This window comes from Phascolarctos cinereus, unplaced genomic scaffold (genome assembly GCF_003287225.1).
Source record: "Phascolarctos cinereus isolate Bilbo 61053 unplaced genomic scaffold, phaCin_HiC Scaffold_5;HRSCAF=322, whole genome shotgun sequence".
NCBI lineage: Eukaryota > Metazoa > Chordata > Mammalia > Diprotodontia > Phascolarctidae > Phascolarctos > Phascolarctos cinereus.
The window spans coordinates 270,396,420-270,468,508 of record NW_027555958.1 but is presented as its reverse complement, the minus strand read 5'-3'; the positions used below and the strand labels follow the sequence as shown (position 1 = coordinate 270,468,508).

General features: G+C 39.9%; 1 protein-coding gene across 1 annotated transcript; it reads right to left on the bottom strand.

The window, feature by feature from the left end:
• Positions 1-31,071: 31,071 nt before the first annotated feature.
• CHMP6 (charged multivesicular body protein 6) lies at positions 31,072-47,473 on the bottom strand. The gene is made up of 8 exons (XM_021000900.2): positions 47,201-47,473; positions 43,144-43,253; positions 42,699-42,786; positions 41,218-41,304; positions 40,184-40,249; positions 39,826-39,906; positions 35,426-35,480; positions 31,072-34,536 (listed from the first exon to the last, which is right to left on the bottom strand). The coding sequence occupies exons 1-8, from the start codon at positions 47,261-47,263 to the stop codon at positions 34,481-34,483; spliced, it is 606 nt and encodes a 201-aa protein (XP_020856559.1). The 5' UTR covers positions 47,264-47,473; the 3' UTR covers positions 31,072-34,480.
• Positions 47,474-72,089: the final 24,616 nt, after the last annotated feature.

Below are 72,089 nucleotides of genomic sequence, written 5' to 3'. Positions count from 1 at the left end.
TGTCATTTTTTATATTGGCTCAACCTACCCCTGAGCAATTAATATTTTTCCAGTTGTTTAAATCTGACTTTATTTGTGTGAAAAGTGTTTTGCAATTGTGTTCATATAGTTCCTGGGTTTGTCTTGGCAAACAATTATTTTATGTTATCTACAGTTATTTTAAATGGAATTTCTCTTTGTATCCCCTGCTGCTGGACTTTGTAATATATAGAAATGCTAATGATTTATGTGGGTTCATTTTATATCCTGCAATTTTGGTAAAGTTGTTAATTATTTCTACTAGTGTTTTTTAGTTGATTTTCTAGCATTCTCTAAGTATACCATCATATCATCTGCAAAGAGTGATAGTTCTGTTTCCTCATTCCTATTCTAATTCCTTAAATTTCTTTTTCTTCTCTTATTGCTACAGCTAGCATTTCTAGTACAATATTGAATAATAATGGTAATAATGGGCATCCTTGCTTCACCCATGACATTGTTGTACAATTTATTTTCTGGGAGGTTGGAGGAGAGGATGAGGAGGAGATGATAGTTCACTAAAATGAATTCCCAACTTACTCCTTTTGTGCATGAGAAGTCCCATCTATGACATTAGACTATGAATTCCTCAAGGACAAGGACTGTGTTTTGCCTTTCTTTGTATCCCCAGGGCTTAGTCCATAGTAGGAGGTGTTTGCTGGGCAGTCTTTGCTCATTTCCCTGAGTTTTTAGGGCAGTGATTGGTAAGGAAGCAAATTGTTATCTGTTACCTCTACTCCCCCAGATCTACACTTGGTTGTGAAGGCAGAGTGGGAAGAAAGGAAAGGTGGTGGTAGGAGGTGGAGAGAAAGTCTGACTCATCCCATGTCTGACTTTGGGTCTGTTCTCATAGAGATAGGAGCTTGCTTTTCATGGCCTTGGCTGGATTCTGAGAAACTCTCTTCTTATGGATGAGTCACCAATTCATACCAAGAACAAAGCTGATGAAGTTTGTTCATTGACTGAATTTCTGATTTGACACAATCCTCCTGAATCTACCTCTAACCCCTAAAGCTTGCTATAGCTATAGTGAAAAGGTTAACATCTATTCAGGGCTTTGGGTCAAGTAGTTCATATCTTAGGGCTTATTACATTGATGAGATGTGCCAGCAGGTAAATTTCTCAAGGATATAAAGGGCTCTGATAAACACAGTTCTGTAAATATGATCACTGTGGTTCAAGCAATTTCTACTAGAGTTCCTGCCATGTAGGCTAGGCTAGTCCTTTTCCTTAAAGGCAGGGAAGCTGTCTGTGAGATTTCATTGATCTAGGGGGCTACGCTGCTGACATAGAACTAGGCTCTGACAGATAGAATGGACTCATTTTTCCTAAGACCCAGCCTCATAGGCTGTGCTATTTCCCCCCTAATTGGCAGGGAAGTGTGTGTTTTGTGTGTGTGTGTGTGTGTGTGTGTGTACACAAAATCTACAGAGCCGTTGCGCTGACCTCATTTGTTGTATGCATATGAAACCTGAAAAGTCTACCAGTGCCATGCCAAGAAACTGAATCATTTCCATTTGAATTGTCCTAGGAAGATTCTGAAGATCACCTGGCAAGGTAAAGTACCAGACACTGATGTCCTTTCTTCAGCTGAACTGCTAAGCATTCAAACTCTACTGCAGAGAGCACAACTCCAATGGGCTGGCTATGTTGTTTGAATGCCAAAAGTACATTTACCTAAAATACTATTTTATGAAGAACTCACACAAGGCAAGAGCTCATACGGAGGTCAGAAGAAGTGATACAAGGGCACTCTCCAGGTCTCTGTGAAGAACTTTGTAATCAATTGCATGACATGGGAGACACTGGCCCCAGAGACTGCCCTAGCGTATATGCTTGCATCAAAGAAGGTGCTGTGCTCTATGAGCAAAGTAGAATTGCAGGAGCAACAAAGAAATGTGAGATGTGCAAATTTAGAGACACCTCCACTCCAAATGTTCATGTGGACTATTTGTGCCCAACCTGTGATAGAGCCTTCCAAGCTTGTACTGGTCTGATAAGCGACAGTCAGACACAATGCACCTTGACCCCAACATGGTGATGTCATTTTGCTCCTGTTCTAGAATGAAGGACAACCAAACGACTATTCATACATACAAACATACATATATACAAAAATATGGAAAAATAGTCAGCCTACATATATATATGTATACATATACTATATGTATATATCTATATAATTTACCTAAGACCTTTGCCATATAGGCTGACTATTTTTCAATATACACACATATACATTTATATATACACATGCATACCTATATACGAACTCATATATAGAGATACAGATAGAGATATACTAATATATCTATATATTATAGTACATATAAGGACAATCTATTTGGCAGGGCCTCAGGTGAGTGGGAAAATCATCATGTCATTGGCTCAAGCTAATCATGACAAAAGATATAAATTTAGCATTCCACATATGTGGAGAACATGATTTAATTCTACTAAAATAGGAATTATTTGTCATTATTTGTCCATACGTATATATAAATAACTCGAATCCCTCCTGCACCCCCCCCATGGACTAATGAAATAACTCCTCCTGCAGTATGGCTGTTCAGGGTTTGCATGAGAGTATGAGATGTCAGTGCATGAAGGTAGGCAAAGATAGAGGAGAGAACTAGAAGCTCTGACCACAGAGACCAGGAGACAAGGGAGAGACTGTTCAATAGGGTAGAAAGCAACTGGGCACCTCCAGAGAAGGTCAGTGTCTACAGTAACTCGACTGGAGGAAAGGCCCAATAAGTAGAGGGCTTCCCCCAAATCCATTGGCTATGAGACACAATGGCTGAGGTATATCTTCTTTATCTTTCCTTCTCTACTTCCTCCCTTCATTTAAGTTGAGGTGATAAAACACCAACTGTGTCCTATCTTCCTATCTACCACTGTGGATGCCTTATTCTTTATTTGTAAATGAGTTTGCTCCCATTGTCTCTGAGTACATCATTACTAGAGATCAGACTGTGCACAGGGGTATGACCCTGAGAAGTCTGGTATTTCACAGACCATCTGTGTTAAGAGGCATAAGGTGCTGAGTCAGTTTAGTTTTATGGATGAAACTATAATTTTCCCAGGCAGAACCCTAAAACTTGAACTTGAACTTCCTCTGGAAGACCAAGATGATTGAGGCCCATTGTATAGCCAACTATGTCATTGAGACTAAGCTGAAGGTAGGGAAGAGCCAGGAGGAACCAGAGGAGAGGGTCCCACCTCTCAGCCAACTTAGTCGATGTAAGGGCTCTGACTCGACTTCTTTCTGGATGACACGGGAAAACGAGGAGAACACAGAGCCTGTTGTGCTCCACAGTGACAAAGAATGTCATATAACATTTAGAATTACCAATAATAGGAAGAACTTTTTTTTTCCTGTTTTGAGAATGACAAATACTTCCTACCTTGGTGGAATTTAATCTTGTTCTTCACATATGTGGTATGCTAAGTTAGTATCTTTCCTCATGATTAGGTGACTATGGCTTGAGCTAATGACATTTTCCCATTCACCCAAGGCCCTGGCTACGTGGGCTGTCACTAAAATTTGATTGGACCAAGGGTTTCCCAGTGACTTAGAACATGAAAAGGCCAGCCCACAAGGAGCTGATGCCCCTCAGATCTCCCAACAAATTCTAATCCATATCTTCTGCCGGTACTCATTTTCTCCAGTGCAGAAACTTCTTTCTGCTTCCAGTTGGCAATGGATCTCTAACCTCTTAACTCAAAAGACCACCCCGAAAAGGGCAGCTAGGTGCACAGTGGATAGATCACCAGCCCTGGAGTCAGGAGGACCTGAGTTCAAATCAGGTGTCAGACCAGACACTTGACACTTACTAGCTATGTGACCCTGGGCAAGTCACTTCACCCCATTGCCTAGCAAAAACAAACAAACAAACAAAAAAGATCACCTCCAAGCCAGGATATATGCCTCCGAAAGCCTATGCTTGTCAAAAGCCTATGCTTGTCAAGAAAGGCAACACAAAGCAGAGAAAGCAGCTAGGGGCTTAGGCATACAGGCTGTCCCCAGGACTTACCCAGGGAGCACCTGAGGGGTAGGGGGGAAAGAGTGCCACCTATCCTCCCACCGTCTCAACGGAGTCTAGTGACAAAGAGCACTACTTGCTACAAAAGAACAAAGGAAGCAAGAAAGTGTCTCTTCTTTTTAACTAATGAAACACTCTGCCCTGCTGCCATTGGAGGAGGGAAGGGGAACCTGAACCAGAGACCACACAGGTTGTGCACTACCATACCAAAGAAGCAAGCCCTCTCAGCGCTGAATCACATAAATAAGGTTGGCCAAAAGCAGGTCAGTCCTGCACATTCCCTGTTTAACACTGTCATTCAAGTGTTTGGGGACAGAAAGGAGTCAAAATTCAGAAAGATGCCTGCACCACCATGATGAAACAACCTTCCTCTGTGGGCAGAAATTATCTGTGTTATACTTGAATGTGAAAAGTCCTGGCTTATTGGGAAAAGATAGAATGAGATTCTGGGAAATGATGGGACCAAAATGACATTCCCTTCTCCAAGGCCAGAATAACAAAACAAAAAAGCAAAATGAATGGCACCTGGAGTTGGGCCTGGAGCAGTGGAAGATTTTAACTGGATGCTAGAAGGCATCAGTCTTTTCTGAATTTCATGTAGGCCAGGGCTATTTGCTGTGGGAAACAAAACCATCATGGACAGGAAGGAAAGAAGGGAGTGAGTGGAAGCTTGGAAGTGGGTCCTCCTAGGGAGGAAGTGTCCCACCTCAGAGAGGAAGTAGGAGTGCCCCATGTCCTCTCTCCAATTAAGGAAGCATGCTGCTGCCATGTTGAGGCATGGGCAAGAGTGTCCTTGGTCCTCTGCTGTTTAGAGCTCTGCTATAAAATACCTGAAAGCCACAAGTTCACAGAAACCAAATTTGCCTCTTCATCACTTCCATACATTTCTCCTAGTTCTGATCATCCTTTTCTTTAAAAAAAAAGTTTACTAACCATGCCTTTAACAATAAATCAAACTTACAGTTCAAAGCATGGCTTTTTTCCCCCTTTTTGGGAAAACAGAACATTTACCCTTCTCCAATCCATCAACAACTCTTCTGCTCTCCATAATCTTTTTAAAAATATATTTTCATTTATTTCTTTAAATATTTCCTAACTCATGTAAATTTTTAGCAATCTTTTTCAAAATTTGATATCTGTTATCCTTATAAAATCATGCAAAACACCATACTGTTCTTTTTGCAAAAGAAAACACAGACAAAAAATAAAACGAGAATAATAAAGAGAGCTTTAAAAAAGTATGCTTTAATCTGCATTCAGAGTTTATTGTTCTCTCTCTGGAAGTGGAGAGCATATGTCATCATCTTCATAATCTTTTAAATTGCCCTACTTCAATATCTGAAGATATAGTCTATCTGGGTCTGGTAACTTAAATTCTTCAACAGCAGCTACATATAACTCCTTCTTCAGAATCAATTCCCTGTGAACAATTTTTGTACTTTTCTTTTCAGTCCAAAGATAACTCCTCTTGGCAGAGAAAAGTATTAAGCTGCCCTGCCTTCCCTCTAGTATCAGTTATTACTAGCAAGCATCAAATCAGTGTTTCTATCCCTTCTTTGCCCTTCCCCTTTCCCTGATTTGTGCTAAAAAAAAAAAAAAGCCCTTTTTGGCTTTGCTCATCAGTCTCAGCTCATTCTGAATTTCAGCACTTCTAAGGCTATTCTTACAAGATCATATCATGACATTTTATTCATCCTCCATTATCTGCCTTTGCTTCTATCATGTCTATATGTATCTTAAAAGTGTGAGTTGACTCCTAATCGGTCTCCCTGCTTGCAATCACTCTACCTCTCCACTAGGACCTCCACACCGCTTCCAAACTGATATTCTAAAAGAATAGGTCAGCCCATGTCACTACGCTGCCCGAGAAGCTTCACTAGTTCTGGGCATGGTAGCATATGTTTGTAACCTCTGCCTCCTGGGAGGCTGAGGGAATCTTTTTTTTTTTGGAAGGGGGTTGAGGCAATAGGGTTAAGCGACTTTCCCAGGGACACACAGCTAGTGAGTGTCATGTGTCTAAGATCAATTTGAACTCAGGTCCTCCTGACTCCAGGGCCAGTGCTCTATCCACTTCACCACCTACCTGCCCCTCTGAGAGAATCTTTTGAATTTAGTAGTCCTGAACTGTAGTGGGCTTAGCTGATCTGGTGGCCACTAAGTATGGCTTTGACCTGGTGAGCCTCCTGGGAACGAGGGGACTACTGGATTGCCTAAGCATGAATGAACTGGTTCAGGTCGGAAAATGGCCAAATCAATGCTCCCAAATAAATTGTGGCACCAGGCCCCGAGTGGCCCCTGTACTTCCAGCCAGAGGAAGAGGAGGAGGAGGAGAAGGAGGAAGAAGAGGAGAAAGAGAAGGAAGAGGAAGATGAGGAAGAAAAGGAGGAGGAGAAATTTCATTGGCTACTATTTGCCTCCAGGATAAATATAAAGTCTTGTTTAAGAGTTTATAGGAGTTTACCTAAAAGAAGCTAGGAGGTACAGTGGGTGGAGCACTAAATCTGAACACAGGAAGACCCGAGTTCAAATTTGGCCTTAGACCTTTACTAGTATTGTGACCCTGGGCAAGTCACTTAACCTCTGCCTGTCTCAATTTCCTCAACTATAAAATGGGGATAATAATAGCACTTAACTTTGCAAGGTTGTTGTGAAGATATAATGAGATAATATTTGTAAAGTGCTTAGCAGGTTCCTGGAACATAGTAGGTGCTTAACAAATGCTTGTTTCCTTCCTTTCTGCTAAGTGTTTAAAGCCTTTCACGACCTGGCTCTAGCTTATCTTTCCAGGATAATTACATGTTACTCCCCCTTATACTATGCTCCAGCCAGACTGGCCTCCTCTGTTCCCCATGTATCACATTCTGACTACTGACTACAGGCTGTCTCCTATGCCTGTGATGCTCTTTGCTCCCACCTGTGCCTTTTGCCAAATCCAATGGCCTTTTCTCAACCCTCATCTTTCTTGACTTCTCTGCTGAATTTGATGCTGTTGACAGTCCTCCTGGACATCATCTCTTCTCTGGGTTTTTGCGACACTGTTCTCTCTTGCCTGGTTTCTCTCATACCTGTATGACTACTTCTTAAAAATCTCTGTAACTGTGAGTGTACTCCAACACTCTGTCCTGGCCCTTCTCTACTTTCTCTTGGTCCCATGGATTTAATTATCTATGCTGATGAATCTCATATAAATATACATATACAACATATATAGTCAGATAAATATATAGGATATCTTACATACATATATAAGCACACACATATATATAGGTATATGTGTGTACACACATACATGTATATATACACACATACATATTTGGTCTTCATATCCCTAGCACTTACATACATATGTATATTGACATATAATAATTCTTAATATTGGCTCAGCTAGGTGGTACAGTGGATAGAGCACCAGGACTGGAGTCAGGAAGACCTGAGTTCAAATCTGGTCCCAGACATTCACTAGTTAGTTGTATGACCCTGGGCAAGTCACTTAATCCTATTTGCTTCAGTTTCCTCATCTATAAAATGAGCTGGAGAAGGAAATGGCAAACCACTCCAGTTTTCTCTGCCAAGAAAACCCCAAAAGGGGTCACAAAGAGTCAGACCCAACTGAAAAATGACTAAACAAGAAAACAACAGATTAGGAAAACTATATACACAGACTAGGGATAGGGCATAGGGATGGGACCTATGATTTCATTGGTATAGTGAACTTCTAAGTGAGGAAACTCCTTCTGACAATGCAGGTATATATGTATGCAGGTATATGTGTATTTATGTATGCATAAACGATATATACATATGTATACATATGTGTGCATACATACATATGCCTGCATATATACGTACACACATATACATACACACACAATGCCTAGTCTCTATCCTGAGGTCCTGCCGCATTATCAAGAGAATGCTAGACATCTCAAACTCAACATGTCTAAAAATGAACTCCTTATCCCAAACCTATCCTTCAATATTGCCCTATTTCTGTCACCATTCTTTTAGCCACCCAGGTTCATAAGGGCAGTGTCATCCTCAGCTTCTCATTCTCACTGCTCCCCCCCCCCCATATCCAATCAGTTTTCAAATCTTTCATTTCTACCTCCACAACTTTATACAACCACAGTGGTAACAATGGTTAGCCTTGGTTTACTCTTAATGTTATTGGAAAGCCCTTAGTGTCTCTCCACTACAGATAATATTAGCTCGTGGTTTTAAATATACACAATTTGTCATATTAAAAAGATGCATTTATTCCTATGCTTTTTAATGTTTTTGATATAAAGGGGTATTATATTTTATTGATAACTTTTTCTATACCTATCAATAGAATTGATTTGTGATTTGATTATTTTGTTATTAATATGATACATTACATTTATATGAGCATGGAGTAGTGAAATGAGAGCCAGTTTTGAAGCAGGGAAGAACTGAGTTTATGTCCTGACTCAGATGTATGGGCTGTGTGACCCTTGGTAACCACTTAGTGATTTAGCAATTCTTTAAGGCTATAATATAAAGGGGATCAACCTTCATGGTCAAAGGGACTTTTCTCACCTGGAAGTTCACTATGCCAATGAAATCATAGAGCCCATCCTTATCCCTAGCTTCTGTTTATAGTTTTCCTAATATTGAACCAACTCTACATTTCTAGTTTAAAACTAATCTGGTAATGGTATACACTCTCTCTCTCTCTCTCTCTCTCTCTCTCTCTCTCTCTCTCTCTCTTTAAATACTCTATAACCTCTTTAATATTTTATTCAATTTTTAATTGATATTCATTAGAGATATTAGTCAAAAGTTTTTATTCTCTGTGTTATATTTCTCCTTGGTTTAGGTGTCAGGACCATATTTTTCTCCTAGAAAGTAATGAATAGGATGCCTTCTTTCCCTATTTTTCCAAACAGTTTGTATAATATTGGAATTACTTATTCTTGAACATTTGACAGAATTTGCTTATAAATCTATCTGGTCTTTATTTTTATTTTCCTTTAGGAGTTCCTTTGTGGCATGTTCAATTTCATTTTCCGGGTCATTTAAATAATTTATTTCCTGTGCTGTTAATCTGATTATTATCACATTATCACAAATATTTATCAATTTCATTTAAATTACCAATTTCATTGGTGGGAGATTGAGCAAAAATAGTTTCTAAACAATTTCCTTTATTTATTGTGAATTCTTTTTCATTTTTCATATTAGTAATTTTTTATCTTTTTTAAAAAATTAAATTAGCTAAGTTAATTTTATTAGTTTTTTTAAAACTAATTTTATTGGTCAATTTGACAGTTTTTTGTTTTTAATTTTCTTTGATTATCAGAATTTCTCTTTTTGTGTGTAACTAAAGGTTTTGATTTCTTACTTTTCTAGAGTTTTTTAGTTGTATGGCCTATTCCTTTAAGACTTAGCTAACCTTCTGTAGAAGACCTTTCCTGGTCCTTCCTGTTACTAGTACTCTTACCTTTCTGTTTACCTTTCATCTACTCTGTATATATCATGTATGTGCCTAGTTATTTTCATATTGTCTCAACCATGAGCTCCTCGAGGGCAGGGACTATTTTGGCCTTTGTATGCCTGACACTTAGCCCAGTGCCTGTCATATACCAAGTGCTTAATAAATACTTGTTGACTTGACTTAATTCATTCTCTCTTTTGTTGATGAAAGTATTTAGAGTTATATATTTCCCCTAAAGGACTGCTTTGGCTATATCTCACATATTTTGGTAGGTTTGGTTCCTTGTAATTTGCTTTGATGAAATTTTATCTATTGCTTCTATAATTTGTTCTTTCCCCCACCAATTCTTTAGGATTAAATCATTTAAGCTCCATTTAATATTGAACGCTTTCTTCAAATTCTTTTCATTGATCATAATTTATGTTGCATTATGGTCAGTAAAGGATGCATTTTATATTTCTGCTTTTCTTCATTTGTAAATGAAGCTTTTATGATCACCATCAATTCAGTTCTTAACTTCTTGTATAACTCTTTTTGTTAGATTTGTCTAGTGTGAAAAGGAACATCTTGATCCCAACTATTATAGTATTGCTGTCAATTTCTTCCTACAATTCACTTAACTGTTTAAGTATTTAGAAGATATGTCACTCAGTGAACATTTAGGGGGCTACTCACTGGTGGAAATCCTTATTGTGTCCTAACTGCAAATGAGTTGGTGCCAATCTGAGAGCTCTTCCCCAAGGCTACCAGAGTCAGTCAGGTAATAAGCATTTATTGAGCATCTGCTATGTGCCAGGCACTGTGATAAGCACTGGGAATGTAAATTCAAATAAAAGGCAGTCTCTGCTCTCAAGGAGCTCACAGAGGAGACACAACATGAAACAATTACATATAAACAAGCTTCAGTTATTGTTCAGTTGCTTTTCAGTTGTGTCTGACCCTTTGTGACCCCATTTGGAGTTTTCCTGGTAGTGGTTTTACTGGAGTGATTTGCCATTTCCTTCTCCAGCTCATTTGACAGATGAGGAAACTGAGGCAAATAGGGTTAAGTGACTTGCCCAGGGTCACAGGGTAGTAAGTGTCTGAGGCCACATTTGAACTCAGGTCTTCCTGAATCCACAAGTGGGCTCTGAGCTGCCCCTCAGATGAATCTTGCTATATGTGTTAGATCATCCCTAATAGAGCATATGAGCTCCTTGGGAGCAGGGACTGTCTTCTTTTTTGTTGTTGTTGGTTTTTTGCTTTGTATTTCCAGTGCTTAGCATGATGCTTAGTACATAATAAGTGCTTAATAAATGCTTCTGCATTCTTCTATATTCTAAATATTGATAATATTATTTAATTGTATACTTCTTCCTATTGCCTTGTCTGCCCCTGCTTTTTAAAAATCATCTGAAGGATAATAATTTCCTCATTTTAACTTGGTGTGAATCTATTTCAAGTATTTCTTATAAATGGCATATTGTTGGATTGTGCTTTCCAATCCACTTTGCCACACTCCTCCATTTTATGGGTATGTTAGCACTAGGAGGACTAGAATTTAGGAATATCTAGAAGGACCAAACTTCATCAATTAATGCAACATTTTTTTTTATCCACAGGACAAAGAAATTAGAAATAGCAGGATGAAAACTTTTATTCTGAAGTAAATTAGAATTTTAAAAAATCTGTTGATGCATTTGGGCCTTCTAGTGTTCATCCTATTCACAAATAGCTCATGACTATTAATTATGTGTTTTCCATCATTGTATCTTCTTATGCCTTTTTCTTCTTTCTCTCTACTCTCTCCAGTTTGTAAAGGAAGGCAGAGAAAAGAAGGCATCTGACCAACACTAGTATTTTGTAATTAAGGTTGTCTGTTTTTACTCCACTGCCTTTCTTTTCTTCACCAAGACTAGATAGAGTCTAATCTCTAGTTCTTATACTACTTTCTTTTTTTTCTTTGACTCTCCCTCTTGAACTACCCTCCAAAGATGACATTTGTTTTGCTTATGACTATTCCATCCCTTGAGGTGCCCTCCCTCTTCAAACCTCCTCCTCCCATTTCTGTCCTGAAATTGGCATTTCTATGCCAAACTCTGCATGTTCAATCCTCCTTTATGCAATTCAAATAAAAGTAAAGATCATGAGATGCCCTCTTCTTCTAGTGTACCCCAATTATGCAAAATAGTAAGTTCTTCTGCCTTCTTCCTCATTTCATCTTGGTATATTCTGTTTTCCATTCCTTTTTGCTTTTCTCTTAAAAGCAACAAAACTAACAAAAACAACAAAACCATACCCAAACCCCCTATGTTCCTTGAAGTATGGTATCCAAGGTTTTTGTTTGGTCTGAGTTTTCTGAGAGTCCAACGATCCTTTTCTTTTTGTTTTCGCTTTGTTCTGTTTCTAGAGTCAAATTGAACCTGTTTTACAAGTCAATTGTGTGCAATAATATATACTTTACATTTTCTTTTATTTTTAAAAATCTTTTGGTGTTGTTCTAATATGTCTTGTAGTCTCCAGAAGTCATTGAATTCTGATTGTACTATCTTATTTTTCAGGGAGTCTATTACATGAATAAGAATTTCTACCTTCAGTTTTATGTTATTTATTCTCCTTTCAATTTTTTCCTTCAGAGTTCTTATTTCAATTCCGATTTCATTTAATTTTGTATTTCTTGCTTCATTTCTTCCAGCTGTTCCTGTAATCCTCGTATCTAAGCCATTCTTTTCTCAGTGGCTCTGCCCACGCTTGTGATAGAGTTACTCTTTCTTCTGGCATTACTTGCTTGGCTTCTCTTAATCCACAGTATTTCTTCATTGTGTTTTCTTGACATTTGACATCCAATGTTTTCTGGTATTACTTCCATTGAATAGACTGAAATTCTAAAGAGGACTTTTACATTGTTTAATATTGTTATCTGTGTTTTGATTGTACCAAGCTCCTCTTTCAGTACTGCCTGTGCTTACACTTCTTGTATCCCTGAGTTCAGAATTGTCTAGTAATCTGCTTAAGGCCATCTGAGTGGTGGAAGGTCACCTGCATGAATGTTCAGACCTTGCCACCAAGGGGTGGTATGTGGAAGGAATAGCACTTGCATATGCTATGTCAGTTTCCCTTTAAGAGACAAGGAGGCATTCTTGGGATTTGGTTTGTACCTCGGACAAAGACTTGAACTATTGGTATGGCTCTATTGTTACCTGATGCATAAAAAGTTTAGCCTTTGGAGAATTGAGACAGAAGACATTTAGTGAAATTTCCGCTGTCATATAGAATATCTGAGCCATACTGTGGTGAATGCAGAGGTGGAAGGAAGTGCTATTATTTAGTTGTTTTAGTCACGTCTGATTCTTTATGACCCCATTTGGGGTTTTCTTGGAGTAGTTTGCCATTTCCTTCTCCAGCTCATTTGACAGATGACAGAGGCAAATAGGGTTAAGTGACTTTCCCAGGGTCACACAGCTAGTAAGTGTCTGAATGATGATTTGAACTCAGGAAGATGAGTCTTCCTGACTTCAGGCCTGGCACTCTATCCACTGTGCCATCTAGCTGCCCCCATATGTGCATGCTTATATACAAAAACAGGGATATACAAAATAGATACAAGATAACTTTGGGGAATCAAGAAAGGCGGCATGTAGAAAGTAGAACCAAAGTTGAGTTTTGAAGAAAGCTAGGGAATTTTAAGAGTTGAAGGTGAGGAGAGAGTGCATTTCATGCCTGGGGAAGAGCCAATGAAAAGGTGTAGATACAGGATATGGAGCACCATGTATAAGGAATAAAATGAAATCCAGTTTGGCTGTACTATAGTGAGTGTGAAGGAGAGTAATGTGCAATGAGGCTGGAAAGGTTGGATAAGGACAGGCTACAAAAGATTTTAAATGTCAAACATAGGATTTTGTATTATAATTTGTTGAGTAGGAGAGCCATATGGTCAGACCTATGCTTTAGGTAAAACAAAAACAAAACATTTTAGCAGCTTGTGTCAGATGAGATATTTGTAAAAAGCGCCTTAGCACAGTCAGTACCTGGCACACAGTAGGTGCTGTATAAATGCTTATTCCCTTCCTTTTGCTGTGTGAAAGATGGATTTGAAAAAAATTAAAAATAAATTAAAAAAAATAAAGATGGATTTGAAAGGGGAAGACTTGAGGCAGGGAGACCAATAAGAGGCTATTTTAATAACCTAAGAGACAGATGGTGAGAGCCTGGCCCAGGGTAGTAACTACTCATGGAAAGAAGAAGATGTAAGATGTAAGAGATATTAAAGAAGAGGATGTAAATGTAAGAGATATTAAGGAGATAGAAATAACAAGATTTAATAACTGATTTATGTGTGCAGTGAGAGAGAATGAATTGAGGATGCCACCAAGACTGGAAGACTTGATAAATATGAAAATTAAGAAGAAGGGCAATAGAAATCCAACATGGTCATAATGTATACACTTTAAATTTTTTTTTCACTTTTAAATATGTTGTGGCCTCTTTGCCAACCTTTTATTATTTTTTTGCATCAATCCTCATTAGAGATATTAGTCTATAGTTTTATTTTCTGCTTTATCGCTTTCTGATTTAGGAAGCAGGATCATATTGGTCTCTGAAGTTTTCTAGGATCGCTTCTTTCCTTCTTTTTTTCCCCAAGCAATAATATTGAAATCCCCTATATGTCTGGATGCTGTTTCTCAGATTCTTATACTGTAAGTATATCCCAAGACTATCTCCTGAGGTTTCTTCTCTTCTTTCTCAACACTCTTTTTTCCTTTCAATGATCTCATTAGCTCTTCTAGGTTTATTTGTCAACCTCATGCAGCTCACTCCCAGTGGTGGGAGCAATGTCTATCCCCATGCAGTCTACGTTTGTTGTGCTATAAAAAGAAATTATAGCTGTCCTCAAGACATAACTGGTCCAAGAGACTAAGACATGAACCATTGATATACAAGGAGTACCACACTGTACGAGGATAATAATTTCCTCATTTTAACTTGGTGTGAATCTTTCTATTTCAAGTATTTCTTGTAAATGGCATATTGTTGGATTGTGCTTTCCAATCCATGTTGCCACACTCCTCCATTTTATGGATGAGTTAGCACTAGAAGGACTGGAATTTAGGAATATCTAGAAGGACCAAACTGAATCAATTAATGCAACATATTTTTTTATCCACAGGACAAAGAAATTAGAGACTGCAGGATGAAAATTTTTATTTTGAAGTAATTTATAATTTTTTTGAATCTGTTGATGCACTTGAGCCTTCTAGTGTTCATCCTATTCACAAATAGCTCCTGACTATTAATCATGTGTTTTCTACCACTGTATCTTCTTATACTTTTTCCTCTTTCTCTCTACTCTCCCCAATTTGTAAAGGAAGGCAGAAAAAAGAATGCATCTGATCAACACTAGTATTTTACAATTAAGGTTGTTTATTTTTATTCTGCTGCCCTTCTCTTCACCAAGACTAGATAGACCCTAATCTCTAGTTTTTATGCTACTTTCTCTTTTCTTTTACACTCCCCTTTGAACTACCCTCCAAAGATGGTATTTGTTTTGCTTGTGACCATTCCATCCCTTGATGTGCCCTCCCCGTTCAAATCCCTTCTTCCCATTTGTTTTTATAATGAATTGCTAAGCCAGACTCTGTGTATATTCAATCCTCCTTTGTGCAATTCAGTGGCCAAGCCTTGTACATTCCACTTCCACAATGTCTCTTCCAACTTTTCCCTGAACCCTGCTTACACAGCCATCTCCTTAGTTCAGGCCTTCATGACCTCCTGTGAACTAGTGCAATGGTCTTCCAATTGTTCTCCCTTCCTCGAGTCTCTCCCCACACTAATCAATCTTCTATTCAAATGCCAAAATCATTTTTCCAAAGTGAAGCCCAAGTCACTCCTCTGCTCAATAAACTGCAGGACTCCCTGTGGCAGCCACATCTGAAGAGAAGGGGAGGCTGGAAAGTCTTGACTAAGTCGGTAAACCTTTATCTCAAGCTCATCCCTCCCCTTTCCCTCTCTGGAAAAATAATTTATGGGTAGAAGACAGAAGACTCCAGGGACATAAGAGAGCTAAATAAATATAAGAAGAAGACTGGAGGAGGTGATCAGCAAACACAGGAGATGTCACACCAATCTGGAGGAGAAAACGGAGGCATTCTCTGTGACAGAATGTTGGCTGGCACTCCCCATGCATCACTGAACCAGAAAGCAGGGAAGATGGTGTACCCTCTTTCCTTTCTGTCCCCTCTGCTCTCATTTCTCTGTGCTAGGGAAAATGAGTCTCCGTGGTACTGGTCACTTCTTTTCTATTCTGTTCTTTCCCTTAAATGTTGCTTTAGTTGTCAATGCTTCTAACCTGAGATAAAATTGTTAGCCATTATACTTAAGCTGTTCCCACACTTTTGTTGTCTACTCCTGTCCAACTTTCTGTGACCCCATTTGGTGTTTTCTTGGCAAAGATAATGGAGTGGTTTGGCCATTTCCTTCTCCAGTGGATTAAGGCAAACAGAGGTTAAGCGACTTGCCCAGGGTCACAAAACTAGTACCTGTCTGAATTCAAATTTGAACTCAGATCTTCCTGACACCAGGTCCAGCGCTCTGGCACTACCTGCCTCTGGTACTTTACTTAGTGCTTAATTCCATGTGGAAAAATAAAAGAGAGGTGGTTACATTTCCTTTCAAAAGATGAGAGGCATCTTGCCTACCTAAGTTAAGGAGGGGACTTAGAGCAATTAGAGCAAAGTGAGAGACTTTATGTTAAAAAGCATAACCTGGAGATAAATTCTGGCTTCAAAAACTCCTAGAAATAAATCAGGACTGGTAAGAACATTAGGCTGTGAAGGAGTTATAACTTTCACTTTCCATGACCTTGGCTGCAAGCATTTGGAACACTAAAATTTGAAAACCAAGCCAAGGCCCTGAAGGAGACTGAGCTGCTAAGGAAGATCAGCTCACATGAAAGGAGGGGCAGTGAATTGTATGAGCATAATCAGTAAGTCCATGGGCTTGTGATTAACAGTTTAGCCTATCCAGAACCACCTCGGCTTCCCGGAGCAATCTGCTGCCTTCACTCGTAATTCTCTACCTCAAGTCTCTCCTGTCTTCAATACAACCACCACACCACTGCCAAGACTCACATACCTAGTAAGTGTCAAGTGTCTGAAACCAGATTTGAATTCAGGTCCTCCTGACTCCAGGGCTGGTACTCTATTCCCTTGCCACCTAGCTGCCCTATCTTCTGTCTTTGTGCCATTGCACAGACAGTCCCTCAACCCTGGGATGCACTCCTTCCTTTCCTCTGATCCTTAGAATGCTTAGCTGCATTGAAAGGTCAGCCTGCCCTGATCTAGCTGCTAATGCTTTTCCTCAATCTTCGATTTTCTTTGTGTATATTTTGTATTTATTTTTCTGTCTCTTCTGCTAGAATGCAAGTCCTTGAAGGACTGTGGCATTTTTGTCTTCATATCAATAGTGCCAGGGTAGAGCCAAGATGGCGGAATAAAAGCAGGGACTTGCTTGAGCTCTTCCCCAAACCCCTCCATATCAACACTGGTGTTCACTCATTTTCAGTCGCAGCGGACTCTTCGTGACTCCATTTGGGGTTTTCTTAGCAGAGTCATCAGCCTTACCCTCCCTTCCAGAGTCATTAAAGTCCAGGGGCAGGACAAAAGTCAGAATGACCAACAATGGCCCAGGATGTACTTCATGTCTGACCAAGCTCTAGGCCCTCCACAGCACCTGCTTCAGCCTGCCTTCATGGCTGTTGGAACAAATTGTTCTCATCCACCCATTCCACCAGGGTGAAGTCTTCACATGTTTTGGGTAGACACCCACTAACTCATCAATGGTTTTGTGTCCTGTCAGTTACCCTCAACCTGGTTTAGCCTGTCTGCCTAGACAGAGTACTAGGGGTGTGGCGCTGAGCATGCTATACCTTCTTGGAGCCACAGGTGAGAGTTGAGCGCCAGGTGGACACCAAGGGTGGAAAGCAACCCTTAGGCTCTTACTAAATACTTGTTGAGGATCTAGAAGCAAATAAACATAGTAAAATAGTGTTCGATAAGCCAAAAAACAGCAACTACTGGGGAGGAAACTCAGTATTTGATAAAAACTGTTGGGAAATCTTAAGAGAAGTCTGGCAGAAATTAGATTTAGTTAAACATCTCATATCATATATCACAATTAACTCTAATTAGATATACGATTTAAATATAAAAGGTCACATCACAAATTGGAACATCATGAAAAGAGATATCTTTTACAATTATGAAGAGAGAGCAAAATCTTTACCAAAGAAGGTATAGAAATGATCACAAAAGATGAAATGGACAATTTTCATGGCATAAAATTGAAAAGATTCTGCACAAACAAAATCAATGCAAGTAAAATTAGAAAGGCAATAGTTTACTAGGAAAAAATCTTTGCATTAAGCTTCTCCAGTTAAGGTCTGATATCCAGGATATTTAAATCATCAAATATATAAGAGCAAGAGCCATTCCCTATTACATAGATGGGTAAAGGATATGAACAAGGAGTTCTCAAAAGGAGAAATGCAAACTACCAACAACTATATTAAACTGATGGACTCTTAAGTGCAGATTGAAGTATATTTTTTCCACTTTATTTTTCTTGCTTTTTTTTTTAGTGAAATGGCTAACATGCAAATACATTTGACGTGACATCACATGCATAATGTGCCTTATATTGCTTGCCTTCTCAATTGGTGATGGAGGGACAGGGGCAGGATAGGGAGAGAATTTGGAACTAAACACATTTTTTAAAAATTTCAATTAAAAAAAGAATCTCATAACCCAATCATAAAATGTTCCAAATCACTAATAATAACAAAATGCAAATGAAAACATCTTGAAGGTTCTACTTCACATCCATCAAATTAGCAAAGATGATGAAACAAGAGGATGACAATTGTTGAAGGGGCTGTGAAAGATTACTGTACTGCTGATGAAGCTTTGGTCCAGCCATTCTAGAGAGCAACTTATACTAATATGCAAAAAGTAACTTAACTATGCATCCCCCTTGATCCAGGGATACCGCCACTAGGTTTATACTCCTAAGAGATCAAGGACAAAGGAGCAGGACCAATATATACAAAAATGGTTGTACCAGCACTTTTTGTGGTAGCAAATAATTTAATCCCCCTCAACTACACATCCTCTCTCCCAAATTACTTTACAAGTTAACTACTTTGAATTTATTTGTATTTGTTCTCAATTTGTTTGATATATACTTAGATATGTCCTTGTCTCCCTCATTAGGATATAAACTCTTTGTGAGAAGGCATTGCTCCGTTTGTTGTATCCCTAATGTTTATCCCATTTGTGTGTCCCTGCTGCCTAACAGTGTCTGTCAAATGGTTAAGAGCTTAAACAGATATTTGTTGTTTGATTAAAGGCCCATCAGTTGGAGAATGGCTGGAGAAATGATGATGTAAATGTAATGAAGCATTACTGTGCCATAAGAAATAACAAAAAGGAAAAATGGATTTTATGGGAAGACTTGCAAGAACTGATACAGAGTGAAATAAGTAGAACCAGGAGAACAATTTATACAATCACTTCAATATTGTGAAGAAAAACAACTTGAAAGAGTTAAGAACTCTGATCAATGAAATGACCTACCAACCACGGTTCCAGAGGACCAGTGATGAAGCATGTTACTCACCTCCTGAAAGAGAGGTAATTGACACAAGAAGTAGAATGAGGGAATCCCAATTGCCGGTGGTGGAATAAAAAGGTAGTCCCTCTCACCCTCCCCTATCAACCTCTACAAACCCAGAAAATATCACCCCAGAAAAAATCCTGGAACAATTGAACCAGAAGAAAAATGGGGAGCAGCAGAGTAGTAGCCCAGGTAGCTTGAGGGAAGGGGAGCAGTATGGAACAGGAGGCATCCCAGGGAGCTAGCAGAAAGCCTCACTTTAGCACACCAGGAGAAGATCCTGGTCTCTTGGCATTCTACGGCAAACCCGATCTCCCAGTGCCTCAGCAAAAATAAGGGAAGCAGCACTACAAAGGGCCCCAGGACCCTGCAGAATTCTTCTGAAAGGAGCTGAAGAAAGCAAACAAGAAGTGCCCTAAAGCTCCAGCCTTGCTTATTCCAGCCCAACACCAGGTAAGCTGTCAGAATCCCATAGCCTCCAAATGCCAACCAGGAGGAGATCCTGAAGCCCAGGTGGTAGAGCAGGCAAACTCCAACACCTGGACCTCCAAGTACCTCAGTGAGGGAGGGGAAACCAGTGGAAAACAGCTCAGAAAACCACCAGGTGCCCTGGCATTCTACAGCAAAGGAGCCTCCCAGTGCCTCATGAGATCTAAGGGAGGCAGCACTACAAAGGGCCCCAGGCAGATAAACACCCTGCAGCACCCATCTAAAAGGAGCTGAAGAAAGCTAAAGGAAAGGAAAACCAGGCAACCTAGAATTGCCTGAAAGTTCCAGCCTTGCTGATTCCAGTTCAACACCAGGTAAGCTGCCAGAACCCTGCAGCCTACAATTGCCAACATTAAAAGGCCCCAGCACACAAAGCCAGTGACCAAGACCTAGGCTCCAAACACAAGAAGTTTGGGTCAGTGCCCTCTGCTCCCCAGCAGGACAGCTCAATCTCTTTAAAGGCCAGGGAATAAAGAAACACCATGAGTAAAAACAAATGTACCATAGATTCATATTATGAGAAGAGTGAAGATCAAGGCAGAAATTCTAAAGAGGACAACATTGTCAACAAACCCACATCTGCAACATCAAAAGGGAATATGAACTGGTCTGAAGCCTAAAAAGCCTTCTTAGAAGATCTCAAGAAGGATTTTAAAAGTCAAATGAGAGAGGTAGAAGAATCCTTAAAAATACAATTGGCTAATTGGAAAAAAAGTACACTGAAGAAAACAAGTTCCTAAAAAACACAATTGGACAACTGGAAAAAAAGTACACTAAAGAAAACAAATCCCTTAAAAATACAATTGGCCAATTGGAGAAGGAAGTACAAAAAACTAACAAAAGAAAACAATCTGTTAAAAATTAGAATTGGAAGGGGGCAGCTAAGTGGTGCAGTAGATAGAGCACCGGCCCTGAAGTCAGGAGGACCTGAGTTCAAATTCGGCCTCAGACCAAACACTTGACACTTACTAGCTGTGTGACCCTGGGCAAGTCACTTAACCCCAATTGCCTAAAAGCAAAAAAAAAATTAGAATTGGACAAATGGAAACTAATGACTCTATAAGAGAGCAGGAATCAGTGAAACAGAAACAGAAAAATGAAAAAATAGATGAAAACGTAAAATACCCCATGGGTAAAACAACTGACCTGGAAAATCATCAGGAGAGACAATTTAAAAATTATTGGACTACCTGAAAATCATGATGAAAAAAGAGCCTGGACAGTATCTTTCAGGAAATCATAAAGGAAAACTGCCCGAAGTCCTAGAACCAGAAGGGAAAATAACCATAGAAAGAATCCACGCTCACCACCTGAAAGAGATCCCAAATTGACAACACCAAGAATATAATAGCAAAATTCCAAAATTACCAGATGAAAGAGAAGGTGCTGCAAGCAGCCAGAAAAAACAATTTAAATATCATGGAACCACAGTCAGGATTACACAGGACCTTGCAGCTTCTACATTAAAAGACCAGGGCATGGAACATGATATTCTAAGTAAAGGAAAGGAGCCGGATCAATTACCCAGCAAAAATGAGCATCATTTTTCAAGGGAGGAGATGGATATTCAATGAAATAGGGACTTCCAAACTTTCCTGATAAAAAGACCAGAGCTCAACAAAAAATTTGATCTTCAAGTACAGGACTCAAGAAGAGACTTAAAAAGGTAAATGGGACAGAAAGATACAATATGTTGTTAATAAGGGCTGTTTAAACCCTACAAGGGAATATAACACTTGCAACTCCTGAGAACTGTATTGTTATTACACCATGTTAAAGGAGTATACATAAAGAGGGTGGATATTAGTTGACTTTGATGTAATGATAAAAAAAATCTAATCAAGTGGGTTAAATGGATCCAAATAAGTGGATCAATCTGATCTTAGAAAATGTACTGAGAAAGGAGGAGGCAGACAAGGGTAAATTACATTACAGGAAAAGACACAAAATCCTATTACAGCAGAGGGAAAGAAGGGGGGGGAGCATTGTTTGAACCTTACTCTCATCAGATTTGGCTCAAGAAGGGATAACATAATCAGTTAGGTATAGAAATCTAACTTGCCCTATAGGCAGTAGGAGGGAAAAGGGGAAAGAAGGGAGGGGGAAAGAAGGGAGGGAAGAAGCAGTAAGAGTAAAGGGGAAGAAAAGGGAAAGGGATAATAAAAGGGAGGAGGGACTGAAGGAGGCGGTGGTCAAAAGCAAAACACTAGTGAAGAGAAAGGAAAAAGGAGAAAGAAAAGCATAAATGGGGGGAAAGGATGGAGAAAAAGACACAGATAGTAATCATAACTGTGAATGTGAATGGGATGAACTCTCCCATAAAACAGAAATGGATTGCAGAATGGATTAAAAACCATAATCCTACAATATGTTGTTTACAGGAAACACATTTGAAAAAGAGTGACACATACAGGGTAAAGGTAAAAGGCTGGAGCAGAATATATTATGCGTCAGCTGAAGTAAAAAAAGCAGGGGTAGCAATCCTGATCTCAGACAAAGCAAAAGCAAAAATAGATCTAATCAAAAGAGATAAGGAAGGAAACTACATCCTGCTAAAAGGCACCATAGACAATGAAGTAATATCATTACTAAACATATATGCACCAAATGGTATAGCATCCAAATTCTTACAGGAGAAGTTCAGGGAGTTACAGGAAGAAATAGACAGCAAAACTATACTAGTGGGGACCTGAACCTCCCCCTCTCTGCACTAGATAAATCTAACCACAAAATAAACAAGAAAGAAGTTAAGGAGGTGAATAGAACATTAGAAAAGTTAGGTATGATAGACCTCTGGAGAAAACTGAATGGGGATAGAAAGGAATATACTTTTTTCTCAGCAGTACATGGCACATACACAAAAATTGACCATGTACTAGGGCATAAAAACCTCACAATCCAATGCAGAAAGGCAGAAATATTAAATGCATCCTTTTCAGATCATGATGCAATAAAAATTATATGTAATAAAGGGCCATGGAAAGATAGACTAAAAAATAATTGGAAACTAAATAATCTAATCCTAAAAAATGATTGGGTCAAACAACAAATCATAGAAACAATCAATAATTTCATTCAAGAGAATGACAATAATGAGACAACATACCAAAACTATGGGATGCAGCGAAAGCAGTTCTTAGGGGAAGTTTTATATCTCTAAATGCTTACATAAATAAAATAGAAAAAGAGGAGATTAATGAATTGGGCATACAACTAAAAAAACTAGAAAAAGAACAAATTAAAAATCCTCAACTAAACACCAAATTAGAAATATTGAAAACCAAAGGAAAAATTAATAAAATTGAAATTAAGAAAACTATTGAACTAATAAATAAAACTAAGAGCTGGTTTTATGAAAAAACAATAAAATAGATAAACCTTTGGTTAATTTAATTAAAAAAAGAAAGAAGAAAACCAAATTACTAGTATCAAGAATGAAAAGGGTGAAGCTACCACCAAGGAAGAGGAAATTAAAACAATAATTAGGAATTATTTTGCCCAACTATATGCCAACAAATTTGACAATCTTAGTGAAATGGATACATATTTACAAAAATATAAATTGCCCAGATTAAGAAGAGGAAGTAAAATACTTAAATAACCCCATCTCAGAAAAAGAAATTGAACAAGCCATTGATGAACTCCCTAGGAAAAAATCTCCAGGGCCAGATGGATTTACATGTGAATTCTATCAAACATTTAAAGAACAATTAATTCCAATACTATAGACTATTTGGGAAAAGGTGAAGAAGGAGTCTTACCAAATTCTTTTTATGATACAAATATGGTGTTGATACCTAAACCAGGAAGAGTCAAAATAGAGAAAGAAAATTATAGACCAATTTCTCTAATGAATATAGATGCAAAAATTTTAAACAAAATACTAGCAAATAGATTGCAGCAACTTATCACAAGAATAATACACTATGACCAGGTAGGATTTATACCAGGAATGCAGGGTTGGTTCAATATTAGGAAAACTATCAGCATCATTGAGCATATCAACAAAAACCAACAGAAACCACATGATCATCTCAATAGACGCAGAAAAAGCTTTTGATAAAATACAACACACATTCCTATTAACAATGCTAGAAAGCATAGGTATAAATGGAGTCTTCCTTAAAATAAATAGCATCTATCTAAAACCTTCAGCAAGCATTATATGTAATGGGGACAGGCTAGAAGCATTTCCAATAAGATCGGGGTGAAACAAGGATGTCCATTATCACCACTGTTATTCAATATTGTACTGGAAAAGTTAGCTTTAGCAATAAGAGAAGAAAAAGAAATTGAAGGCATTAGAATAGGCAAAGAAGAAACAAAGCTATCACTCTTTGCAGATGACATGATGATATACTTAGAGAATCCTAGAGAATCAAGTAAAAAACTACTTGAAATAATAAACAACTTTAGCAAAGTTGCAGGCTATAAAATAAACCCACATAAATCAGCATTTCTATATATTACCAACAAAGCCCAACAGCAAGAGATAGAAAGAGAAATCCCATTTAAACTTACTGTAGACATTATAAAATATTTAGGAGTCTACCTACTGAAACAAACCCAGGAACTCTATGAACACAATTACAAAACACTTTTCACACAAATAAAATCAGATCTAAATAATTGGAAAAACATCAGTTGCTCATGGGTAGGCCGAGCTAATATAATAAAAATGACAATCCTACCTAAGCTAATTTACTTATTCAGTGCCATACCAATCAAACTACCAAAAAATTATTTTATAGAGTTAGAAAAAATAATAACAAGATTCATTTGGAAAAACAAAAGGTCCAGAATATCAAAGGAACTAATGAAAAGAAATGCAGTGCCATTCCAGATCTTAAATTGTATTATAAAGCAGCAATCATCAAAACTGCTTGGTACTGGCTAAGAAATAGGGAGGTGGATCAGTGGAATAGGTTAAATATGCAAGACACAGTAGTCAATGACTATAGTAATCTATTATTTGATAAACCCAAAGACCCCAGCTTCTGGGATAAGAACCCACTCTTTGAAAAAAACTGCTGGGAAAACTGGAAAAGAGTATGGCAGAAACTAGGCATAGACCCAAATACAAGTCAAAATGGGTTCATGACTTAGATATAAAGGCTGATACCATAAGTAAACTGGGAGAACAAGGAATAGTTTACCTATCAGATCTATGGAGAACAGAAGAATTCATGACCAAACAGGAGATAGAGAACATTATGAAAAGCAAAATGGATAATTTTGATTACATTAAATTGAAAAGTTTTTGCACAAACAAAGCCAATGCAACTAAGATTAGAAGGAAGGTAGAAAATTGGGAAAGAATTTTTACAACCATTCTCTGTGATAAGGGCCTCATTTCTAAAATATATAGAGAATTAAGACAAATTTATAAGAACAAGCCATTCCCCAATTGATAAATGGTCAAAGGATATGAACAGACAGTTCTCAGATGAAGAAATTAAAGCCATCTATAGTCATATGAAAAAATGCTCTAAATCATTATTGATTAGAGAAATGCAAATCAAAACAACTCTGAGGTACCACATCACACCTATCAGATTGGCCAACATGACAAAACAGGAAAATGATAAATGTTGGAGAAGATGTGGGAAAATTGGAACACTAATACATTGTTGGTGGAGTTGTGAAATGATCCAACCATTTTGGAGAACAATTTGGAACTATGCCCAAAGGGCTACAAAAATGTGCATACCCTTTGATCCAGCAATAGCACTTCTAGGGCTATATCCCAAAGAGATCAAACAAATGGGAAAAGGACCCACATGTACAAAAATATTCATAGCAGCTCTTTTTGTGGTGGCAAAGAATTGGAAATTGAGAGGATGCCCATCAATTGGGGAATGGCTGAGCAAGTTGTGGTATATGAATGTAATGGAATACTATTGTGCTATAAGAAATGATGAACAGGCTGACTTCAGAAAAACCTGGAAAGACTTATATGGTCTGATGCTGAGTGAAGTGAGCAGAACCAAGAGGACTTTGTACACAATAACAGCCACGTTATGTGATACTAAATTGTTAAACTGAACCCTTCTCAGCATTACAAGGATCTAAGACATCTCCAGAGGCCTCGGTGGAAAATGCTGTCCACATCCAAAGAAAGAACTATGGAAGTTGAATTGCTATTTTTTTCCTTCTGTTGAGTTTTGTTTCCTTTCTGATGGTTCCTCCTATTGGTTTTAATTTTTACTTACAACTTCACTAATGTGAAAATATGTTTAATAGGAATGTAAATGTATAGCCTATATCAGATTGTGTGCCATCTTGGGGAGAGTGGTGGGGAGGAAGGGGGAGAAAAATTTTATGGAAGTGATTATTGATAAATCAAAATAAATTAATCATATTTTTAAAATTTTTAAAAAGAGAAGTCAAATGAGAGATAATTTTCAGATATGGCCAATGTGGGGATCACTTTTGCTTGACTATGCTCATTTGTCACAAGGGAGAATTTTTTTTCAATGGGGATATGTGTGGAGATTTGGGGCAGGAAGGAGTGCCTTGGGTCACTGGAGCATGTTAAAACACACAGAAGAGAAGAGAAGCAGCTCTGGTGAAAGACACAGACACCCTTAAAACATATTAATTGAATGTATTACATGCTTAAAAAAGGAAGCTATTGAGGGTAGCTAGGTGGCAAAGTGGATGGAGGTCCAGCTTCGAAGAATCTGAGTTCAAATCTGGTCTCAGACACTTGACACGTACTAGCTGTGCGACTCTGGGCAAGTCGCTTAAACCCAATTGCCTCACCGAAAAAAAAAAAAAGGAAGCTGTTTGTAATATATATTTGAATTTTCATACATTATCTCCCTCTTTTTCTTTTGTTCTTTACATACAGGAATGTCCATGTTAGCTAGTGTTTGTGAAGTACAGTACCTTATCTATCTATCTATCTATCTATCTCTATCTATCTATCTATCTATCCAGTATGTATATGTGTATATATGTATGCACACACATATATACACATATAAGCATATATTTACTTTTTAAAATATACGTATATGTATTTTTTTTTAAAGTAAAGCAAACCATGCTTGATTGACTGATCTGCATTGATAGAGGAAAAAGTTTCCTCAATGGAAATTGCCTATGCTAGTGAATTCAATATCCAGATCACTCTTCCTAACCACTACAAAAAATTCTATTAAAAATATTACTGTTTCAGGGAGAAGTCTTGAGTTATTTCAGTCAATAAGTATTTATTAAGTATCTCTTGTAGGTCAGGTAATTGGCTAGGTTTGAGGGCTATAACGATAAGAATGAAAGAGTTCCTGCCCTCAAGGAGCTTACATTCTATCAGAGGAGCTCATGTGCACACAGATAAGCATATGCAGAATGCTTAAAAAATAAATACTCAGACATTTGGTTGACAGTCAGGAGGCAAAAGCATCTAGGAAAGATTTTATATGTCAGAGATGGCACTTGAACTGAGCTTTAAAAGAAACTAGAGCTTTTAAGAGACAGAGGGGAAGGGCAGCCTGAGCAAAGAAAGACAGAGAAATGGAAAGTCGAATGTTGCCTGTGAGAAGGTTAGTTTGGCTGGAGCATAGAGAGTGTGGGGGAGTTATATATAATAACCACAAAAAGGTAGGCTGGAGTTCATTTCAATGGCATGAGGAGTATCCTTTGAGATATTTTTAAATTAATTGGCAGCCGAACTTAATGCTATGTGGTAGAAATATCTATTTGTAGTAAAGACCACATCTGAAGTGCTGACATAGCATTTGGAGCTAGTTTGATTCCCCCATAATCAGCTACAAAGACTGCGAGAGCCTAGGGCACCTTCAGGCAGCCCAAGTGATATTGGATCCAAACGGGTGCTGTTTTTAGAACGTTTAAATTTACCATCTTCTCTGATGAACAGACATCACAACCAGCAGACAGATGTGCTGTTGCAGAAACAGAAATCTGGACATCTGGTGAGTTAGCTATCTCAGTAGTATCTCCTACAAACCCAAAATTCCCCAGGCACTTAGGAGATACATCTGATCGACCTGTAACAGACACAGGGGTAGCTAGGCGGCACAGTGGATAGAGTGCAAGGCCTGCAGTCAGAAAGACTCCTCCTCATGAGCTCAAATCCGGCCTCATATACTTACTAGCTGTAGGACCCTGGGCAAGTCACTTAACCCTGTTTGCCTCAGTTTCCTCATCTGTAAAATGATCTGGAGAAGGAAATGGCAAACCACTCCAGTATCTTTGTCAAGAAAACCCCAAGTGAGGTCACTAAGGGTTGACCACAACTGGAAATGACTGAGCTGAGACTATGCCCAGGTTCAGCTGCCCGTGCTACAAGCTGGAACAATCTCCACAGCCAAAAGAGGATCAGGCTCTGATGGGCAAGCACAGTGGAATAAGAACTGAATTTGGAGTCACTGGACCAAGGTTGAAATCCTAGCTCTGCCACTTATTGTATACATACAGAAACTTTGGAAGGGGGAAAGGGAATATGCATTTATACAGCACCTACTATGAGCCAGACACTGTGCTAAGCACTTTCATAAGTGTTATCTCATTTGATCTCACAACAACTCTTCAGCGAGTATTGCTACTGTCCTCATTTTGGAGTTAAGGAAACTGAGGCAGACAGGTTAAATGACTTGCCCAGGATCACACAGCTAGTGCCTGAGGTCACATTTGAACTCAGGTCTTGCTGAATCCTGGCCTAGCATTGGGCTACCAGCTGCCTCAAACAAAGCACTTTAGCTCTCTGGACCTTACTTCAATTCAGCTGGCATTTATTAAGTAATTGTTATTTTAAGTACTTATTTTAAGTGTTGATTACATTAAGTACTTATTTATTAATGTACCTGCTAGACACTGAGAATACAAAGGAAAAAAATAGTTGCTCTCCTTGAGGAACTTACATTCTAGGGGAGAAATAAACTTACATTCTAGGGGAGAAATAAACATAAAGCAAAATTGGTGATGAGAGAGTAGCACGTAGTACTAACATCGAGAGGAATCAGGTTGTTGTTATTTGTCCTCCCTTCTCAAAGAGGACCATGACATCAGGGAAGTTTTGCCACGACTTGCAAGTGAATTAGATTTCAGTGAGGGAGGGCTGTGCAAAGTCACCAGCTTCACTCTCTTCCAGAGTCATCTGGGTCCAGTGTCCAGATACAGATCAGGATGACTGGAATTGCAATCAGGACGGTTCAGGAAAGGTATCCGTGTAAGAAGTAGAATTTAAGACAAGTCTTAAATGGAGCTAGAGTCTTCAAGAGGAAGGAAGAATGAAGAAGGTGAGGGAGAGAATTTTACATAAAATAGGTACTAAACGAACATTTGTTGAAATTCCAAAGAGTTAAATTCAGGCTTGATGGAGGAGGAAAATTCCTAATAACCATGACTCTTCTTAAGTGGAATGGATTGCTTGGGAGATAGTGGATGCCTCTTTAGTGGAGGTTTTCTTGTTCAGGGTTGGACTAATTAGCTTCCAAGGTCCCTTTTAATTCTGAAATTCTGGAATTTTCTATGTTGTATGATCGTTACTAGTATGGCTGATCTTGAGAGGCCTGAACATAGTTTGTGTAGAGAAAGCAAAGGGGCTAGCTTATGGCAACCTCTGCCAACTCCCTTCTGTCCTTGAGTGGCAGTAATACTGGCCTTCCCTCTTCCTGGTGGTATAATGTCAGGGTGATACACTCTGACCAAGAGGGTTCGATTCTCCCAAAGGACGATGGTCCCTGAAATACTCTGGCTCCACCGTATTCCCCCCATCTCCCACAGAACAAGATAATGTGATTAGTGTTTTTAGTTTTTCCTTATTTCTAAAATGGCTCTATAAGCAAGACAAAAACAAACCCCACCAATGTAAATATTTGAAGATAGTAAATATCCTGTCCCTAAATCTTCTCTTCTCTAGGCTAAGCATCCCCAGTTTCTTCAGCTAGTCTTTGCATGTCATGGCTTTCACACTCTAGTCATCCTTCTCTAGAAACATTGTCAACGTGCATCCTAAAACGTGGTTTCTGGAACTGGACATATGATCCCATGTATAGTCTGACCAGGACAGAAGAGCTATCTTGAACCCTATGGTACTTAGAATTTCTACCACACAATTTAGTACTTAATGTTGCCTCATATCCTTCTTCAGTTGTTTCATACTCCAGTCTTATTTCTGCAACTAACTTGAAAGCTTGAAAAAAATGAGACTTGTGAATTCTGCACAGTACCTAACAGGGGGTACCACAGAGCACTACTCTACATACAGATGGCACATAAATACCTGTTGAGTAACGTCTCCCTTTTCTATAGCATGTTAAGTATTACTAAATGCCTCCTCCATGAGAACCCCAGGAAATGGGTAGTATACTTATCCCAGAATTTCATCGAAGGAAGGGACGCCACGGGCCATCTGGTCTGACCCTAACAAGGATCCCTCTATGATATACCTGCCAAGCAGTCGTGTACCCCCTTTGCCTTCCATGAAGGGGAAATCATTGCTTCCCAAGGCAGCCCATTTCAGTTTTGGATAGTTCTAATTATTAGCGAACTTTTTTTCCCTTCACATCAAACCTCAGTTTCTTTGTGCTTGATTCTGTCCTCTGGAACATCACTTACGAGTGAAATGCCTCTATAAATTTACAGATCATCTTTCCGGTGAGATAACCAAGGCTCAGAAAAGTTCATTAGTTTGCCCATGGTCACACCAAGAAGTGGCCAAGCATGGATTCAAACCCAGAACTCCTGATTCAAGTCCAGACCCCAGCTTCTTGACTAGCAATGGAAAAATATAGGAAAAAGCTTTTAACACTTTTACCTTTTATTCCTCCCACCAGCATTGACCTAAAGCTAATGGAAGGCCATTACAGAACGAGGAGCACCAACAGTGGACCTTGAGCAGGTTCCACTTCCAACAGGTTCAGAGTCCTTGTTCCAATCCATCATCCTTCAAGTTTGAAACAATAGCTTCAGGGATAGTGGTTCCTAAAAGTGTTCTGCTTTATATACTACCTACACACAAAAACAGAAGGTTTGAATTTCTTTTAAGTAGCATTGAGTTTGCACCATTTCAACCAGTGACTCCTTCTGAGCACACATACCTGGTGGCTGTGGACATTAAAACATATCCTACAAGGAACAAAAGCTAGTTATGCTTGTATGGATATGTACATATGTGTATGGCCACCTACCACCCTGATCAATTCAGTCATCAGTCTTCCGTTATGAACATACACATACAGTCTTTGTCACTTTGGACTGGCTTCTACAATGACCCCACACACGGTTAAAGCTATTGCAGTTTTTAATCACTAGGCATGCTTACTGCTCTCCACAAACCTTCAGGTTTCAAAACATGCTTCACCCCAAATGCCACTGAGAAGACAATGAGCTTCTCCATCAAATAATGCAGATTTTTTCATGACAATCTGAATAGCAAGAACTTGGTGATGAAACCATTAAAAATACTTTATTGTTACAACATATCATGAAGATCACAACACATTCGCCTTTTTCTCTCAAGGATATACACGATACAATCTGTTTGGTACAGAGGTTAGAACAGGAAACTGTAGGCAAGCCCTTGAAAACTGGCTGCTGTATATCTCAGGCAAACAGGATTTGTTAGTGTTTCAGTGACAGCACGTAGGATGTGATGGATGGCTCCGTTAACCACATCTTTTCACCATTCCCTTCTCAACAGTAGATGATCTCCACGCCTGAAGCCCAAAGGATCTATTTCTCTACTATAGAGATGCAGCCAGTTTTCAGTGGCTCAGGAACTGGCTGTTATTTAGGATATGGATTATTCATATTTCTGGCTTTTCTTGTAACCTTTCAGTTCCTTTCCCCATCCCTGGTAAGTCCCCCCGAAGCAACATTGTGCAGTAGAGTGGAAAGAGTGCAGGATCTGGGTTCAAATCCTGAACCTTGCCACTTATTAGTTGTGGAACCACAGGCAACTTACTTAAACCTCTGGAATTCAGTTTCTTCTTTTGTGAATCAAGGGGGTTTGGCTGAATGAGATGACTTCTGGGGTCCCTCTGGCTCTAGTTCTAGTATCCTATGATCTGTTTGTTCAGGTGACAGGACAAAGAGAGAAAAGAGAATTCCTATCTGCTCTGTTCCATTCCACACTCATCCATTAAAAGTTCTGTTAGGAATTTGGTGGGGAAGACCGAAACTCACCTAAAATGAGGGTTTAGGATCACATATGGATCTCACGATCTAACGTTACTCTTCCCAACAACTATGGTAATTGAATCCATAACTGAGGCACGGATCAATTCAATCACAGAGCTGAGACATCAAAAGTCATTTTACAGGTGAGGAAACTGGGGCCTCAAGGGGATGAGGTGATAATCCCCGAGAATTCATTTTCCTGGACAATAAAAGACCAAAGCATAGCCCCATTCCACCACTATTAAGTATACTTACTATAGGAAAAAACAGTTTAAAAAGGACACAAATAATCTGGCAAGAATCTAGAGGACAACCAGGTTGTTGAAGAGCTTTAATCCATGACATATATGGATCAGTTAAAGCAAGCAGGCACGTTTAGTCTGAGGAGGAAAAGCCTTAGGGTTTGGCAGTAGCTAACATGATAGATGCCTTGAGGACTATAATGTGGTACAGTGATTAGACTTGTTCTTGGCCCCACAGGGTAGAACCAAGAGCAAAAGGTTACAAGGAGACCAATTTGGGCTCCATGTCAGGAAAAACTGCTTAACAATTAAAAGCTAACTGTAAGTAGAATGAGTTGCCTTGGGAGGCAGTGAGTTACACTTCATTGAAGGTCTCAAGCAAAGGCTGGTTGGCTACTTGAGTATGGTGAAAGGGGAATTCTTTTTCAGGTAAGGGATGAACTACATGATCACTGAAGGCCCCTTACACCTCTAAAATTCTGTGATTCTCTGCCTTTCTGTTCTATAAAACATCTGATCCCTTGGCTCAAAGAAAACTCCCACTGTCTTAAGTGCTTTATTACAATTCTGTGGTAATAACCGCTCTCTGCAATCAGAGATCCTACGTTCAAATCCTGTTTGGTACTGAGCTCTATGACTTTGGGCACATCACTTAACAACCTTAGGCCTCAGTTTCCTTCCCTGTAAAATGAAGGGGTTGGACTAGATGGCCTCTGACATCCTTTCTAACTCTAGATCTATGTGGTTTCGTCACTGAGCAGCAGATGGGGAGGTAGAAGTAGTCAGTTCCAAGTTAGTCGGACGAGGCCTGATGCTTTCTGCAAAGATTAACTTTGTAGATTAGAGGAGGAGCCTCCCCCTACTGGCTAATTTATATACCACAAGACCATCCTTGGTTTAAAATCAAACATCCAGGGGATGATATGAACTGTCTCCCTTATTTCAACAAGGGATAAGCTGGTGTCTCAAGGATCACTAGTTCTGGGGATCATAGAACAATGTACTCAAATTCATGACTGTACCAAGGTGATTATAGCCAAATAAAAATAATATTTTTATTAGAATCCACCTCCAAATCTCTACTACCAGGCCCTAGCTATCTTATCCATATGGCTGCCTAAAAGGAAACTTCAGGTCACAAGGTACATTCCACCTCAAGTTCTACAGAAGCAAAAGTCCAACCTCATCCTACCCTTATCAGAAGTGACTGTAGAGACTAGACAAGAACAACGCTAAATTTTTTTTCTAAATATTTTTTGAGAGGGAGGAGAGATTGAAGGGTAAATCTGCTGAGAATCACTGTTAGAAGGTTCCTTTGCTAGAATCGCCGCTCTTGTTTATTTCAAATGGAGAATAAAGTCAAATGTCAGCTCCATGGCCTAATATAAAAACAGGAACTATGTATGCAAAATGGTATGAAGGAATTCCCATCCCACTTCAGAAGCCAAAAAGTGCTATAACAGGGAGAATATAGCAGCCAAATTTAAGGAAATGAAAGTTTCAGGTGAATCTTAGGGGTTGAAAATGGTTAGAAAAGACACAACATCCTGGGTTTTCACAGGTAAGAACTTCCCTGCTAGAACCACAGTCTTTTCTGCCACACTCTGGAACCTTTCAGGAACATTACTGGAAATTCTACAGAAAGACTAATGATAACTTCTCCAAGGCAATCTCAGTTTTAACGACACAATGAAAATGATGAGAGGAACGAAGCCAAAGTCTTATGTTCTCCCTCCCAGAGCTTTACCTTTTGGTTCAGTGTGGATAAGCTGACCCAGATTTGAACATGCTGTTGTAATATCCCAACAGGTAGGGGGAGAGGATGGAGCGCCAAAGAAGAGCAGCACAGAAAGGCTCTGTTTACAGGGATTTCCTCTGTCTTTCCTTCCTCTGGTCCCACACAGAATCCAACAGGAACCCAAATCAAATGACCTCTCCTCTAGGTGGTGGGACTGCTCAAGGAAGAGTCCTCTGCTCCTTCCCAATGTAGCCAAACCCCTAGAAAAGGTCTATGGAGAAGGGAGTCCTTCAAGCACATCACAGGGTCTGGGGTAGGTAGTGTAAATACAGCACCAAGAGTGTTGTGATTGGGGCTTGACCATTATGGAAATCACAACCTTTAGCAACAGCATTTGGCTTGAAAAGTTTGCAAGTCACCATTTAATCCAGAGATGGGAGAAAGACAGCACTACTAAAGTGCATTCAGACTTTAAAGTACCAGGAAAAAAATGCTCTAGAAAAAAATCTTGATACAAGAGCAATAAATGTGCTGCTGATCAGTCAGCATTCCCTTGTCCACTTTGCTTTGCTCTGCCTTGTCCAGTCCAGGAGAGTTCCAGGGCATGCCCATTCCTGGGACTAAGAACCCAAACTCTGGGGGTCATTGTTCCTTAGGAAGTCCCTTCAAGGCCCCAGTCGGGGAGGAAAGAAGGTTAAGATGCTGCCACCAGTTCTGCCTGTTTTGGCCTTGTCTTGATGGGTTCTTTCTCTGTGGAGGAAAAAAATTACTTGTTAATTTTACACAAAACACCCAAAAGTCACAGGTACCCTATGGAAAAACAAGGTTTGACAGTGGAGGCAAGTTTCTGGGTTCCTGAGAGGCATTCCATTCTGAAAGAGACCTTGTTTGCTTCCACATCTTGAAAAAGCTGCTAGCTAGATGGAGTGCTATTATAAAAGGAAAATAAATCTAAGACAAATGATTTTAAGAACAAAGTTGGCCACAGATGTTGTACTAAAAGAAACTCTAGTAAAGGACAGGAACTACTTAGAGGATGACAAAAAAAAAGGCAAAACGGGGAAATATGAAAGCAAAGCAAGGGCAGATTGCCAATAGACATTTTTTGACAGTTAAAATGAACTTATGGGAAGACAGCAGTTGCCTTCCCCAGGGAAGAACACAACTAAAACAGAAAACAATGAGCAGAGCCCTACTCTATTGAGAGTGTATTAAATACTGTGCTGGTTCATGGAGGGGAGAGCCCTGGTGGCCAAAGAGACTTTTTTGTATACTATTTTTACAGTATTCCCAATTTCTAGGATTCTTTGAAAATAATGTCCAGGTCACTGCCAAGAGAAAGAACAATATTAACTCAGAACTTCTGAAATCCCATGCAATCTTTTAAGAAGAATGACTTCCCGGGCAAGTATTTTCCCTCTTGGAATTCCTAGGCAAGAGGGCTATGAGCCAATGCCAAGTTCATCATTCTCATTCCCCAGGGGGGTACTGGCTTCCTTACTCCCAGTCTGTACCACATGACCAAGGCCTAGGCATATGTGCACTTTGGCTATCCCTTAAATTTAACAAAGAAATTTTAACTCTCTTATAAATTTTAAAGATGCTAAAGTATTCATTAAAAAGAGAAAAAAGAACATACCTGGAATCTTCTCTGACAGGGGTTCTGAAGGAACTTCTGGAAGCTCTACTTGTTCCTACAAAGACAAAAGAGGAAAAGGTTTGAGGTAAAATTCTGGAAAGTCTTAAGGTTTGGTATTGGTTCAACAAGCAGCCCCTATGGGGTCTCCCTAGTCTAGCTTAATTCTGTCCTTTCAACTTCTCCTTAAGTTTAAACAAGCTCTTTTAGTTCAAAGGGTCTTCCTTAACTATTGGCTTTATATGAGACCAAAGCTCTTAACCACGAATTTCTGGGTCCTTGTAGTCTTCAGAACACGTCTAGCAGAACATCAGTGCTTAACTTTTTTTTGTGTCATGAATCCCTTTGGCCCCAGAAAGCTGGGGCCTGGAGTCAGGAAGACCTCAGTTCAAATGCACCCTTGATGCTTACTGGATGTCTGACTTTAGGCCAGTCACTTAACTACTCTCTGCCTCAGTTTCTTCATCTGTAAAATGGGGACAATAATAGCACCTACCTTGCAGGATGTTGTGAGATTGAATAATAATTGTAAAGTGCTTGGCACTTTAAAACCTAGCACACAGTATGTGCTATATAAATGTTAGCTATTACTATTATTATTATTTGCCAGTGTCTAGTGAAGCCTGTGGACCTCTTCTCAGAATAATGCTGTTGAATGCACAAAATCAAATACATAAGACTACTAAGGAAACCAATTATATTGAAGTACTGTTACCAAAGTATTTTTAAAAACAAGTTTCTAGGTACCCCACATCAAGAGTTCTTGCAATAGAGCTAGATTCAGAATGACCAGTTTCAACAGCTTCTCGTTCTATGGCTCTGTGCCCTATCCCTTGTGTCATATCAAGTCAAATCAAAGGTACTACTTGTGAGCACCTAGGCTCTGAAGAGAAAAGGAAAGGTAGGGAATGGAAATTTCATTAAAATAATACTAGGAAGGCAGTATGGTATGATGGAAAAATCTCTAGACTAGACCTAGGTTCTTAATCCTGACTTGACCAGGAATTAGCTACGACCTGGGAGAATTCATTTAAACCTGTTTTCTCCTTTGTCAAATGAGATTTGACTAGATCATAGCATTGTGGGAAGAGACTTGGAAATTAGAAGCTCTGGGGTCAAAACTTTGGTTCTGACACATAGTAGCCAAGTGATCAAGAGCCAGTCAATTAGTCTTTCTTTGTGTGTGTGCCTCAGTTTCCTTATCTGCAAAATGGAGATAACATTTACATGGTGCATTTTATAGAAAATGTTAACTATTATTAATGTAAACTATTATCATAAGTTCCCTTCTAATTCTAACCATTTTGGTTCTATCCTATGGTACCTTTTAGCAGACACACAAAAGTTATTCATCAAAAGCTTTTTTTCTCCTCTTCTGCGTTTCAAAACTCCTTAAATAAACTTCCTAATATTTCCCCCTTTACTCCATCCTCTAAAGAGGTGGACCTTCTCCTCATGCAAGCCAACTCCTCTATGGGCATCCTTGAACTCATTTCCTCCTGTCTTCTCCAGCAAACTGCCCCCAGTTTCATCTCCTTCAGGTAGAGATCTCTACCTCAACTTATAATTCAATGCCTACAAATACGCCAAGCCTACAAGCATCTTGAAAACTCTCCCTCCCCTGTCAACAATGACGATGATCCCACTATTTATCTATATCTGTATATTCTTTGCCTCTCTTTCTCTTCATGAGTGAACTCCTTGGCAGAGCTGTCTACACTCCAGGCCTCTACTCCCTCTAATTCTCTGCAATCTGGTTTCTGTCCTCATTCTTCAACTGGAAATAGTTTCTCCAACATGACCAGCAATTTCTTAGCCAAATGCTCTTTTCTCTACCACAGCCCTTCTTGATTTCTCGGCAGCCTCCGACAGTGTTGGCCACTCTCTCCTCCCGCAGAGTCTAGACTCTCTGGGGTTGTGTGACATGTTCTCTTTTGGCCCTCCTCCCTGTCTGACTGTTCCTTTTCAGGCTCCTTTGCCTGAAGTGGATCACTGTCCATTTCATTTCCTTAACTGTGGATGCACTCCGAAACTCTCTTCTGGGCTCTCTTCTCTGCCTCCTCTACTGTCTTATCAGCAGCCACAAAAGGTGTGCTGATAAATGTTTAAAAATCTGCCCTCCACAAACACAGGGCACAATTTTAAGTTGAATCTGTATTTACAATATTTTTTCCACTTTTTAAGTCTAGGCAATCAACAAAACAATAAATTAAGCCCTGATCTATAGGGCTTGCTGATTTGAGAGATGAACGTTCACAACGAAAATTTAATAATTGGCTCTCACAAGCCAATTTCATCAGGCTCTTAGCATTTTCTGGTTTCTGTGAACTATCATCTCTATACAGATGACTCCCAAATCTTTATATACAGCCCTACTTTCTCTCCTAAGCACTAACTGCCTAATAAACAGTTTTTAAAAATTAAATATTTTTATTAACAGCTGTCAATGAATATGAACATTTCCATGTACAAAAGAAGACTACATATGAAACTACCTATGGCTTGTTGCTTTTAAAGTATACATCAACTTTTTTACCATCCCTTTTGTCTTTATTGTGTATTTTATGTATTTTATTGACTTTTTGCATCACTATTATCTTCTCTCCCACCCTCGACTAAAAGGCTCTCCTTTGTAACAAGAAAGCTGAGTCAAGCAAAATAAATATGCGTTGTATTGCTCATGTCTGAAAACGTATTTTCTCATTCTACACCTACAGTCTATTGGGTCTCCACCAAGTTGAACGAAAAATACTATTGGAGTCAAGATTGGTCCTATTAGACATTTGAAACTGAATGTCCCATAAGCATCACCAATTCAGTATATTTAAAATAGAACTCTACCTTCTGCATCAAGCTCACCCTTTTCCTAAATTCCTAGCACACCACCCCTCGCACCATCCATCCAGTTACACAAGTTCACCACTTTTCAATGTCCCTCACCTCATAAAAGGCATATTAATTGCCAAATCTTATCACTGATCTACAGTCTTTCTCTCTACACTCCATAGCCACTACTCTAGTTCAAGCTCTCATCACCTCTTCACTGGATGACTGCAATAGTTTCCTAAATCGTCTTCCCAGCTTAAGTCTCTCCCTATTCCAATTCACCTCCACGCAGCCTCCAAAATGATCATGTCCCCCCTCCACCCAAATGCCAGTGACTCCTCTATTAATCTAGGATCAAATCTTTTCACAACCCGGCATTTCACACACAGAGCCTGGCTCCTCCCTACACTCGAGCTACACTAACTGTTCCATACACTCATGCCTGGAATGCTGTCCACTCACACCTTTGCCTCCTGGAATCCCTGATTTCCTTCAAAACTCGGTTTTGCACCATCTTCTCTATGAGGCCTTTTCCTGATTCCCCTAGCTGCTAGTGCCTTCTTCATGACTTCCTACTATTTGGTTTGTATATGTTTTGTATATACCTGTATGTACAGGCTATTCTCCCCCCACTGCTATCTCCATTAGAATATAAGTTCCTTGATAGCAAAAACTGTTTTGCCTTTGACTGTATCCCCAGGGCTTATTTAATACAGCAGGCATTATTAAACAGTTGTTTGTGCTCTTGCCTTCCTAGCTAGTCTTCCTTCTTCTAGCAGCTCATACCCATCACTTTCCCCTTTCCACTATTCAATAAGCTTCTAGGATGAGCCCTTATGACACCGGGGCTTTTCCACGGTATGACAGGTGGGTGGGCATGTAAACCAGTCTTATGACTCAGACTCTGTGGTGGGCATGTAAATGGGAGGCAACAGGCACTAGCTCATACAGCTAAGATTGAGTCTGGCAAACTGGGATAGCTGCCCAGAAAGATTGGGAATCCCTGATCCAAGGGACTAAATACAGACTCTGAAGAGTAAACAGAGAGCTCTGGAAGTGAGAACAAGCAGGAAAGGACTGGGCTGATTTCTTATAAAGGTCTCTTGTGGATGGAGGTGCTCATTCATACATGCATGCACTCATTCATCCATTCAATGACCATTGTCCAGAACCACGGAATAGAAAAAAAAAATGTCAAAAAACCTCACACCACTTCCAGTTGAGGGTAGAGGAGAAGAGGGACAGAGAAGGACAAGGAAAATAATCCTCTATTTCCAGGGAAAACTATGTTCAAATTCTCAGTTACTCATGTGGACCACTTGTAAAAAAAAAAAAATTAAAAAAAATTAAAAATCTATTCCAGCCTGTCTTTCAGGACACTTCCATATTTATCTCACTACCTTATCAATATGTGTTCAGGAGATGCCAACACTTTTTAACACTTAACTGGCAAAGAAAATTAGTTGGGGAAAAAGACCTTAACTCGTAATCCATGTATGTAACATAGATTAGCAGGGGCTTGGGATTTTCACAATCTTTTTCTTTAAACAAGAGAAAGCAGTCAACTCAAATGTTACCTGAGTGATCGCTTCCAGTTCCTCTAAGATAGCATCTTCATCTTCTTGAGTAAAACTGCCAGCCAAGAGATCATCAATTTGCTACAAAGAGAAAAACCACAATGACTATCACATCTTTTGCCATCCTGCCCCTGCTCCTTATAGCTGAAGCCTGGAGCAAGGTAAAAGGGTGAGAAAGGTCAGGTATAAAATTGTCTTGCCACTCCAAGACTTCACTCATCAAGGAAGTACATCAATGAAACCAGTATAGAAGTGCTATGCCCTTGAAGACTGCCAATTTACATTACACAGTAAATGGACAACTGGCAATTACTATTTGGAAGAGATCAAGACACAAACATACATATAGCATTCATACCTTCTGGTACTCCACAGCATCTCGGGTTTCATCCATTATCCTTTCCACTTCTTCTATAGACATGACCTAATAGCATAACATAAAGTGTTTATACCTTGAAGGGATCTCAGCACTCACCTAGTCTAATCCCCTAAAAGGATGAAACTGAAGCCTAAAAAGATGAAGTCACTGTCCAAAATCACTGTTAGTGGTGGCACAGCCAGGACTAGAAAACAAGAAACGCAGTGTTCACGCCACTATCTACCACACTGCTACCACTTTGGTACTGGTTAAAAACGACTATGAATTCTATTGGCCAGATAAGAAACGCAAATTAGGCCAGGCCTGGTTCTCAAGCCTAAGTAAGGAAACTGTACTTGGGACTCCAGGGTTACTGCTTTCACTGCTGTTGAACAAAAGATAAAATGTTACTGGCTCCTTTAGAAGATTTTATCTGAGATAGTATATAATTAGAAGTCTTACATGTTCATTTAAAAAAAAATCTTAGGGCAGTTGTTTCTACTCTCCCATCTCCAACTCCCTATGCCACGAGGGGGCATTTTTAAATGGTCAAAAGGGGAGCAGTGGGATTTACTGCAAATCCCTCCCAGTCCTCCTAATCCTCTCCTTGGAATCAACTCAACCATAGCTTTCTTCAAGACCTAGCTTAAAACTCATGTTCTATACCAAGTCTTCCCCAATTAATTTTAAAATTAGTTACACTTTACTCTGCATCTCTTTGGCACTTACAGATTTAGCTTGCATTGTTTTACACTTGTTGATAAGTTGCTTGGTAACTGTTGTTAAGTCGCTTTACAGAGGTATTTTTTTTCTCCTTAAGAAAACTATATAGCTCAGTGGCAGGGATCATGTCTTCTACTTCCTTTGTATTTTTCTACAGCAACCAATGCGATGCTCTATCCCCTGCAGATGCTTAATAATTCTTCCTGCAGCTACTACCCTTTGTTTCACAAGCCTCTGGGTCACTGCTCTATTTGCCTCACCCTTTGCTGCTCCATTTAGTACCTGCCCGCTTAACCGTAAGGAGTACTTACCTGATGCATTTTATTCAGACACTCATTTCCAAACTTCAGGCCTTCAATCACTTTCATTTCAATCTGAGTAAACTCAATATTCTGAACCTGAAGGAAAAAAACAAACAAAGCAAATCCTACTTTGTTCAGGAGACATTCTGAAGCCACACCACTCTTCCCCTCACTTCCCAAATGGTAACTAATTTTACTTTATTACTTTTATATAATCAAGCATCGCTTGTCTACTCCAAGGGCTAATAACAGTGTGCATGACCCCTCATATATTCCTTCTATCTTCAGAAATAAGACTTTTAAACAATTCACTTATTCCTAGCCTTCATTAACATGGAAAGAGAGGAAAATAAAAGAGGCAAAACTCAAAGTAGACCATGTGACTTCTCGTGAATGTAGTGGTGAAAACTGAGAGGATTACATATGGATTTCAGAGATCTCTATTCCCATGGGCAGCAATAACTAAAAGATTACAGTAAGAATAATTGGGATTGGTGCTGGCCTGTGATTTCATTAATACAGGGAACTCCTGAATGAGAAAACTCCTGCCAACTGACATCTTTTCTTCAAGTTACAGTCTTAGAAAGTTGCCTAGAGCAGTGGTGTCAAACTCAAACTGAAACAAGGAGCCACTAATCCACACATAAGGATTCCTGTGGGCTATATACTGTTTTAAAATGTAACGTCACTTATGTTTTATAGTATTTCTATTCATTTTGTTAAATATCTCCCAATCACATTTTAATCTGGTTTGGGAGCATTGTGGGTCACATATATGTTTGACATTCCAGCCTAGAGTACAAAGGGGTTAAGTGACTTGCCCAGAGTCACACAGCCAGAATTAGAGGCAGGATTTGAACCCAGCTCTTCCTGGCTCCAAGGTAAATTCTCTGTTGAATAAGGTTGCCTATAGTAACAGTAATAAAATTTTGTTGCAAAGTCCACATTTTAGAACTTCTCCAGTAGTTACATACAGCTTCTCTTTCCAAGGCAGAGTTTCCTAACTTCCGTCAATATTCTTGAAGTAAAAGTCCTTCTTTCTCTAATAGGAAGGCTGTGTGGAGTTCAAATCTAGGAAGCAGGAAATTGCTTCTCCATATAAATCATGTCTCTCTACTGGATGCTAACCCCTCACCTGCATACTTCATGACTCTCTTTTCTCCATGGCAAGATTCTAAACTGGCTCATGATCCAGTCCAATCTTTTCCAACTCTCCCCTAGCTTAGCTATAGATTCTAGAAAAGGGAATATCTATTTTAATTTTTCTCAAGACAACTGTATCTGTAGTAGACTCAAAGTTCTAGTATGAGCCCTTCAGTTGCAACTGCTTCATTAATAAGTCAGGTTAAATCACGTCCTGGTAAAGGATTATATTTGTTACAAAAGCACTTTTATCTAATGTTATCAAAACAGCCTATGGTTCTATGGCACATTCACCACTCTGGGTTACATGGACTTCTATATATATATATATATACACATACACATACCATAGTTTCCAGATTTGTGATTTGGTTTTCTGTCTTATCCAAGAGCTGTTCCTGGTAACGCTTCTTCTTAAGCAGTAACTTTGCCCTTCTGCACAAGGAAACCCAACAGGGGACACCATGACACAGATGGAAGCAACAGAAGAATCACAACATCATCACTTTGGGCTGGAATTTCAAGGCCTATCAATTACTAAAGCAAACAGGCCCCCTTGAGCACAAACCTGGTAAAAGGGACATCTGCATCCCTGAACAGAACATAGCCCTTGGGGAGCCCTTGTAGAGAGGAGGGAGCATACACAGACCTAGTGAGTTGACATTCAGAAAGATCAGGGAAGAAACACCCAGAGAGATCTTTCTATGTTATGAATTCAGTTCTCCCATCCCACATTTTTCCAGGTCTGACTTTGGCCAGAAGCAAGTAGGTCTCTCTAGTCCTCTCACTTACTCTTTCTTTCCATCACGAAGAAGTTGTCTGGCAATCTCCCTTTCCCTCTCCAGTTGCTGGGTGATCTTCTTCTGGTACTGTTTCAACTTATCCCTTTGTTGTTTCAATTGCTATTAAAAGCAAGAGAAAATTGCATCTCATTAAAACTTTTGATTGATGTAGGGAAGTCTATTTCTCATTATCAAGCCAAAATGCCTCTGACAATATGACCAACCTCCAAGTCACCATTTTTATCAAGGAACGTGGTATGTATAGACCAAGCTATGTGGATATGATTGCTATCAGGGAATCCATGCTCTAGGAGAGACAACAGCAATACTGACCTACACACTCATGCAATGATAAATGTGAAATCACCAATGTTAAAGTTTTCACCACTTGGACAAGTCATTATATAAGTGGCTTTGGCCTATGTGGCAGACATCTATAACCCATGCCAAAGATGGCAATGGGTAAATTTTCAGGAGCATATGGGCCAGTCTCTATACCTTTTCTCTTCCCTGGACACTGCCCTGCTGCTCTGGGTAACACATGCTTATGTCCCACACATGCATGCTTGATCTAGTCACGGTCTTTCCTCTCTATCTTGACCAGCTTAGCACACTACTTCTGAAAGAATGCTAATTTCTGGTCTATTTAAATGATGATTCAAGTATTAGGGATTTTAAGTATAACCAAATTTCTTCCTCTGTGAAAATAACAGTCTGTTAAACTAATTTCTGAGCAGGGGTTACCATACCACATGCTGGGATATACAGTTTCCTTCAGTCACATCTCAAAGAAATATTAGATGATAATAATCTGTTCTTTTAGTCTGTGATTATACAAGGTCCTGAGAACTTATGGGGAGAGGAAGAAGCCGAAAGACCAAATGAGACAATATTTGTAAAGTGTTTACCACAGTTCCTTGACACTTAGCAGGTGCTTAATAAAGTGGTAAAGTGGATACAGGGCCAGGCCTAGAGTCAGGAAGACTCCTGTTCATGCATTCAAATCTGGCCTCAGATACTTATTAGCTGTGTGACCCTGGACAAGTCACTTAACCCTGGTTGCCTCAGTTTCTCGACTGTAAAATGAGCTGAAGAAGGAAATGGCAAACCACTCCAATATCTTTGCCAAGAAAATCCCAAAAAAGGTCACAAAAGAGTCGGACACAAGGACAAATTCTTGTTTCCTTCTTTCCTTTTTAAAGAAAGATGGCAAGTTTGTGCTCCTCTACAAAACACACTAGAAGTAATTTGCTGACAGATGAAAAAGCACAATTCAGGGAAGAATTCTTGGTGGTGTTATTAAGAAAGCAGGAAAAAGAGTGACTTTCAGGAGGATTAAGCTTCTTGAAGGTGCTTTTCCCAAATTCCAGAAGGGGTTGTCTTCAAAAGGACAAAGTATAAAAGCCTTGGGACAAATTGGTAGCATCTGAGAAACAACTCTGTGTTACTTAAAACATAATCCTTAAGTCCCACACCAACCCACTCATCTACTCCCCCCCAAAATCTCCACACTCATAAAAGCCAAAGGTGAAAACAATGAACTAAATTACAACCATCTCCATTATCTGCTTTGATTGGATTATTTTAGACATAAGTCTTAAGCACCTCTGGAAGAAGTTATCTTTTTTATCCAGTTTCCCCTTTAAGGGTCATGTGAATCTATAAGATCAAACATGAATTCAGAAGGGTCTGGACAAGTCCACCAAACAGCCTTTCTAATTAATCCCTTCTATTTTTTTAGAATACCTAGTCCCTAACAGATTTAGTTTTCACAGGAGCTCTCCTTTTAGAAAGGAGGAAGGAAAAGTTGAATATATTTGAGCTATAATACTCATTCATTCAATAGTCAATTCCAAGTCTGTATCAAAATTTACATTCCTTAGGGCAAAGCACCCACAGGTTAAGGGTAGGATACCCTATGCAGACAGGGGAAAGAAAGAAAGAAGGAATGAAAGAAGGAAAGAAGGAAAGAAAGAAGGAAAGAAAGAAAGAAAGAAAGAAAGAAAGAAAGAAAGAAAGAAAGAAAGAAAGAAAGAAAGAAAGAAAGAAAGAAAGAAAGAAGGAAAGAAAGAAAGAAAGAAGGAAAGAAAGAAAGAAAGAAGGAAAGAAAGAAAGGAAGAAAGAAAGAGAGAGAGAGAGAAAAGAAGGAAGGAAGAGCTGTGTTGCCCTACTGGCCAGTTCCAGTTGGGTCCTCAGTGGGACAGCTCCTACTACTATTCACAGAGGCTGTTGCCTGTCCTTTGTTCTCTAGGAGGACCATGACATCAGGGAGGTTATGCCATGCCATGCAAATGAATTGGATTTAAGTGAGGGAGGGCTGAGAAAAGTCACCAGCCTCACTTTCTCCCCCAGACTCATATCTTGGGACTTACAGTCTAGATTTTTTTTTCCTTAAGGATCATGCTCATGCCTTTCACCCAAAGGGCTCTGGCTCCCATAGACTGGCCAACAATAGGGCCCAGCCCAAGCCCCACTTGGTCACTGTTTGGGGCCTGATAGGATCAGAGTAATTGTAAATAGTAATTGTTCCTGTTTTGGCCAGAAATCCTGAGAGTCTTCCCTTCCCAGACTGATTTTTTTTTTTGAGTAGGTAAAAGAGGCCATTCTCTGCCTCATTTTTTACTTAGTCTTAATTACTGAATGCCTTAGTCAAACTGAGACCTCTTGAGGACCTTAGCTTAAAAAGGTCAAGGTCTGGATCCACTGCATCCAGGGCCATCTCCACTTATCTTGATCTATATCTGGCCACTGGACTCAGATGGCTCTGGAGAAGAGAGTGAGGCTGGTGACTCTGCACAGCCCTCCCTCACTTAAATACAATTCACTAGCATGTCATGGCATCACCTCCCTGATGTCATGATCCTCTTTGAGAAGGAAAGACAAACAACCAAGTCTCAGAACTCACCCTGTTGAGATTCCACATATGTTCATCGAATGCAGTATACATTTATTAAGCACCTAATATGTGCCAGGCACCATACTCAGTGCTGTGCTGAGGATACAACCACAAGGCCCAGTTTGGCCAGAGAAATATTCCACTTTCCAGATAATTACATATAGAACTTTGGAAATCTTCAATCGATATATAAATGTTACCAGCTATTACGTCTGCAATTTACATATTTTATTCAAAGACCCAGAAAACTGAGCCACTTTGGAAGAAATCGCACCATTATAACAGCTACAGGAGATCTGACTAAAGTTTCAAAAAAAAATTTTTTTTTTTCAACGGTGTCGGTGCGGGGGTAGGTCTGGCAATAACGAGAAGAGGCTTTCAGGGCTTCGAAGAAAATGAAACTAAAAAAGGAATAACTTTCTTCCTCTGTAAAACAGGGATGATAATAGCACCTCCACAGGGTTGTAGTGGGGATCAAATAATATATACAGGTTTTGTTCTGCAAACCTTAATGCGGTAGGTAATAGTAAGCTATTACTGTTGTTATTGTCACTATTATTAATTTCCTCCTTCCGGGTTAGGAATTAACCCTCCAATACAAATCTGGAAATCTGAAAATGAAAGTGATGCGTCCGGAGGGCAGAAGGGCATTAACTTCAAGACCCAGAAGAGCATCGAGACTCGGTCCAGACCCCCACTTCCTCTCATTCCCCGCCCCCCACCCAAAAAACCTCAAAAAGATAGAAGGGAAGCACTAGAGTGGGCCGGGGAGGGGGAACGAAGGGATGGGGGGAGATGTTCGGAGGAAGACGCAGGACGGAGACCGGAATGGGGCAGAAAGGTCAAGGTGGGGAGACCAGGCCCTACCTGACCTCCAGCCTCGGCACCCCCGGGCAGGAGGGAGACTCTCCCCCCGCACCCCCACACCCCGCCAGGGCCTGGATTCAAGCCCTGCTAATATAGGAATGAGACCCTGGGAATCTTCCAGCCCAAACCTCTCTTTTGACAGAAGAGGAAACTGAGGCCGAAGAGAGTGGAGGGCGACTCGCCCAAGGTCACCCAGCACATTTCCGCAGTTGCCGGAGCTCGGGCCCGGGACCCCCTCCCACCCCGGTCCCCCGGCCCCCCAGCCCGTGCCCTGCCTGCCTCGCCACCGCTCAGGCCCCCTCACCAGGATGGCCTTGTCCTGCTCCGTGATCCGGCTTTGCTTCTTGCGGCCGAACAGGTTGCCCATGGCGGCCGCGGAGCCCCGGCCCCACTTCCTCAAGTCCTCACGGAACCCCGAGCCCCGGCAGCCGCGGGCTGCCCATTCGCGCTACGGTGGCCGAGGGAGGCCAGGCGCCACCGGATCGCGAAGGCCCCACGTGGCCCGGCTCAGCCAGCGCGGAGCGAACGGCCCGGAGAGAGGCTGAGGGCAGGCGGAGCCGAGAATTAGAACTGTCCTCCGGCCTCGGGGTCTGCTCACGCTCCCGGGGTCACCGGAGGTTAATCCGGGGGGATTATGGGAGGGGAACCTCCGTCTGAAGCTTTAGGAAGTACCTCTCCTTCGAGTCTGGGCGCGCCGCTTGCACCTTGGCCAGGGCAGTGCCAGGTGTGATTTCAGAGTCCAGGATTTGACCGGCTGGAAGCCAATCAATCAATAAACATTGATTAAGCACCATGAGTCAGGCGCAGTGCTAGGCGACAGTCCCTGGCCTCAAGGAGCTTGCATTTCATAATAATGGAGAGGACGAGGAGGATTGCTGTCATTCAGCTCCTTAAAGGTTTGCTAGGTGCTTTACACCCCCTGTTTATCTAATGGGGAAAAACACATAAAAGGAAGCTTAAAAGTGGGGAGAGGAGGTGTGTATACACACACATACATATACATATATATACACATATATACACATACATATATATATATATATGTATGTGTCATATATTTATGAAAAAAGGTCCCCGCCCTCAAGGAGCTTACAATCTAATGGGGAAGCCAACACAAAAAAGGGAACTCAAAAGTGTTTACGCACACATGCACACACGCGCAGACACCCCGTCTCTACTTTTGAGCTTGTCAAAGTTGTCAAACTTTTTGGTCTCAGGACCCCTTCTAACTCTTAAATATTACTGAGAAGCCCAAAGAACTTTTGCTTATGTGGGTTATATAAATAGGTATTTACCATATTAGAAAATAAAACTAACAAATTTTAAAAACATTTATTATTTTAAAATAACAATAATAAACCTTTTACATGTATACAAAATAAAACAACAAACCCTTACTGAAATGACTGAACAACAATATAAAGGGAAGAAAAAACCCAAGGCCCTAATGATGGTAAACAAACATAAAACAAGTAGCACTTTTGTCTACTTTAAAACCATTGACTTCTGTTTATTACAGCTTTGACACACCTAATGGTTCTACTATTTGGAAGACATCAGAGTGTTGCTTTGATTACTTCGGGAGAGCCCTAGAGGGAAGGGAGCTGGAAGAGATGTGTGGTTTGTGGCCAATGATTCCTGGTTAGGCTCAGGAAAGACTGAGTGAGTATTGTTGTGTTAAAATCTAATTACAGTTATTCCTTCCACATCTTGGCTTTCCCCATCTCGGGCTGGCATAAGACATTAAGTGGAAATTTGGGGGGAGTTTTGTGGAAGCCATAGATGATACACAAAGGCCAGCAGACAACAGAGAAAAAGTTTAGAAACTCAGAAATATACAATTATATATTATATAATATCAATATATTTTATCTTTTAATAATTCAGACTTCACTGGTACAAAGGGAGAGCCAAAAAATTTTACAGCGATTTTCCAGATGGAGGGGGTGCCATCTCTAATCCGTGACATGGAAGGGATAATTGTAGTTGGAGTAGAATGTTAACTCCAAATTGGGTTTCCTTTGTTCAAGATTCCCATAGATAATCAAGTCAAGTGCTAGGCACTGAGCTAAGTGCTAAGAAACTAAGATATACTAAGTAATAAGAAAAGCTAAAAGGCCCCCTGCCCTCAAGGAGTTAAAGTCTAATGGGGGAGATAACATGCAAACAAATAGAAACATACTAGATATATACAGGATAAATTGAAGCTATTATTACAAGGTGACTTGTGTTAGAGGTATATCCAAGGACATGAAGTAACTGCTAGTTTGCACATCTCTCTCTTGAGTATATCAATGCTAGAATTTAGATTAATGTTAAATTCATAAAAATTGTTTCTGGCAGACCTGTGCCTGAAATGGAAAGTACAGCATTACCATTTTTTTTAATAAGATAGTATGTACAAGGATAAATATTGAGTGTAAGGGCAAGAGGAAATTTTCAGACAAAGTGGTCCAGAAAAATTTGAGGAAGGTGAGAATATTTTCAGGTAGGTGGAGGATAAGGGGAGACTTCACAGGAGGAGATGGTACCTGAATAAAGATTCTGAAAGACAGGCTAATGCAGAGGAAGTTCATTCCAAGTATATGGAATTGTCTATGTAAATGTAAGAAAGCACTAGACAAAATGTTGAAATGAAGAAACAGGTTATCTAGTTCAATTTAAAGCAATTTAACAAAAATTTGCTTAATTTCTACTATATACAAGACGAATGATGGCCTAGACACTGGCACTACAAAAACAAAATGGTGCCTGTTCTACAAGAGCTTACTTACACCTGGAGGTTATACAACCTAGAAACAGATAAACGTGGTATAGTGGTATAGAAAGCTGGCCACTGAGCCAGGAGTATCTGGGTTCAGGTCTTGCCTCTGATATGTACTGGCTGTGTAAACCTTGAGAGGTCACTTTTTTTCTGATCATAGTCTTTTATAATTTCATCTTTCCCTATGCTTTATGACCCCCATTACTTCCAACCTTTTGTTCTCTCTCAAGCCACTGCCCCACTCCCTCTTACTGGCTATACTCTATTCCTTTCCCTATCTTGACCCCTCTGTGACCCAACTCAATTAACTCTATATTACCCTCTATTCTCAAATCCTTTGTGTCCTTGATCTATTGCCAATAATCCCAGTTTTAGATTACCCCTACCATTCTCTATAATTCACATGCTGCTGAATGGAACTGGAAGAAATCACAAAAAACGAAACCATGCTGATTGGGTCCATTACACACTTCTATTGAGCCCTCACTGCAGTAAAGCAATCCTTCTACTTCCTAAAACTCTCTGCACTATCTGTTCCAAATCTTCTCATCTCTCCTCAAGCCTTCCATTGCATCTTTTTTCCCTCTACCATTTCAGCTGAAGATCTTGCCTGATTCTTTACTGAGAAAGATGGGTCCATTCACTGTAAGCTCTCTCTTTTCCTTTCCTCCTCATCTCCCATCACTCAAGACATTTTTCACCACTCTTTTACTCCTGTCTCAGATAAAAAGATGGCCCTTCCTCTTTCCAAGGCCAACTGCCCGCTCTCCCCAAACACCTTTGCTCCTATTTCTTCTCAGCTTCCCTAGCAGACTGCCCCCACTAGTACTTCTCTTTAGTTCACAAGTTGCTAACCAAAGCTGAGATTATGTTTCCTGCAGCTGTACCTCTGCAGACAGGGTAGACTAGGCAATGTCGCTGCCACTCCTCTTCTCTGGAGAATGCAAGGGCCAAAATCACTGAACCTTGTGCCAGAAAGAAAAGGAATTCCTTTCTTTCCCCCAGGTCTGTAAGTCAGACCAGGCTGGGACTAGGACTCTCAGCAACTGCACCTTCAAGAGCCTGATCTCCTGCCTTCACTGAAGAGAGTAAGGGCTGAGTTCAAACCCTGCACCCCAGTGATAGGAAACTCCTCTCTTCTCTCTCCCCTGCACCCCCACCCTGGCCATAAGTTACTAACCAGTGATGGAAGAGGGACTCTTGGCAGTCATACTTTTTTAGGGAGGACTTCCTACTGTCCATAGTTTGCCAACTACTGCTTTAGTATTAGTAGGTAAGTATTCTGTCTAGTGATGGATTTCATAAAGAAATCCATCCATGCCTGCCGACTCTGGTCTATATCCTCTCATAAGTTCAAACAGAGGATCCATCCAACATGCTAGGGGGTCTTCTTTATATTTTCTTTACATTATACCAAAGGAACATGACTTTCCATAGGCTATCTCTTTCACTAAATGAGCTTCCCAACCTTTTTGTTAATTTTAATTTTTTTGTTATTTTGAACTTGATAGATACCAACAAACATGAACATTTTCATATGCAAAAAAAAAGAACTGAAGAGGACTTTATATTAAACTGTTAATCTCAATTACATGTAAGTTTTAGAAAATGAAGTATGTAATAAATTCAAGATGTTAATTACAAAGCAGTCGTGCTTCTATGTTCCTCTCCTCCCTTCTGTGCCTTTAAAAAAATTCTCCCTTGTAACAGATAGGCATAAATAAGCAAAATAAATCCACACATGTATTTGGCCATACATTTGTTATACCTAACTCCCTCTGTGAACCTTGAAGACATTAGGGTTCTGAGAGAACATTTGTTTCTTCTTCCCCATTAGAATTCAAACACTATACTGTGTTCTGGGTTTACCTCTTGGTAATCTCCAGACTGATAATATTTCTTCGTAATGTTTGGTGCCTTCTTATATTTACTCATATCTCCAATCTTGTTTCTGATTTGGGATTTCGTGCTAGAACAAGTCTCCACCCTCTTCTACATTCCTGGATATAATCTTAGTTATTTCTTTTCTCCATAATCCGAGCTCTTGCCACTTCACTTGGTATATCTAGGCTCACAGTGTTGGTAGGTTTCAGGCTCGCTCTGGGAGAGGAACAAAGAGAGAAAATCTTTCCCCTTGCTGTCCTGTAGTAAACCACGTTATCAGAGTTGCTGGACCAGTAGGATACAGTGCTTCCGACCAGTAGCAAAGATACATACTCCACACTTACATAGATACAGAGATAAGTTTATACTTCAAGATGCTCTGGTAGCACGATACCATGCTCTGGTAGAACAAGTATTGTTTTGTTTTTGTAGCCAGGGTCTAGCACGTTGTCTGGTATATGGTAGGCATTTAGCAAATGTTTGTTAAATTGCTTTAAATTGAACTAGACAACTACCAATTTCCTCACTTTAAAATTTTATCTACTGCTTCCTTACATAGACAACTCCATATGCTTGGAATGAACTCCCTCCGAATTAGCCTGCCTTTCAGAATCTTTATTCAGGTAGCATCTCCTCCAGTGAAGTCTCCCCTTACCCTCCACCTAGCTGAAAGTGTTCTCTGCTTCCTCAAATTTTCCTGGACCATTTTGTCTGAATTTTTCCTCTTGCCATCATGCCTTATATTTATCCTTGCACGTACTATCTTGCTGAAGAAAAAATGTTAACACTGTACTCTCTGGTTCAGACACGGGTCTGCCAGAAACAACTTTTATGAATTTAACCTTGATCTAAGTTCTAGTATTGATCTGCTCAAGGAAGAGCCATCTAAACTGGTAGAATTGGCTAGTACCCTTTGCCGTGTGTCTTTTGCTTATGAAGCATAAGAGATACCATTTGTTGTTCTTCAGTCGTGTCTGACTCTTTGTGACCCCATTTGGGTTTTCTTGGCAAAGACGCTGGAGTGGTTTGCCATTTCCTTCTCCAGATCATTATTATTATTATTGTGATTAATTATTTTTGGTGAGGCAATTGGGGTTAAGTGACTTGCCCAGGGTCTCACAGCTAGTGAGTGTTATGAACTCAGGTCCTCCTGACTTCAGGGCCAGTGCTCTATCCACTGCACTACCTAGCTGCCCCCCAGATTATTTTACAGATGAGAAATGGAGGCAAACAGGATTAAGCGACTTGCCCAGAGCCACACAGCTACTAAGTGTCTGAGACTGGATTTGAACTCATGGAAGGGAGTCTTCCTGACTCCACGCCAGCACTCTATCCACTATACCACCTAACTGCCCTAAGAGATATGGTTACCTAATAGGAAAAAAAGGAGATTAAAAGAACAAGGCCTCTGGTTGGAGTCAAACTGAGGAAAGGAGGAGTCCTTGAGAAGCCAGCTGAACAAATTGCCCAGCAGTAGAACTGCATGGGGATGCTGAGTAAGGAGAAAGGACTTCTTGGTTGTATAGCATCAGGAGTTGGGAATTACCTTCACCACTCTTCTGCAGTACCCTATGTTTGAGCCCACTCTTCCCATGGGTGGTGTGTATATTTCTAGGAGAGTGTGCCCAGGTTTATGGGGAAGTGTTTTAGAGCTACTATTCTTGTTCTAGAATCTTAGTAAATGCTCCTTGTGTCTACTGGCCGAAGCAAACCACTGGGGCCTGACTCATGAGCTCTTGCAGTTAGGGGTAGTCACCCATAGAGTTAGCTCTAGAACTCAAGGTGATAGCCACACTCAAGGACCCAGCCTGGGAGTGTGAGGGAAAGTTGGGGAAGTTGCCTGGAAGGGTGGTGTTAGGTAGAGTATATACTGGACTATACTACAACTTTTTAAGCGCCATCTTAACTCCATCTTATTTTTTGATCATACATCTTTTTTTTTTTGCTTTTTTTGGCTAGGCAGTGGGGTTAAGTGACTTGCCCAGGGTCACACAGCTAGTAAGTGTCAAGTGTCTGGGGTCAGATTTGAACTCAGGTCCTCCTGACTCCAAGGCTGGAGCTCTATCCACTGTGCCACCTAGCTGCTCCCTCATACATCTCTTTGATAACATTTTTTATGCCCCTTCTCCTGTGCAATTCCCTGTTTGTAATGGAGTGCAGCCTGCTCATGCTCACCACTGCCCTTTGGATGTTCCTGAACTTCATTTCTTCAGAGGCTTATAGCCATATAATATCGCCAATAGAATACTGATTTTCAAAAGATGGGCCTTTTCCTGGGGAAGAGTTGAGAAATTGTGGTAAGAAAACTTTGCATGTCTCCAGAATTTTGATTGATGCAGATACCAATCATAACTTTTGAAAGATGATTGTGAAGCATGCTCCTTCTCTGTTTAGTGGAGAAATGATAAGCCAGAGAGGCCTAATAAGGCATACATTTTCAGATGTGGTCCATGTAGCAATTTATTTTGCTTGACTATCAGTCAGTCAGCTAACATGTATAACAACTCCTCTGTGCCCAGCAATGCACTAGGCACTAGGGATATAAATACAATAAATGGATTGTTCTATTATCCTTGCAAGGAGTTCTCTTGGGAAGACTTCTCTTTGAGAGAGGAGATTGTGGATTTGTGAGGAGTAGTAGAGATGGAAAAAGAGGAAAAGAACACATATAGAAGGAAAAAGTACACAGAAGCAGATGAAAGAAGTTCAAAAGGGGATACAAATAGCAATTTTGCTAGCACTGTTAAATTTGTTATATACTTAAAAAAACAAATAATATGTAATAGAATTGACAGTTTAATATGTATTTAATTCTCTTTTTGGTTCTTTATACATTAGAATGTTTGTTGATAAGTTCATATTTTTTTTTAAAAAGAGAAGAGTTGAGAAAATATACCTCCCTCACTTCTTTCCAGAAGGGGAGACAATAGGTGCAGGATATTGTGTGCACCGCCGTTGGCATGCAGTTGATGTGTTAGCTGGTTTTACTGACCTACTTAGTTTCCCTTCTAAAATTTTTGTTATAAGGAATAATGACTTGCTCAGTAGGGGAACAATATATTCAGAAATGAAAAAATGAAAGTGATAAAAAAGCAAAAGATGCTAATAAAATGTGCTTTTTTAAATAAAAAATGGGCTTTTATTTCAGGGAGAAGCTTGGGGGACATTGAAAGGATTTTTATGGTTAATCCAACTTGCCCCTTTTTCTCCTGTTCAGTTCTAGGCTCAGATCACTGTCCATTTGTGGTATCTTTTCCAGATATATGGGTGTGTGTGTATATCTGTGCAGTATGTTTATGTATATGTGTATATATATGTTCATGTTTTAGACATATATACACATACATATAATAATAATATGCACATATAATAATAATAATAGTACTTACTGTGTGCCAGGACAATGCTGAACACATTAAAATAAAATGTGATCTTCACAACAATCCTAGAAGGTAGGTACTATTATTATCCCCATTTTACAGATGAGGAAACTGAGGGAAACAGAGGTTAAGTGACTTGCTTAGGTCATACAGCTAGTAAGTGTCTCAAGCCACATTTGAACTCAGATCTTCCTAACTTCAAGCCCAGTACTTTGTTCACTGCACCACCTAGCTTTCCTATATATGTATGTTTGTATGTGTATATATGTAAACATATATGTTTACATGTATATAAACAGTCTCATGTATTAATGCTATGATTTGTCCATCTGATTTGATATCATAGGATGGGCCAACAATTCTCAAAATATGGCCCAAGGACCCTTGAAGGTCCTTGAGACCCTTTTGGGGGTCTGCAAGGTCAAAATTATTTTTATGATAATATTAAAATATGATTTGTCTAATAAAATAATCCTTTTTCCAACCACATATATGTGTGAGGTTAGATTTTCTTCATATATTTCAACTAAAACAACACATAGCAGATTGAAGACAGAAGCAAATAAAAGAATCCAGCTGTCTTCTATTAAGCTAGACATTAGAGATCTGCAAAATATGCAAGACAATGCCCGTTCTTTTTATTAATTTTTTGTTTTGTAAATGTGAAAGATTATTATTGTTATTTTAAATGAATTAATAAATATTTTTAAAAATGTGTCAGTTTTATTGTCTAATATGGTAAATATCTATTGATATAGTCCACATAAGCAAAAGTTCTTTGGGGTCCTCTGTGATTTTTAACAGTGTGAAGGGGTCCTGACACCAAAAAGTTTGAGAACCACAGGTCTAGCAATAGGTATTCTTCATCCACTTGGTTTTTTCCCTGTGTGAATAATTAGGCCAATCTCTGCACTATTCCAGGGCTTGATGGGATCAGCATAATGTTATTTACAAACAGAAACACCTCCGCTGAACTTACACCTTCTTGTTTCATGCCTCACTTCATATTAATAATCAAAGAGTCATCCAACAAGCTTGTCTCTATTATGTCTTTCAAAGAATCTTGTATAATTTTTTATGTTTTTAATAATAAATTTATTTTTAGCTTTAAACATTCACTTCCATAAGATTTTGAGTTCCAGATTTTCTCCCCATCTCTCCCTTCCCCCCATGAATCTGACATAATTTTAATGGATGCATGGTAGATATGAGGAAGAAGGACTTTTATGAGGACATTCTGCTCTATCAAATCAAATACTTTTTAATAATTGTTGTTCAGTCACTTCAGTCATGTCCAACTCTCACTGACCCTATTTGGGGTCTTCTTGGCAAAGATACTAGAGTGGCTTGCCATTTCCTTCTCCAGCTCATTTTACAGATGAGGAAAACAAGGCAAAGAGGCTTACGTGACTTGCCTAGGGTCACACAGCTAGTAAATTTCTGAGGCTGGATTTGAACTCAAGTCTTCCTAACTCTAAGCCCAGTGCTCTCTCCACCATGCCACCTAGCTGCCCAATTTCAGTTTTAATAATTAACCCACAACAAATACTTTGGGATCTTTTACATCTTTCAGTCAGTCGTGTGAGGGTAATATAATGAAATGAGTGATGAATTTGAAATCAGTAGACCTGGGTTCAAATATGAGCTCTGCCACTTACTACCATGTGATTTTGGGAAAGTTACAACTTCTCTGGATCATAATTTTCTGATATATAAAATATAGGGCTTGACTACATGACCTCCAAGGTCCTTTCCAGTTTTAAATCTATGGCATGGAAAACTGCCATGCCAAAGGCTGTCGGGTAGGAGGAACAATAAGAAAGCCACTGTGGCTAGATCAGGCGTGGGGAACCTGTGACCTTAAGGCCACATATAGCCTTAAGTGGGGCCTTTTGATTAAATCCAGATTTTACAGAACAAATCTTTTTATTTTTATTAATTTATTTTTGTTTCAACAAAATAATTCTCTCAGATTGACTGGCACAATTAGAACAAGTGTAAGCCATAAGGGCTAAATTGATGACTGCTATGTTTATTATTTAGTTTTAACTTCCTCCACCTGACTGGTGCCACCAGTGCTTGAGGCTGGTTGGGATTGAGTACACCAGTCTGTTATTAGCTTTTGACAACAGTGCACCGTGTTTCTGTTTGAAGTGGAATTTGAGAATAGTTGCACAGCTCAACAGTACTTTTTAATTCTGTCTGCTTAACAGCCCATCATGTCAAAGAAGACCAAGAGAATGCCAAAGGAAGAAAACAGATTTTTTTAAAATGAGGATTGGGAATTGCAATATTATCTTGTTTCTGCTAAAGATAAGATTTGTTTGCTTTGTAATACAGCAATATCAATATTAAAGAAATTGATGCTTATCAGCATTATAACACTCTTAAGGACCACTTAAATTAGAGGGAGAGGTGCGAAAGGTTGTATTGCAAAAATTAAAAGATGAAAAGCAAAAGCAAAGACAGTTCTTTCAAGCAGCAATAAGACCTGGAAATAATGCCACTGAAGCAACTTATAAAGTAGCTTATATACTTGGGGAAAAAGGGAAGCCATTCAGCAATGTAGAAATTGTGAAAGAATGCATTGTCAAAGTTGTAGGATGCTTAGACCCTGATAATGTTTCAAAATACAAACAATTGTCTCTTTCAAGGAGAACCATAACTGATTGGTGGCATGAATTAGCCTTTAACTTAACAGAACAACTTCATGCAATACTTCAAAAGGAAAATATATATTATTCAATTGCTTTGGAATAATCAACTGATAACTACTGATGCGGCACAGGTTTTATACTTCATTTGGGTCATGAGATTTTCTTTGCTATGAAGAGTTACTCACTTTGGATGCTCTTGCAAATATAACACAGAGAATAGATATCTTCAACAACTTTCAAGATAAATGTCGTGAAGTTGGACTGAATTTGGTAAATTTAGTGAGTGTATGTACAGATGGTGTACCTTCCATGACAGGAAAACATGAAGGGGTTATTGCACAGATAAAAAAAAGTATTAATAGATCCAGATACTCTCATTTCTTTTCATTGTATCTTGCATCAGTAAAATCTCTGTGCTAATGCTACTATTTTAAGTGACACTTTGCAGCAAGTTATAAATATTGTTAACTATAGTTGTGCAAATGCAACATGGCATCATCAGTTTCGTAACATGCTAAAGTTGAATGATAACATATTCAGTGTGGATTTGCTGTATAAGTGCTTTGGCTATCACAGAGACAGGTGTTAGCCAAAATTTTATCTCTGTGAGAACAGATAGTTAAATTTAATGAAGAACAGAGTCAGCAATGTGAATTATTGAAAGGAGATTTCTATAGGAATGCCGCATATCATGTCAAATCAAAATGACTTAAATATTTCTTTGCAGGTAAAATGATATGTGGCAAAAATCCAAGCATTTTGAAAAAAGCTATCTTTTTTTAAAGCACTTCTTCTTTAAAAGGAAATTTCATATGAACATTTTCCCCAGTTAGTGAAGGTCATTGATGAGCAGGATGATATATGTGAATTATTTGAAGAATACACAGCTATTATAGACCTTTTAATTGGAGAATGCAGTGAAAGGTTCGTTGAGTTGGAGAATCACACATCACACTCAAATTAGCATTTCAGCCTCACCTAGTTGATATCACCAAGGCACCTAAAGAGCTACAGATGGAATTGATTGAGCTCTCAGTAGATGACATTTTAAAGTCATTGTTTGATGCTAAGAAAGATCCAATTGAAATATGGAAAAATGCCATAGAATACCCATGTCTTCGGCAACGTGCCCGAAAAGTGCTTTCGTGCTTTTCAACCACTTACTGCTGCGAATCTACATTCTCCTACTTAGTACAAATCAAGAGGCCCTTAAGGTCACAAATGACTGATACCCATCTAGAGGATCAACTGAAACTGGGGACCTCCATGCTACAACCAAATATTCAAATGCTTTCCAACAAAAAGCAGACACAACAAAGTCATTAAAAGGTTAGTTTAAAATTACCAAGTCATTTTCATTTTTTGAAATTATTAAGTACACAGTAGTTAGATTTTTACAAAATTGTGTACATTTTTAAGTGTATCTAATTGAAGTTTCTTGAATTGGGCCTTATTTGATTACAGCTAAATATTAATGTGGCCTTCCAACATGAAAAGGTTCCCCATCCCTGGGCTAGATCCTAGAGTTGTCAAGGAGAGTAAAGTGTAAGAAGGCTGGAAAGGTAGGAAGGGGACAGGTTATGAAGGGCTATACATGCCAAACAGAGTGTTTTATATTTGAACCTAAAAGGACTCACTAGAGCTCATTGAGTAACAGGATCATACCTGCATTTGAGAAAAATCATTTTGGAAGTTGAACAGAGGATGGAATGGAGTAAGGAGAGATGTGAAGCAATCAACCAGAAAGCTATGGCAGTAGTCCAGGGAAGAGGTGATGAGGGCCCAGATTGGCAGGGGTGGGGGAGTGACTGAGTAGAGAGAAGAAGATATATGAGAGGTGGTGTAAAAGTAGAAATTACAAGATCTGGCAAATATATTGGATGTGTAGAATCAGTGAGACTGAAGAGTTGAATAAAACAGTGAGGTTTTGAGCCTGGATGACAGAGGTGCCTTGTACGGTAATAGAGAAGGTTGGAAGAGGGGAAGGCCTAGGAGAAGAGAGAATGAGTTTTGTTTGGGACATGTTGAGTTTGAGATGTCTGAAATGGCAAAAAGACAATTGGGGATAGGGCGCTGGAGCTCAGAAGAGAGACCGGAGCTGGAAACCTTCTATATAGAGACAATAATTGAATCTATGGGAGCTGATGAAATTACCAAGTAAACAAGTGTAGAAGGAGAAGAGGGCATAGGACAGAATCTTGGGGAAGACTGACGATTAGTAGGCATGATCTGGAAGAAGAAACTGCAAAGGAGATTGAGAGGGAGTGAATGATCAGACAGGTTAGTAGGAGGACCAGGACAGTATCACAAAAACCCTGACAGAAGGGAGTAACCAGGACAAGTAGCTGATGAAAAATGCCAAATGCTTCAGAGAGGTCAAGAAGGATGAGGTAGACAAGAGGCCCTGGGACTGAGGAGTTGCCTAGTGTAGAAGAGAAGGAGATGAGGGAAATTGGAGACATCTCGTGTAGACGCCTTTCTCAAGGAGTTTAGCCAAGAAGGGGAGGAAAGATATAGGATAATAGTTAGGGGGGATAATTGGATCAAGTAACTTTTTTAAGGATGAAGGAGACATGGACATGTTTGCAGGGAAGGAGGCAGTAGATAGACAGATATGGAAGAAAAGAGAGAGGTCAAATCTTTCATTCCCATCAGAATCAGCGGAAGTAGATGAAGGCTATGGGTTTGACAGTGTCCTCTTTGTCCTGTATACATGTTCTAGGATCTCATTCCTGACTGCAAATCTACTTCAAATGTACAGGTGACTGCCTATGATATACAGGACATTTTTTTTTTTGCTTTTTGGTGAGGCAATCAAAGTTAAGTGACTTGCCCAGGGTCACACAGGTAGTAAGTGTCAGTTGTCTGAGACCACATTTGAACTCAGGCCCTCCTGACTTCAAAGCTGGAGCTCTATCCACTGCGCCACCTAGCTCCCCCAGGATATTTTTTTTAACCTCAGAAAAGCCGGATTCATATACTGGAAAGAGCCCTTGTTGTTCAATGTTCAGTCGCGTCTGACTCTTCATGACCACATTTGTGGTTTTCTGGACAAGGATACTCCAATGGTTTGCCATTTCCTTCTCCAGTTCATTTTATAGATGAAGAAACTGCCCAGGGTGACACAGCTAGTAAGTGTCTGAGGTCAGATTTGAACTCAGTAAGACGAGACTTCTTGAGTCCAGACCTAGTGCTTTATCTACTGTGCCACCTAGCTGCCTTTGGAAAAAGCTCTATGTTCCTATAAATCTGCTGAAATAATTTTCATATGAGTTGTCAGTGACCTTCTGTAAACTCAAACCTCACCTTCCTTGATTCTTGTACGGCGTCTGACAGCGCTGATTATCCATTTCTTTTTCTTTTCTTTTTTTTTTTGTGAGGCAATTGGGGTTAAGTGACTTTCCCTGAGTCATACAGCTAGTGAGTGTTATGTGTCTGAGGCTGGATTTGAACTCAGGTCCTCCTGACTCCAGGGCCGATGCTCTAGCCACCTTGCTGCCCCTGATTATCCATTTCTAATCTACACTTTCTCCTCCCTGGGTTTCTATGACCTTACTGTGTTCTACTCTTCCTCCTACATCTCTAACCATGCCTTCTCTATCTGCTTTGCTAGAACCTCTTTCTTTTCATTTCCCTATATTGTGGGTTACCTCCAAGACAGATACTTGACTTGCTGTTCTTCTGGCATGTTTTTCCCCCTAGAAGAATTTATCTACTCTCACAACCTCAAATATTGCTTGTTTGCCGCTGGACAGCCACATTCCTGACATTTGGCAGGGAGAAAAAGGTTCTGAGGATCATAAACATCAAAGTTCAGAGGTTAGCAAGTAGCTGAAGTTAACATAGAATAAGTACAAAAAGCATTTATTAAGTGCCTACTATGTACCGTGAGATGGAGAACCAGCTCGGTCAGGAATGATACTAGTGGTAGCTTACACATATAGAGCTTTGAGATTTTCAAAGTGCTTTACACATATCATCTCATTTGATTCTCAAAATAACCCTGTGATATAGGTTCTGTTATTACCCCTATTTTACAGATAAGGAAACTGAATCTGAGAGAGGTTAGTGACTTGCCCAGGATCGAATAGTTAGGTAGTAAAGTGTCTGAGGCAGGATATGACTCAGGGCTTCCTGACTAAAAGTTGAGAGTTCATCTACTGTGCCTCCTAGCTAATACCAGGAAAACCTTGGTTCAAATCCTGGCTCTCACGTATATTAGCTTTGTGACCCTGGGCAACTCACTTAACCTCTCAATGCTCATCCTCTCTGTCCATGACTGTAAGTTATAGACAAGGTGCCAACCAGTATTGGTAGAGGAAGTTTTCTTATCCAGGAGTTCCTTATACTAATGAAATTACAGGTCCAGTCCTTATCCCTTTGTGTTTCTCTCCTGTCTCCTGTCTCCTCTCTCTCTGTCTCTCTCTGTCTCTCTCTCTCTCCTCTCTCTCTCTTCTCTCTCTCTCTCTCTCTCTCTCTCTCACACACACACACACACACACACACACACACACACTCTCTCTCTCTCTCTCTCTCTCTCCTTTACCTAGTCCTGTCCTTTCCCTTTGTACTGGTTTCTGCCATGTATCTTCCCCTTCCTTCATCCACTCATTGCTTCTGTTCAAACCCCAGAGTCATTCTGGGGTGTCCTACGGTATCAAGATTGGTAACAACTTGGAATGGAAGAGACCAGGAGAAAAACCTGGGAGAAAGTAAGAGTCCCATTCCTGGTTCCCAACTCTCCATTTCGCTTTTTGAATGATCTTTGCTTTTCCTTCAGTTTAGGTGGAAAAAAAAGATGGGAGGTAAAGAATGGGAAGGAGACTTTTTATATCCACTTTGTTCTTCAAATCCTCAAAAATACAGCCTCAGACACTCACTAGCGTGGGCAAGTCACTTAACCTCTGTTTGTCTCTGTTTCTTCAACCGTAAAATGAGGATAGTATTATAATCTACCTCCCCTGGGCTGTTTTGAAGATCAAATAAGCTAATATTTGTAAAGCACTTAGTACCTGGCACATAGTAGGTTCTATAAAATTGTTGTTGTTGTTGTTGTTATTGTTAGTAGTAGTAGTATTGTTCTCGGCAATTAAAACCTTTTAAGGAATGCTAAAAATGACTCGTTGACAAACAGGGTTCCGCTCAGCAATGGATCAGACAAAGGGAGGAGTGCTGGTCAAGTGTAATAGGAGGCAGCAGCAAGAAGGGGAGTAAGTGGACCAGTCTTATTTGACCAACTCCAGTGAAGTGAGCTCACTATCAAAAGAGGTACATCCTAATTTTGGATAATTCTAATTTTAAAGAATTTCTTCCTTATAATCAACGAAATTTGACTCTGGTTATATTCTGATATCTGGGATCAAGAAGAACAAGTTTCTGTGTTCCAGGTAAATTGTGGGTATTTATGCTATGGGCTATTTAATCTTGATCAAATAATTTAACCTTTCTGGTACTTAGTTTCATCATCTGTAAAAGATAGGGTTGGAATAAATGATTTCCAAGGTCTATCCAGCTCTTGTTCTACAAAGTACAGTGATATATTCAAATAGAGTAATAATTAAGGTGGATTGAGCAGGGCTTCGTACCAGGATGCTGACAATGGATGAAGCATTTTCTACCTATAGGAATTTTCTCACATCTGGACCTAGGTCATCCCCTAACCGCACTCCCAGAGTTCCATTGCCTGGTTCTTTTCTCCCAGGGTTCACTTTCCCCTACCGACACACCCTCTGCTCGTCACCTCTTCTCCCACTTCTCTCTAGGGAGGGTGTTGAGGGACCAGAGGTCAAGGGTTATGGACCATATGGTAGGGGTAAGAGCTAGACTCTCTGGGGGATGGGCTACTTCCTATCCCAGTGAGACTTTATCCAAATGGGATAGACTGTTTTCCATGCCATGCTGCCAAACCTGGGTATCTTCTCCATACCTTTCTCAGTGGATGCCCTAGGTTAAGCAGCTCATGTGATGGTACACCCTGAGTGAAATGAGATCTCAGGTCTTCCCTCATTCCCGGTAAGTTTTCGCCAGCATAGACCACTACGCTTCCTTCCCCATTGGCCTCCCCAGCAGTGGAATCCAGGGGTATCTACCTCTAGGAACCATCTTGGGATCTCTGTATTTAGTAGGATCTTTCCAAAATCCTTTACCAGCTCTGCCCCATGCTCCTTAACTGAATATGCCCTAGATGTCAGAATTCCCAATTGCGACTGCATTCAAGAAGTATTTATTAAACACCTACTATGTGCAGTGCACTGTGCCGGGACCTGGGAAGATAAGCTGAGATACGTAAAACACTTTGTAAACCGTAAAGCATTGTTATTGTTGTTATTGCTATTGTTTTTGTTATTACTATTATCATTATTACCATTATGTTTATACAAGCTTTTGTGGCTTGATTTTAGAACCAAATTACTGTTATCTCCATGAGAACATTTTATTTTAGTTCCAAACCACTGACTAAACAGATGGGGGATATAGGGATGCGGTGTATTTTTCCTTGTTTTGCTTCTATTCATCACTAGGTGGTGGTATAGGACTGAATCTGCCATCTCTAACAACCTGTAGGTCTCAGAGCAGCCATTTTGCACCTGTTCCAGCCCCTCGGAACAAAACCGGCCAGTGGTTTAAGTTCCACCACCTCCACGTCTGGTTCAGTGGATCTCAGCAAGAATGCCATAGAGTATTGTCAGAGCGAACTGGAGCTATGATCCTAAAAATGCCTCTTACTTCGTGGGGTTCTGAGGGAATTAATGTACAAACCTTAAAGCCTTATATAAAGGTGAGACAGGGTTACGTAATGGGATTGGTGAAAGGGTTCCAGGGCCAGCTATCTGATGAGTTACAAGGTGGTGGCGCACCATTGGTGGTGGGGGTGGGTGCTGTAAGAACATGTGCCTATGACGTCTCAGTGAGAGGACTCGGGGCATGAGGGTGCTGAGCTGAGGATGACAAGGAGCCTTTGTTTGGGGTTTTTGATGGTCTCTTCCTATGGCTGTGTCCCTTGGTGCCTCCTGGAGGAGGGATTAGTGTGTAAATTGACCTGTGAGAAGGATGGTTAATTTTAGGTGAACTCAATCCTTTGTATTGGCCCATGATGAGTCTGTGACGAAGATATGTGCCTTTTCCTCTTTGGGGCTCTTTTGTTTTCCCCTTTTTTGGAGGACAGGTCAAAGCACAGAACAGCAGACATTTGTTCCTGCTCCGCCCCTACCCCCACCTCCACTTCTTGGCAGGAACCATTAGTGGTTTCCTTAAGGCAGGAGCCAAAAGGGACCGAGTTTGCTCTTGCCCATATAGCCTGAGAAGAAAGTGCCAGATTCAAAAGTCTTCATCCTAGCCATGGAGAGGCAGTGGGTTGCTCTTAGCCTGAGAGATGGGGGAAGGGAATAAACATTTATATAGCACCTACTACGTGTCGGGCATTGTGCTAATTCCTTTACAAATATCTCATTTTATCCTCACAACAACCCTGACAGGTGGGTGCTGTTATCTCCATTTTACAATTGAGGAAAATGCTGCAGACACAGGTTAAGTGACACGCCTAGGGAACACATATCTGTGACCATGGTGCCTTTGTATTGCAGTATTGCAAGTACCCAGCCCAGTAGATGAGGTCAGTTTTGAACTCAGGCCTTCCTGACTCTAGGCCCAGTGTTCTATCCATTAGACACACTCCCTCAACCCCCCCGCCCCCAGCTGCTTCTGCTGCTAGGCAGATGGCAGATGCATAGTGAAGTAAGCAGATGGCTGTCTGGAAGGGGAGAAAGGGAGGGAGAAAGGGGAAAATCTCAGTAATATAAAAATAAACATATCAGTATAAATCTATTTTAAAAGGGGAAGGGGATTTCCCAGACAGCTTGATGCTGGAATCCAGCCTTCTAGTGAGAGGAGATGCCCTGGACATCACCAGACTTCAAGTTGCCTTAGTAGCAACCTCATTTTTCAGAGTTCTAGAATCCAGTCTTCTATTGAAAGAAGGAGACTTCGTGGGCAGTATCAGGCGTTATAAAGAAAAGAAAATGACCCTTTGGCCTCCAAAACTGGAAGAAAAGCAGGAGAGTCTAAGCTATAGGCAAGAGAAAGCAAAAAACTTTCCCTCTATTGTTATTATGACTTATTTGGACAGTTTACCTCTAATGGAAAAGGGGGTTGCCTCTGTAGCACCTCCAAGTTAGTTTCCTTCTAGGGGAGTCCGATAACTTTAGGATAGTACCAGAAAGCTAGGTGCAAATATGGGTTACTGGGGTAAAAGAGGGACTGACCAGAATGTTAACAATTGTATTGATTGTTAAGAATTATTCTAAGTCTTTTGCCCTTCGTGGCTTTGGGGCAGGGGCAGAGGGTAGTACATGCCAGAAAAGGGATTCTGCTCTGGCTCGTTATTCTCACACTTCTAAGAAAGTACTTCAGGGTTAGGTATGATGCATATCTAGTTTTTCCCCCAGTGGATTAACAGAGTCCCTGCTAGAAAAATTGCTCAATGTATAGAAAGGAAATATCTGGTACAGGACAGCTATTTATTTCCTCCACCACAAAAGAAATGCTCAATATACAAAAGACTCATACATGAGTAATTATACATATTTAAAACATAAACTATAATCCATCATCTCTGTGATACTTTACTGGGAGGCAACGATTTCCAGGAGACTTGTGGACTACTGAACAGATAATTCACCCCAAACCTGTACTGTTCAAGCAGCAACTCTAAATCCATCCATACTTTCTGATCAGTCCTGTGCATGCAAAAGGGGCAGCTAGGTGGTACAGCGGATAGAGTGCTGGGTCTGGAGTCAGAAAGACTCATCTTTCTAAGTTCAAACTTGGCCTCAGACACTTACTAGCTGTGTGACCCTGAGCAAGTCACTCAACTCTGTTTTCTTCAGGTTCCTCATCTGGAGAAGAAGATGACAAACCTCCCCAGTATCTTTGACAAGAAAACCCGAAATGGGGTCACAAAGAGCCAGACATGACTGAAAGATGACTCAACAATAACAACAAAATGCATGCATGGCTTATTTTCCTGTGGTGGTCTCTTTAGAGAAGGGCATAGTTGCAGAGAACACCCCTACTGGACAAGCATCAGTGACTGGAGAGCTCTTCACGTCCTGAAGTAGCCATCAAGGCTGGAAATGTTAATGACTTAGAATCACTTTCTGGTAACTTGTTCTCAGGAAGAGATACACAAAGCAGAAGAGACAGCCAAAGACTTGAAGTTCAGTCTCATTCACCTAGACTAGACGTATTTTTCTCTCTCCTCGTGGTCTGCAGAGTAGTAATTCTTCCTGGTCATTTATCAGTCGTCTTTGATACAAATCCCTTGTTGTGAGGGTTAGAGACCAAGGAACTAGCAGGGAGCCCTCAGGACTCACCTGTCTTTTATCAAAGGACCAGAATACATCTCTCTCCATAGTGCCAAAGAGTGCATGCCAAGCTCCATGGGAAGTACTCCAATCCAAATCCCTTTTCCACTTCCATGTTTTGATTTTTTGTCTGTTTTTGTGGGGTGGAATAAAACCTGTCTTGTACCCAATATAGGCATTGTTACCTTGAGTGCTCACATGGGATGTGGGGACCCTTTGACACATAAGTGGGGACCTAGAAATGAGCTATATTTGATTCTGAGATCTTCTAGTGGTAGCTCTGAGTGGGGATATAATAATTAATATTTATATAGTACCTTAAGGTTTACAAAAATAATCTCATTTTGCCCTCACAATCACCCTCTAAGGTAGGTACTATTATTATGCTCATTTTGCAGATTAGGAAACTGGGGCAGACAGACATGAAGTGATATACCCATTTGATGTGGGATTTGAACTCAAGTCTTCCTGAAATCAGGTTCAGTGCCCTATACTCCCTGCCACTTCTGTAACTTAGAAGATGGCCTTCAAGAAACAGAGAATGAAACAAAGAAAAGAAAAAGAAACAGGCAATGTTAGTTCTGGAAGAGACTGAGGTTCTTAACTTTTTTTTTTTTTTGGTCATGGACCCCTTTAACAGTCCAGCAAAGCCTATGGCTCCTCAGAAGAATGGTTGTTGGTTTTTTGTTTGTTTGTTTAGTTTTTTTTTTTTTGGAGGCAGTGGGGGTTAAATGGCTTGCCCAGGGTCACACACCTAGTAAGTGTTTGAGGCCAGATTTGAACTCAGGTCCTACTTACTCCAGAGCTGGTACTCTCTCCACCTAGCTTTACCACCTAGCTAGGTGGTGAATTACAAAGGAAACCAATTATATTGAAATAGTTATTGAAATATATTTTTTAAAGTTCCCAGACCCCAGATTAACCTGATCTAGTCCAGACTCCTCAATTTAGAAAGGAGGAAACAGGCCCAGAAAAGGGCCTGTGACTTCACACAGGTACCTTCCACATGAAACATTTCCTGATTCTTTGGCTTCTAGTGCCTTCCCCTTTAAAAAAAAATTACTGGTATACTTTATTTGTATATATTTTGCATATAAAATTCTATGTGCATGTGTTGTTTCCCCTGATAGAATATAAGCTCCCTGAGGGCAGGGACCATTTCATTTTTGTTTTGTTTTGTTTTTGTATCTCCAGTGTTTGGGAGTTTAATAAACCTAATTATTTAATTTAATAATTTAAATTATTATTTAAATTTTTTAATGATTGAGGTAGCAAGTGGCAAGACTAGGCCTCAAACCCAGGTTCTCTGCTATAAGACAAGGGCATTGGAGTAGTTTCCCTATTGAGTCCCTTCTAAGATCCTGTGTGGCTATAAAACCCCAGTAACAGTTCTAGCCTCTTCCCTTTCCGGAAAGGGAACTACGGCTGTAAAGCTCGTATATCCCACTAGAGGGCATGGCAGCGCTAGTCAGGGTAACCTGGTTGCTCCTGTAAATGAGATACCACTGCAGATTCAGTTGTCACAGCTGAGCAAAAAGGGGGACCTTGCCCATTGGGCCCACACTCTTTTTTCTCCTCTTACTCTCACTCTTTGAGGGCTTTACTGAAGCCCCGTTCAGATTTCTCCCCACCTTCCAAACACCACTGACCAAGGGGCACATGGCTGGGAATATGGTCCCCACTGCCCCTCAGTGTCAGGCAGCCATATATGTGTATACCCATATGCAGGGAGAAGGGACTGTGTGACACTTAATGCCTGTGTGACCCAGGACAAGTCACTGCCCTTTCTGGGCCTGAGGTTCCTCATCTACAAAAAGAGATGGTTGGATGAGATAGCCTCTAAGGTCCCTTTTTACTCTAAATCTAGGATTTTGTGCCTGTTTTCTTCCCGTTACAACCTATCTTTTCCCTATATTCCTGCTGAGCTGAGCTAGCTATTAAATTTCACTGGTGTGAAATAATAATAATAAACTGACACTCATTTTTAGCTTTACAACAACCCCATGGGAGAGATACTGCAGTTATGTTTATGCCCATTTTACAGATGAGGAAACTGATGCTCAGAGAGGAAATGTGACTTACCTGAGGGCACACAACTAATAAATGCTCATGGTGGTATTTGAACCCAGTTTGGTCTTAAGGTTAAGATCAACACTCTGTTCACTATGTCACACTGCCTCTTCCCCAAAAGAAATTGGGAAAACCACTTCCCTTATCTGGACTCTTTCCTGTCTGAATAAATTATCTTTAAGTCCCTTTTGAGTTCTGTGCACCTAGGACTAGACAATCTTCAAAATTCCAATTCTGAATTCTGTATCTGCATTCTCTACATCAGCTCACGTAAGGGGGCCTTCATTTGCTTTTGCCTGAGAACCAGGGAAGTCATAAGGCTGAAATGATAGAGCAAATGTAAAGCACTCTGGAAACCTGAAAGCTCTCTGTAAATGCCTTATTATTATTATTATTATTATTATTATATGATACATTTAATAAAGTACTACATAAATACCAGTTGGTAGTAGTGGTGTTGGCCTCAGTCACCAAGCCTCCAGTGTGGTGATAACTTCAGTCCCTGAGCCTTCTATGACACTCCTACTGAGCTCAAGTGATGTTTATAGAACAATACTGGAGTGTGCTGGTAAATGTTTAACAACCAGGCTCTCTGGGGAAAAACATTAATATATATGCACACTTTTAAGTGTGATCTGTGTTAACACTTTCTTAAGTTTAAGTGATCAACAAAACGATGAATCAGGGCTTGATTTGCTGCAAATTGTTGATTTCTGAGGTGTAAATGCACACACTGAAAATTTAACAATGGTCTCTCCTGGGTTAAAGCTAACTCCAGCACAAGCACTCCTTGAGACCATCCACTGAATGGGGGCAGGGCAACCCTTCAGCTCTTGGCCTGTGATTTAGCATGGCCACTCATTAAGTTTCGTCCATAGTGAGATCAATAGGATCAATCTTTTCTTCCCACTGGTAGCTGTACCCGAGAAAGGTTATTTGGGAAGGGTGGGGGAGGAGTAGTAGAAAGGGCTGAATCTCTTAAAAGTTACCTGAGTTACAACATTTAGCTAACTAACATGTAATGTTTTGCAAACCTTAAAGTACTATATAAATGATAGATAGTTGCTGCTGTTGTTATATGAAAACAAGGGGAAAGAATCAGGTATTAGGTTGGAGGAGGAGCTATTGCTGAGGGAGAAGAGCATCAGAGAATCCTCAGCTGGAACTATTTCTGTCTAGCACCTTTGTCTTTCCAGAGTAGCCGCCGTGGGCCAGGGGTAAGGAATGAGGTGAACCAAGGCAAATGGTTTTCCAGTTCTCATTCAGATTTCTTTAATTCCGTGGCATTTTGTAGTAAGTGGATGCTGTTTCCCTCCCAAGTTTGTCTTGCTTCTCCTCCCAGCCCTATCCTCGTACACTTCATCATCAGTAACCAAAAGGACACACAGATTCCTTCCCAGCTCTAAAAGTCTGCAATTCTAAAATACAGTATTGGAAAGGTACTACATATCAGTAAATCTTTATTGATCAATTTTTAAAAAGACTAAATTACAGATTGCTATCAATGGAGAGAGCTTTCACATCAGTATTTCCTCATACTGATGGAATCACAGGTCCAGATGCAAACCACACACACACACACACACACACACACACACACACACACACACACACACAGAAAGCACCCTGAATTTTGGGTCGGGGGCCTTGATTAAAATCCTAGCTCTAGCTTACTGTTTCTTCACAGATTTGGACCAAATTATTTCTTCTAGCTCTAATGAATCCAATGATCCAATCCACCCTCTCCATTTGTGTATTTCACAGAACCTTTTTGAGATCAGGAACCATTTTGTTTTGTTTTTCTATCCACAGTGGCCAAGAGCACAGTGCCTGGCACATAGTAGTTATTTAATAAATATTTGTTGATTTGCATGATTATCTGCTCATTTGCTTTCCTCTCTTGAAGCTTAAGTCTGAAAAAATCTTGGTTGCCTTTTTTTTTCCAGTATTAATAAGGTCCAAGGTTTTTTTTTCCATATCTTTAGAGTCTTCCCCACCTTTAGATACCTTTTATATCGATCCTTCAGTACTCTCCAGTCATCCTGATCTGTATCTTGCCAGTGGGCCCAGATGGTTCCAGAGGAGAAAGTGAGGCTGGCGATGTTGCCCAGCTGTCCCTCACTTACATCCAACTCACTTGCAAGTCATGGCGTTACCTTTCTGATGTCATGGTCTTCAAGAAAGAAGAACAAACAACAACAGCAGCAATTGCACTGCCTCCAGAATGAGTCTCTCTCTGCACTTTTCCAGTCCAGCTGCTTTTCTTGTCTTGGTTTGCTTTAATGTCATGTCTACCTCCCCTATATGCGTGTCTAGGATTGGGATGCTACAGTACGAGTGTGATAGTTGTACTGACTTTGGTGGAGAAAAGTTCAAGATGATTGTTACAAGTCTTTTCCTCTGTTGTCCTATTTTTGTCCTTAAATGCTCTTGGGATGCCTTTGCTTAGTTAGGTGTCTTGCCAAGCTTGCTTTAAATTGGCTTTTTACCTTCTGCCGTTTGTTTCTGCTCTGTGAGATGATATTGCTCATAATTGTCCATCAACTTTTTTTTTTTGCAACATTTTACAAAATTCATATCCTAACTCCATGTTGCCTTTGGCAGCCATCTCTCTATGTGGCAGCTAAATCAGCTTCCCGGGCTTTTTTGGTGGTCTTGTGGCAACTAATTTATGTTGGTTAAACTTTTTTTTATAAAACTGGTTTTATAATATCATCTTTGTTGTCCATTTCCTTTTTGAGAACAATTTCTTATTTAAATACTAGAGGATTAAGTTGTTTCAACTGTATATGGTATCTTTTTTTATTACTACTTTTTTTCCTTGCTTTTTACTAATTCTGATCTGATGTGTCAGTGGTCTAATTATATGCAGACAGCTGATTCATGGATGACTCCTGCATCAGTAAGAAGTCTTTTTCTCTCTATTTCTTTTGTGTGGTGTCATTTAATGGTAAAGAAGGCCTCCTGTACATTGGTGGTGGACTCATAGGAGGGAGGACACGGCCAAGAGTACCTACCACAGAATGGGCAGACATCTGTATTGTTGGAGAGAAGTTCTAAATTGATGATAATAATA

Coding starts and splice junctions, on each gene's coding strand:
- CHMP6 (XM_021000900.2), bottom strand. CDS start 47,263: ATGGGCAACCTGTTCGGCCGCAAGAAGCAAAGCCGGATCACGGAGCAG. Junction 43,254..47,200: donor AGCAGGACAAGGCCATCCTG/GTGAGGGGGCCT, acceptor TGCTTTTAATAG/CAATTGAAACAACAAAGGGA. Junction 34,537..35,425: donor CCTGTCAGAGAAGATTCCAG/GTATGTTCTTTT, acceptor TTTCCTCCACAG/AGAAAGAACCCATCAAGACA.